The sequence below is a fragment of the Plasmodium coatneyi genome, chromosome 12, assembly GCF_001680005.1.
Source record: "Plasmodium coatneyi strain Hackeri chromosome 12, complete sequence".
NCBI lineage: Eukaryota > Apicomplexa > Aconoidasida > Haemosporida > Plasmodiidae > Plasmodium > Plasmodium coatneyi.
The window spans coordinates 3371143-3443003 of NC_033567.1; the positions used below are offsets into that span (position 1 = coordinate 3371143).

The window sequence follows — 71861 nt, forward strand, 5'->3', positions numbered from 1 at the left end:
GCAAGCGAAAATACAGAATGGGTGCATGTGTCACAATTACAGCCGGCTACCGCAGAGGGATGAACAACACACTCCATGAAAAAAAAGGCTTACACACATAAACGCAGATTCTACGTGCACACATGGGTACATGCTATCGCGAATACACGAACGGGTACTCACTCGATAGCCCCTATTATCTCCGCAACTCCTCCGATAGGGATACACGCAACAGATATATTCAAATGAATGTTTCATAAAATGGCCACTCGACGGATGCGTCAGGCTAACACTGAAGGGACTTTCACAGGCGCTTAAGCAGATCAACGAGGATTCACTTATATAATTATTCACCCATAAATGGGAATTTCATGCACATTGACCTTTCACGTTAGCCTATGTACACATATCTCCAGCTAAGTGTACGACGATAAATGTTGCTACACAACGAGTGAGAAATGGATTTATGAGTTTTTTCTTTTCCTTTTGAAAATCCACACAAAGAGGATAAACCAAAAAAAAAAGAGGGGGGGTGAAGAAGGCAAGGGAAGCACAGCGGGTATAAAGAGATTGAAGAGAAGCAGACGCATTTCCTAAGAGGAAGATGATGCAAGAAGTGTACCAAGCGGAATGAGAAATAGAAAAAAGAAAAAAAGGAGGTAAGAAAAAGAAGTACATATGATTGGCAAACTGAATGAGCACAATATGGTATTCTTCTTCACGACACTGTGATGCGTGCACTTGGGCCAAATTTCATTTTGTCAGTAACGGTGAAAATGCGATGATGCGGCCAAAAAAAAATTATGTACGGAAAAAAATAAAAAAAAAAAACATTTAAAAAACTTCCCGAAAGAAAAACCCATTTATCATCTTACCCTGGATGACCGCTTCGCGTAAAACTGCTTTATATAGTTGATGAGGGGGGGGAGGGATTCGTTTTCGAAGTTCTCATTTTCACATTCAGGGGAATTATATGTGGGTGTGTTATACATGATGTTTACACGTTTTCCTCTCCAATTATATTGGAAGTGATGGTCTCGGCTGATCCCTCGTAATCTTCTCTATGTTCAGCGATGTGCGTGTTGGAGTTTACCTTTTGCGTTTATCTGCACGTGGATGTTTATGTCGCTCTACTTGAGGTGAGACCCTGCTCGAATTTGGACGTCTCTACAAAAGGGGGGGAGATTTTGCACTTGCACTGAAGAGGGGTGGGGAAGCACGGAGGTGAAAAAGCGGTTGGTTCAAAGCGAGGTGGAAAACATTAAGGTATGTGTACAACTTAGATGGCGACGCCCACTCGGTCACGAGTGCCCCTACCTTGATGCCGTTCTGGATCAAGCTGTTGTAGAGAGAGAAGGCGTACACACGAGCAGCTTTTGTACGCTTTGGTCGTGACGACCACGATGGGAAAGATGGGAGAGTCGATGTGCATGTTGGCACAGTTGTTCTTTCGGACTTTCTGCAAGGGGGGAGGCAGTGAGAGGAGGGAAGTGGGCCAAGCACGTTAGGGTGTGCGCGTACATGCGAGAGAATGCGGGAAAATGTGGGAACAGATGCAAACAAATGCAAAGGCGCATACGTTTTATGGCACTCTACTTTTTCGAGAAGGGAGGGGAGAGGACTACACACCTGGAGTGTATCAATGTCGAGATGTGCAGTTCGTGGTATCCACGAACATCTCGTAGACAAAGTTGTTATACGTGGCCCGGATTCGTTGAACGGGAGGGGGGACGTACGGTAGCATAGGTATTGCTCATGTTGCACGCAGAAAAAGTGCTTAAACCGACCCCACTAATAGTGCTTGACGACGTTGATATACGTGTAGCTCCGTCTGTTCATATGATTTCTAATGTTCTATATAAAGAGGAAATTCCATATGATTGTATAATGGCAGCAGTAATGCATGAATGTAATATACGGACTTCATGATAATAGGCCAGTATCGGGAATATATTACACGCCGCCTATATATTCCTACTCTTTACATATGTACGCACACCCTATTGGGAAGCTTGTGCGGGAGCAAAATAAATAGGACTACAGTATTATACATAATGTGTATTAAGCCTGAAGTAGGTTATTGAATTCTATAACATCCGACATTTTATATAAATGGGACCATGAATAGGAATTCCGTACTCTTATAAATAAGTGGGGTAAACGTAACCTCTGCTCATGACGTACCTATTACATTTTTATATGCTAGTATAGAAGGAATATTCTACACTGTTCCTTCATATCATTCCTTATCAACATAATTGTACATTTCAAAGAACAATGACATACAGTGGAATAAGAATAAATACACAAGAAATATAACTGTGGGGGAATGAAATAAGATAAAAATGTAGGGGCTCCATTAAATCTGAGGAATATCGTAGAATAAATACTTTTTGTGATATTACATATATAGCATTGTAGAAAATTGTGAACATTATAAATGTAGAAGGAAGTTATTAATACAGCAGTAGTGCATTGGTACCATAGTACACATAGGGTGACCATACTCTAGATTTTCTTTATTCGTATGCTATTCCCTTACATTATCTACATTTGAATTTTTTCATTTATAAATCACTAAGAAAAGGAGAAAATATAAATGAAAGGGTATATTATGGTCCATATGCTTCCTCCTATTAACTCTATTTATTACGACACACATTATGTATAATTATTCTAAGAAGAATGATTGGAATAAATATGTAATGATCCATATATATGGGAAAATATGAACCCCTCCCCCCCTGAAAGAACACTAATACACACCATGGAACCACGACATCTTGAAACATGGAGCACTTAAGTTTTTTAAATATTGTGAACCCTAGAACTTTGTGTACGATATATACTAAATAAAACGTTTAATCTTAAGCCTCCTCAAATCATATAAATCAGAAGATAAAAAAGCGAAAAAGGAACACATGAATGTATAGAATATAGTATACATTAAAAGGAGGAGGTTAGCTGCAGCGACATGATATATACTCCTAATATTAATAAGTTCCATACGGTTCCCTCATCAAGAAAGGAAGAGCGAAAGGAGGAATTATTATAACAGAACGGTCAGGGTTAAAGAAGGAAGTTTATGTTACAAAAAGCTTTATTATGGGGGGCATGCACAAATATTTATTCCTTTGATACTTATGTAACTCCGTGTATTGTACTCTTTATTCATTTATTTTATGAGCACAATCTTCCCCAGTGAATATAGGAATGTGTGTACATATGAAGGGAAACAGAAAAAAATGAGCGCTCTGTATATATGAACTATATATTGTATACTAACAATTTTTTAAAAATCCAGTTTAAATAGGAATAAAATATATTTAAAAAGTGCACACTCAAATTTTAGTGTAAGGAAAGAATTGCGTTCTTATATATATATATGTAAGTACTGGAGCATAGAAGTAATATGATCGTATTATTCATAATCATACGCAGTCCAGTGATATAATAATTGGGTTAGAGGAACATTTTAAGATCACGTTATTGTATAGCGAAGAATGTACACACATTAAACAATGGTAAAAAGGGAATAATACAAAGTACATTCGCACTATTGGAAAAATGTATATAAAGTGACATGTGTAACTGCAATGTTCCACGTACATCATATGATAAGGATATATACGGATATGTAAACATGCACACATATATATTTTACTAATTGTATATTTTTTGTAGGATGCATGCTTAAGTAAGTTACCTTCAAATCAGGCGTATGCAGAATTCGATTCCAGCAGGGAACTGGACGTCGATAAGCCGGAAGTCGCTGTGGAAGTGAATAAAGTACTGCAGGCATTGCAGGTATACTCCAGTGATGCTGATTGTGCAAAGAAGATTGGTCGGGCATGGTATTATATAACTCAAAAGATGAGCAAAACTCAGGATCCCACTGCCTATAATGAACGTTATAATTTTTTTTATTGGTGGTTGGGCGAAGTAATATATCCAAAACTAACGAACACGTTTCAGTTTGGTGCAGCTCTAAATGCAATAAGCAAAGCATTGGAACCGACAGTATACACTGAAAACTATGAAATTAAATACAATAAAAGCAGCCAAAGCGAGTTTGACCAAAGAAAAAATATATTTGAGTATTGGAGCAACTATAAAACTATAAAGCAATATTTAGAGGATGGTAAAGGCGGTTGTGGGGGAAAGTATTCCAAGTATTTAGATGAAGTTGATAAGTACTATGATAAAATAAAAAATTCCTGTTCTAATACATGGTCCAACGACCCATACTGTACGAAAATAGAAGATATATTTAATGGTAATAATAACGATCCCAAGGATCTAAAATCAACATGTATATCTAAGCACATGGACAATTTTACATCCTTGGCAGAAGTAGCAGAAGAAGTGGCCGTTAGTTTATATATATATATATTCAAAATAGATGGTTTAATAGGACACACACATATATATACATATGTATATGTGAGGGGGCACATAGGAGTGTGTGTCCACATATATATATTATATATATTTTCTCCTTTAATTACACATTTTGTAGGGGAAGGCAGGTCCAGATTCAAAAAAATTACCTTCAGAAAATGCATATGCTCTATTAGATGGAGGTCCATGGTGTCAAGTACTTTCTGAAGGACAGGATAAAGGACAGAGTGAAGAGCAAAGAATAAAGAAGCAACTGGAGCAAATATTGAATACGTACACGGAAATTTCTAAGAAGGGGGATGTTGCCAATGAAATTCTACAAAACTATTGTTACGCATGTTGGATGAGGGAACAATTAAAGTCGAAACCGCAGCCCAAGGATGAAAATGCACCTTGTTACTTTTTCTACTTCTTAATTGGCGACAGAATAAATAAAAAATTAAAGGAAATCTTGCCTACAGGTAAAACTTTTGGGGGTGCCATGGAAGAAATATACAAAGCACTGGAGACTTTCCCTGGGGATGGTATAAGCAATGAAAGGAAGTGCAAAGAATTATACCCAAGAGGTACTAAGGTATTATTAGAAGAGCTTAAAAATTTTTTTGATTATGAATATAACATTAAAGTGTTAAAAGATAAGCAGGGTTGTAATGACTATATCAGTCGTTTACAGGATACCGTACGTCTTATTGAAGGTAAGAAAACATATCCATACTTATGTAGTCATTGTAATACTCCTAAAAATGAAACTCCTAGGAATACATATTGTAAAAATTTTGAGGAAGCATATATAAAAAATGGGGAATGCAAACCTAAGGAACTACCACAACTAACATGCCCTGAAACACCGAAGGAATCATGCACAGAGGGTAGATGTAATCCAGGTTCTTCCGGTTCCGGCAGTACAGGAACCTGGAACCCAGGTTCTTCTGGTCCAGGTAGTACTGGGCACCAGTCTCCGGGTTCCTCTGGACCGGGCAGTACAGGAACCTGGAAACCTGGTTCCTCTGGTCCTGGTTCTACTGCTTCCAGTACAGGTGGTGCTGGAAGTGGTATCGTCCCTGGTACTGTGTCTGGTGGACTTGCCGCAATAGGATTACCAACACTGGCTTTCCTTTTTTACAAGGTAAGTAAATCTACACCACAATTGTCACCAACCACCACTCTTAACAATCTTCCCTTCCACCTACCACCCCTTACACCCTTCCTTTCACGTGAGAACAACCTTCCTACCACCCTAACACCTAACAACCTTCCTTCCACCAACCACCTAACAACCTTCCTTCCACCAACCACCTAACAACCTTCCTTCCACCCTACCACAAACCACATAAGAACCTTCCTTCCACTTACCACCACCTAAAAACCTTCCTACCACCTAACAACCTTCCTTTCACCAACCACCTAACAACCTTCCTTCCACCAACCACCTAACAACCTTCCTTCCACCAACCACCTAACAACCTTCCTTCCACCAACCACCTAACAACCTTCCTTCCACCAACCACCTACCACCCTTCACTTTCATAGTATGATCTTCTACCTTCCAGCATACAAAACTTCTTTGGAGGCAGCAGCAGTAGAAGTAGAAAAAAAAGAAGATCCGCCATCGGACATGAATTAAACACCTTAACAGACGACGACGATGACTCTTCTACCGAATATGGAACAGATTATTCAACAGCGGAGGAAGCTTCAACGAAAGCAGAATCTACCATTTATAATGGTAGATCACCACCATCAACAAGAGGAAGAAGAGAAAGAACAAATAATGGTAGAAGAGAAGGAAACAGGAGCAATATTAGTTATCAACGTATGTAATATGTACCATATTAAATATACCATTAAATGTGATGTCCTTCCCACCCCAAGGAAGGAAAAATAAATAACCTCGTACACAGTCGATACAGTGTAAAAAGAGTAAATTGGCTTTTTCCATTTGTTCCTTCCTTTTCTTTTTTTTTTTAATTTTTTCCTTTTTTTTTTTTACTTCTGCTTTTTTTTTTTTTTTTTTTTTTTAAAGAAATGAATAGTTAATAAAAAAAAAATAAAATAAAGAAAGAAAAAAAAAAAATACTGACCCCCTTCTAAAGAAGTTTTTACATATTTCTTATATAAAAAAAAAGAAAGAAAGGAAAAGGAGGCTGGAAAAGAAGGGGGGGAAAAAATGGAAATTTCCACCCTTCTATAATGCGAAAAGAAAAATCTAACATATTCTTTTCCTAAAATAACTGTTCTTTTTTCACCATTATATCCAAAACGAAAGAACTAATCTTGAGCACAAACATGCGCAAACATATATAATTTTAATGCTTAAAGCATGCTATTTTGTATTCATTGCATCATTTAGAACTGTTGTATAATTGGAAACGAATGCGAAATTTTTTTTTTTTTAGAACATTAACAATTTTTATCTAATTTTTTAAAGAACATAATTATGTAATTAAAATCAATTTTTTCCGCATTATTTTGAATTAATCTATTTCTATATATATATATATATATATATATATATATTTTTGTACGTTCTAATAAATTCTTTATTTTAAAATATAGGCACACACATCTACAATAATAATGAAGAACAAGCAGCACATGAATCGCATATATGTGCCTCCATCAAAAGTGACTTAATGAACATTAGAAATAATGAATAAAATAATCACATAATCAATAAATATACATAAAAAAAGAAGGAAGGAAATATGGGCGCATTTTTAAATTATTCTTCATTCTAAAAATTAAAAAAAGAAGCAAAAACAGCAAAATGTTATTCTTTGCGAAATTTTTTACTCTCAGCTTACTCCTCTGCCTTTGTCATTGGCAACATTCTAACTATGTATGACAATTATCATAAGAACTATTAGATTTGTTTAAATTTGATGCGCACATATATTCATTATAATTAACTCCTATGCTCCTTATTAAAAATTGAAAAGAAGAAAAGAGAAGAAAAAAAAAATTTCCACCCACCTAACAACCCTCCTGCCATCCGCCCCCCCTAACAACCTTCCTTACCCCATTTCCTCTTTTTTTTTTAGGTGAGTGCAATAAGCACATCGAAAGATGATATAAGCAGCGTACGATCATTTTCAAGTGGAAGTAGTGTAAAAACACAACTGCAAGGAAGTCCATTTCATCATAAAAGTTATAATGAGCACCATCTTCCCTTTAAAAACACCTTCCCAAATGAACCATATAAAGGAAGGAATAAAAGAAATAAAAAAAATACAAGTGTAAAGGGCAAATGTCGAAGAATTTGTAAAAAATTAACATGTGACAAATTTAAACATAGAACCATACTGCTTCTTATAGTGGTTGCTTTAATTTGTTGTTCACTGTTCCTCTGTTATGTGATTTTGAATCGTGAAAAATTGATTGAAGCACTATCTAATGCCGCCACATCATGGCTTACGAGTGTAGGAGGATCAGTTTCTGGAATCTCAACACAGGTTACTAGTTGTTTCTTTAAATTTTGTTCTGTTATATGCGGGTATTCTTTCTTTTGTTCTTGATTTGTATTAAATTGATTTCATGTTCAATGTGTAATTAATATAAGTAGAAGTGAAAGAAAAAAAATTTTCTTCCCGACTTTAGTTTGATTTGTTTAGTGAATTTCTTCTTTATTGAAGGATCCAAAATATATGTTCATTAAATTTTTTTTTTGTTACAACTTTCTACCTTTATAATTTTTTTTCTTTAAATATTTTTTTGAGAAGGGAGCTTGGATTACACTGCTTTTTTTTTTTTTTTTTTTGCGCAAAAAGTTGTCCATTTCTAGCGTCTCCACCAGCACATCACATCACAATGCGCATCCTATGCCCGCTTCTCCTCCTCCGCAAAAAATAAGGATTACGTTCTTAAAAAAAAAGTGTGTTCTTACAAAAAAAAAAAAAAAAAAATATATTATTCTACCCTTTTAAAATTTAAAAAAAAAAAGAATGGGAAGTGTACACACAAAATAAACAAAGGGGGGGTAGCACAACAACAAGAACCCAAATAAGGAAGCAACCACCTAAATAAAAAAAGAAGGGCTTCTACTGTCAAAAAAAAAGGAGAGGCTTGGCTTACACTGCTTTTACTGATTTTTTTTTTTGCGCAAAGTCAATTCAGCGAAGCATCACTTAAATACTTTTCCGAAAATGATAGCATTCTTTTTTCTTTTCGCACCTCTTTTGCTATACCTTCCCTTATGTTTTATTTAAACATACAAATGTAGGAGAAAAAAGTAAAAAAAAAATATCCGTCTACCACCTCTAAAATTTAAAAAAAAAAAGAAGGAACTGTGTGAACAATTACACAAATTTTTTACCATGTCACACACATGTGTGTGTATGCGAAAAGAAAATCAAAATTATATAAGGACAAACTGGTACATTCAACAAATAAAAGAAAAAAAATGTTCTCCCTGCCTTTTCTATCCTCTCCATTTCGTTGCAAAAATGGCAAAGGTAACTTAAAATTGGGCATCTCCCCGTCCAATATTGCAAAACAGGAAAGGAATTCAACGCGACAGTTTTTGCGGCATTTATTTTGACTCCCTAACGGAGAAAATGTCAGCAGTTCGCTCTTCTTTTTTTTTTTTTTCTCCTGCCACCAATTTTTTCCATAAACTTCGCCCAGTTTCTGCTATTCGCTGCGCCCATCGAACTATTGAAGCACAGTGGGCTTAAATTGAAAGGACCCTTTTTTAGAAGAACTGTAGAGAGGCCCATTCCCACGAGGACATTCATTGGCATGTAAGCATTTCATATGTTTTGCAAACCAACCACGCCACAAAGCGCGACAAAGAGAAGCACACCGCTTAAGGTATGTGTGATGCCCCCCTTCTGGAAGGCCGTTTGACCTTAACACAATTGGCACATTATTTTCATGGACCATTTCCAAAGTGCAGCGAATATGCAGACATAAGCACTTGCTTATGTTCACATCTACAGACCTACTCAGATGCAATTAACTTTTTCAAGCCGGGTCGAACACCCCGCAGCTGGGATAGGGCTGCTGGCAAATTTTCTTTTTCCTCCTTTCGAAAATATAGTCGCCCCATGGACATATCAACTGTGAAGTGCGTGAAAAAAAAGAAAAAGCAGTTGACTTTAATATTAGACGTTTAGGGTTCCCGCTTTTCATTGCCACGGAGTTTGACTGTGCGCTCTGCGCATCTCCCCCCCTGGTAGTGGTGAATTATAAAAGTGGCTTCTTTCCTTTTTTTCTCATGAAACCAAGCAAAAGGTTAAAAAAATAAAATAATAAAATAAAACAACGTAATAATGTAATAACATCGTAGGGGGACAAATCGGCGTAAAGTTAACGTTGCTCAAAATGGAGACGCTCCCACAGGCGTGTACAACGGGGCCGCCCTTTCACGACGTTATCATCTTGTAAACATCTGATTGACAATTTTTTAACCTTTCAATAACGCCATTATCGCAGAAGCTCAGGCGAAATGAATGCTTAAAACATTTGTACAGCTCTTCCGTGTGCGGTAGGCATTCCCGAGAGATCCTGTGAAGAGGGGGAGACAAGTAAGTTTTTTTTTTTTTCATGTCGATGGGGGGGCAATGCAAAGGTGACATACAACGTGCTGCTTCCCCTCCGTTCATTTAGTTTGTTCTTTGTTTTTTTATTCATTTTTGCTTGTTTATTTTTTTTCGCTCCTCACATTTGCGTTGTCGTGTTTATCGCCTTGTCCAGGTCGCTGGCGCACATTTCCTTCGCGTTGTTGCTGCGCCAGTTCGCCTTCATGCACATTTTGTAATCGTTGTAATCTTTGCGGGCTGTCAACGTGTTCTGTGGACAGCAAAAAAAAAAGAAAAAAAAAATGTGAGCATACGTTTTACAGCATGTGGGGACAATGTCACCTACTTGAAGATGGACGTACACACAGTCGCCCCAGATCGAACGTATGCCATTCGCTTTTTGTTGCAAGCCGATACAGAGGTACGATGTCCCTTCTTGAAAAGGTGTCAACAAATGTGCGTAAGCCTTCACAGGCACAAACATGTGCGCCCGTTACGTCCATTCAGGAATTCAATTTTTTACGCATCCCCTATTTCGCAATTTTCAAATTTGTTCCAATACGCTGCGCACTTACCACACTCATCTTTCCTCTGCTTCCCGGAACAAACACACGCGCAGGGTAAAAATGGCCAAATGATTGCTCGTTAGTGTATGCGCTGGTTAGCCTATTCGCCCAAACGCTAACAGCTGGACGTTTAAGAGAGCACAATCCCCACAAATATCAAGATCAGAGGTTTGCATTCCTTCTGTGAAAATGCTAAATGTACAAAAAAAAAATTCACACGTAAAAAAGAGGGGGGGGAACAAAAAAGGAAAAAAAAAAGTTACATTAGCTAGTTGAGAAAAAAAAAAAAAAAAAAAAAAAAAAAAAACGGAAAAAAGCACCTGACCCGTTGAGGCAAAATTTGCTTTAAATTTACCATGTCATTTTTCACCCATTTGTTCACGTATGTTTGCTTCCCTCTTAATGAAGGAGAAACCGTTGTGTAGGAGAAAACAAAAAAAATTAAAAATCGAGCTATTCGCAAAATTGTAATTTTTCTATTCATGTGAAAGGGGGTATGAGTATGACCCTACATTTTCGAAAACATAAATTCGTTTTTTCGCACGCAGGGCAAGGAACTAATTCCCCCGACAACATAAAGTTGCGCGCTCACGCATGAACAATACACCGCTTCGTACACATACATACCTACACGCATGTGTAGTTAACTCACGGCATACTCGAATTAGTATTTCCTCGTGAACTCCTCAGGTTAGCGCGGCTATTTACGTCTCCGTTCCACACACATTTTTATAACCTTTCGAAATAGATGCACATATTGGATGGGGTGGATATGCAAATGAGCCTGTAAGAGCGTACTGAGCTGAACCTACAAGGAATTTCCATTTCCTGATCATCGGGGGGATATAAAGCAAAACAGAACATAATAAACTCGATCTACTTCCCCCCTTGTACTGCTGTTCCATCCCTATTCATCAACTCCCCTTGTAGGATGTCAAAAACGTGAGGGAGTTCTTATTCACCTTTTCCAGCTTCTCTTCCATGCATTTTTCATAATTCTGCAAAGGAGTAAGGAAAGACGAAAAAATAATTTTCACCTTTCTTTTTTTTTTCCTGCGGCCAAATGGCAGAAAGGATGTCGAAGATAAAAACTGGGGTTCACATTTTAGGAATCATTCCAGTCTATACATCAAACTGGATCTCATATCATGTCATGTTTTTAAAAAATATATATCTTACCATTTTTAATGGTTGGCACTGATTTATGCCGTCGCTGGCGGTTTGGTCATTTCCCTGGGGTTGCAAATTTTCGTTCAGGCACTTGAAAAATTTATCTGACGCGGACTCGCACCCTGCTCGCGCAACGTGGGTAATAAAAAATAAGGTCAGTGAGTATATGTAGAAGCATAAGCACACGTGGGCTCAACCATTTTAACGGTGTGCACGAGCAACTCATCCTATTTTTTAAAGACGCATCCGGATGCAAGGAAAAAAGGAAAAAGGAAAAAGACAAAAAAGAGGCTTCCAACTAATACAGTGCTGTGCAACCTGTGCATACATTTTTCACTTTTAGAAGAAGCAGCAAATATTTACCTTTTATCACCGCGGGGAAGTATGGCTTCATCGAATCGATCTTCTTACTCATTTGTTCGTTTGAAAAAGTGGAACAATAAGGAAAAAAAAAAAAAAAAATTGGCTAGTTCGAAATACGTGCTTTACTTTTTCACCTTCGTGCCTGTGTTCTTTCTTCTTTAAGTAGGGAAAGGAAATGAATTCTGACTGCCTTCAAAAATTACGCTATTCAATCTCCTTCCTTAGCGCATTTTTTTTTTCAATCGATTTGCTCTTAAGCGTGGGCTACCCGCTTGCAGTTTTTATTTTGCGTACCTTTGCCGTTTTGTTCTCCGTTTCGGGGAGGGAGAAATTTTAAAGCAACTTAACATGGGTCGAGGATTCTACACAAGTGTGGTGTTTTCCTCAAGTGAGTTAACCAACAGTGAAACGTGAAAGGGGGAACACAAGAGAATCCACTTTTTATTCACGCCCTATATTAAAATAATGACAATGCATATAAATTCATGGAGATGGAGTAGTCCACTAACCAGTAAGTGGTATCATAGTTGGGGCATCTTTTTGGGCAATATTGCATGTGGTACGAGAAAAAAAAAAAAAAAAGGCAAGAAATAAGTTGATATGAAATGGTTGCGGACGAATAAGAACGAATCGGAAACGGATTTGTGTATCCCCCTTCTCCCATCCGCACAAAAGAAGCATCTTCTTCCGACTCGTTTATTTGCATACTCCCACTGCGCATGCAGAGTGACGCGTATTCTTTTTCTAATTGGCTTTATTCAAATGTGCGCTTCATCTGGGGGGGAAAATAATTCACATGTCAGCCGGAAATTCTCTCACTCGTCGATGATAGTAAAAGAAAAAAAATATATACATAAATATATATATACCGTAAGCGAACTGTTAAGCAAAAGTGCCCACTGCAGCTCTAGGTGTGTAAAAAAAGTCCGTCTCTTCCATTTCTACATGGATGTATGTTCTTAAATGTTTGTAGAGTTTCGCCTTTCCGGCGTTTTACTGTTTTTTTTTTTTTTTTTTTTTTTAAATTGGACAAAGTCATGTGTTTAGGAAAATTGCACAGGCATATGGATGCTCATCGCAGAGGTTTAAAAGTAGCCGCAAAATTGCGCAATATAAAACAAATTAATTTGTGACGAAATTGAGAAAAATGGAACGAGTCACGCATTTCTTATAAGTTCCCCGCTGTCTGCTGTGCTGGAGGGAATTAATTTCACGCCTTATGTTCTCATGGGTGAAATCAGTGGAGCGACTGTTCACACTCGTACGCATTTTATGAACATGTGTTTATGTAGAAAGGGCTTAATGGAAGTAGTACCATCCAAGTCAGTACATGTGCAAATTGGCGAATGTACAAATTTGTAAGTTTGTACAAGTACTAATAATGTCCTTCCGTATTGTGGACAATAAAATTTGATATCCCCCACCGATGATGATTTCTCACCCTCTCCCATGTGAAACACGAAACGTTTCCTTTTCTCAGCACATTTTGCTCATTGTGGGAAAAGAAGGACGCCACATGGTATATTAGTGCATGTGATTTTCTTTATGTACGAAAAATATGTCCGCTTTGCAAACAGAATTACAAACATTGTAGGAAAGACAAAGAGTGTTCCTTCTCCTGGGGGTAATGCTCACCATTTATGAGAAAATTAAAAAAAAAAAAAAATTCATATTTTCACCTGACCGGTTAAGGTAAAATGAGCACTTCCTTGCCTGATAATTCGGGGGAACATTTGGCTAGCTTGGATGTGAAAAAAAAAAAGAAAAAAAAAACACGAGATGTAAAGGATGATGGGGGTGTTAAACAGTGCCCGGTGGGTAAATCCCCTGTGAAGGATAGGACAAAAAAGCGGGAAAGAAAAAGAGATAAAAAAGAAAAAAAAGAAATTTTCCAAACTACCCCAAATAGCCAAAATGTCGAAAACGGTGAAAGTAGCCCCAGTGGCCCACACAACATTCGAGTCAATGAAGACGCAGAGGACTGCTATCGGAAGGAACAGAACGAACAACTCGTTGAAGGCGAAGAGGCAGATGACCTAACGACACGAATAGGGGTCCCCACTGAGGATCCCCACACAAATCAAAATTTTGAAAAAAAAAAGAAAAAAAAGAAGAAAAAGAAAAAGAGAAAGAAGGGGGAAGGTGACGAACAAGATGACCATAACAATGGCGAAGCTGAAGAAGAAAGACCAATGTCAAAAGCGAAGGAGGAAACAGAAAAAAAAGTGGAGGCACAACACGAAGTAGACATAAACCATGTGAACAGTCAAATAAAAGATGAAAAAGATGTCCCATCAAATGGGGAGAATAACATTGAAGGTGAAGCTCCAGGGACAGGAGGCTACATTATAAGTGGGAGAGACCTTGCAAAAGGTACCACAAGTGTAATCCGAAAAGGGAATACAGAGAGTGCAGAAATCAAATCCACCATGAAGGAAAAGAAAGGGGGAAGAGAAAACTGTACACTCCATAATAGGAATGCCAGTTGTGGCAGTGATGCACATGAACAAGCGCAGGTAAAATGCAACCAGGGGGATACACAACTGGACGAAACAGAGAATCAGGTAGGTCAAAAAGAGGAGAAGGAATCACAAAGTGAAGGAAAAGAATTTCACACACAAGAAAAAGAAAATAGGGACATTTCGGAAGGCCAGTTGAATGGCGCGGGACAATGTGCAGAGGGAGCACTCCTCGAAGTGGAAACCATGCATAGCTTAAGGGATAGCGAGAAAAAAGAAGAAGAGCGGAAAAAGAAAAATAAGAAAAAAAAAGACGATCCCACGAAGGGGGAGTCCAAAAAGAACAAAAGGAGGAAAGATAAAGAAAAAAGAAAAGAGGCCTGGACCGAGGACAAAACGACCGAGGCGATTAACGAATCCGAACATGCGAAAGAAGAATCCACTGAAAAAAACGAAGAACTGCTTATTTCACCAACGGGCGAAGTTCAAGAAAGCGTGGAATACACAACTGATTCAATCGCAAGGACTAATAGCAAGAAGGAGATCGACTCGAACGGAGGGGCAACGCCGAGAGGAGGATCCTTGCACAAAATGTGCCTTTCGAATGGTGTGAAGCATCTAGGTATAGGAGAAACTACACTGTGCGTTAAATGCTAAGCAGTGAATGAGGATGTGAGCGCAGCTGACTAGGAATCTCGTCCCTTAAGCGGTGCCAACACGAGAGAAACCCACACCAAGTGGAACTTCCCCCCGTCTAGAAAAAAAAAAAAAAGTACACATCCTTTTTTTTTTTTTTTTCCCGCCCCCTCCTCATCTGCTTCCTTGCAATGTTAGAAACCTACGAAAGCAAAGTATGTGTGGCGAACTCCTTTCACGACATATCGAGCCCCGCGTCTGAGAATGAGGAGACCCAACAGGGAAGCTACACGGCAGAATCCGCCAGCTACGGGGAAAATAGGAAAAGCTTTGACTTACTGTCCTACATCGAAAATGGAATAAAAAATTATGTAAATATGCTAAAGGAAGAAAACGTAGAGATATACGAAAGAAAATGTGTTAAGGAGATGATAGCCTTTCACAAATTAAAGTTAAAATACTTAAAAAAAAAAAAAAAAAAAATTAAGCAAAATATACATGTGGAAAGCTTCACGTCAAATTGTGGATCGCACACATCGCAAAGCACTTCTGAGGAAGACAAGGAAGAAATAATTAGAAATTTTGGCCGCTTCGATTCTTTCACTTTGGGTCATGCAGAAGAAGGCAGTTCCAGTAGCGCTACTACACATAATAAAAGCAGGAATATAAAAAGCCGAAATGAAAATGCCCATTTGGGAAAGAAATCGAGTAAAAGTAAGAACCAGTGTTCTAAGCAGACACCCTGGTGTAGCGAAAATGACCGACTTGGCAGCACCACAGCGGTGCAAGTGAAGAAGACGAAGAGGCGAGGTGCGAATAAAAGTTCCGACGAATTGAGCCCCGGAAAAATGGACACGAGTTCTTTGAAGGACATGGAAGTGGAAAGTCAGTTGGAGGAATTTGGCTGTGCGGAAAGTGCGAGGCGAGGATGGGTTCCCCCAAGCAACGGGGCGGAGGTGAAAAGGGAGTGCAACGCGGCGGTGTTGCAGAATAAAAGCCTAGCCACTCCGAACGAAGACCTCAATATGGGAGAAAGCCCAAGCAGCAAAAACGTTTTCGAATCGTTGTTCCACTTTTACGCAAAGGATAAAGCAAACGTCGAACCGGAAGGAAAAACAAGACGGGCGGGTTGTTATGCGAAAGGTATGGACCTTGAGCTGTTCTTAAATTTCTCCAAACATTATAAAATTATAAAAAGTTTATTAACAAAAAGTGAGTTGGAAAAAATCTTCCTAAATGAAAGCAAAGGAAATGCATACATCCAAGGAAGACAGTTCCAGAAGGTGCTCATGTTATGTGCACAAATAGCATTTACCAAACCACCACATAGGGTCAATTTCACAGACACGAAAAAAATATTCCAGTGTTTAATCACATGGCTTTGTAACAACGCACCTGAGCAACAAAAAAAAATTATTTTAAAAAGTTGCCAGCTAGCCGATGTTTCCATGTTAACGGAAAATGGAAAATCGACCGAACCGCAGAAGGCTGAAGTGAAGGGTTCAACGTTGCGAAACAAACAATACTCCATTTCTGTGAAGGACAAAAGTAAGAAGCCACCCATAAATAACATTGTACTAACCAGTTCGCAAAATTTTGAAACGCCTTCGAAGAAGTTGGAGAAAGCGAAAATTTTCCGCTACAACACGAGTGTCAATTTGCGCAAGTAGTGGTGCAGATTCGGGAAAGGCCTTCTCACGGCTAACGGGTCTCACCAGATTTTATACCTCAACAAAGTTATATTTTTTATCTGTTTGAACTTTTTAAAAATTTTTACGTCCACACTTCGTATGTCTGATGAATGATCGCTTTCATTTTGATGAACTGCTGATTTTTTTGTATTTTGAAATTTTTTTTTCCGTAAATGTCAAATTGGGCAACTCTGCCAAGTGAAAATATCTTAGCGGGCGGAGTCCATCCTTTCTTCCCAACATAGTGTCCCACTTTCACACAACCTGGACGCTGCTCCGTTGCTCACAAATGGGGACTTCCCACTTGCGTGCGAATCATTGACAAGGAAATGAGTTGGTCAAAATGGAAGGGATTAATTACAAAAAAAAAAAAAAGTACATCACCTAGCCAAAAAAAATGTAACTTTTTTGCGCAGTTCGAATAATGTTTTATAAACAAATGGATGTGTAGAGGAAAGAATGCATCCACGACGGAAAGCAAAACGTCCACGTTAGGAGAGTTAAAAATTGGTAGACAAAACAGTACTACAGACACGACTGCCACATGCGCGTGTATCAAGTCGATGTAGCTCCTACAAATTGCTAAGACGGGTTGAAGGTTCCCATACAAAAAAAAAAAAAAAATTACCTTTCGTATAATTTGCTTATGTCATCGAATAGCAAGCGCTCTTCTGTAATGACCTTGTCTGCAGGTATGGTGAAGGGGTGAAGAGGAGGCAAAAAATGAATTCATGTTTTTTTTTTTTTTTTGCACGAACGGTCAGGTGAAAATGGGAAAATAAGCGGAAAGAAGGGAATTTTTATTTTTGTTCTTTATTTTTTCTCTTTCGAGTGCTACAACGCCGCTCAGCTCCATGGAGTACCTGAATGTTTATCAAAAATTGCAACCAGGGCGGATTCCTCATCGGGTAAAATCTGCAAAGGGTAAAGAAACACGCGGACGCGTAATGTAAATGGTCGATTAACAGATCGAACGCGTTGCTGAACAGGTAAAACACAAGCGTATATTATGCATGTGTATATTATGCATATGTGTGTGTATGCGAAGTACCTGTTTGACCTCCCCGCGAAGGCCCCTGTACTGGCCCCTCAGGATCAGAACGTCCCGCCCGATTTTTGGTATAACTGTTTGGAGCTGCTTCTGATAAGCAGAAGTTTTTTTTTTTTCGCTGTTGTTCAGCTGGATTTCACATTTATCCCTTTCGTCAGACGAGACCGAAATGATGACACCCTTGTTGTTACAATGTTTGTGTTTCCTGTCGATTATTTTAACTACGATATTTTTGCACAACCAGGAGTACTTACTACTGGGGGGATTCGTTTTATCTTCTTTTTCATGTTGCTTTGCTTCTATTTCGTTGTGGCTATTTTGCTGATTTTTTAAATTATCAGGTGTGTTCGTTAACCTTTTCTTTGCCTCGTTTTCCAGAAGGAGAAGTTCGATGGATGACAGGGGTCTTTTCTTTGCCGCGACTTTGGCTGCATTTTCTACGGCGCATCGCTTATCTGGCAAAGCATCCGCTACCTTCCCCTTTCCTTCTTCCCCTTTGTTCAGTGCCTTCACCATGAGCACATTAACACCTGCTTTAGAAGCACTAGGATCCTTTCGCGTAGCTTTAATAGAAGATATGACAATTTTCTCATCCGTTTTTTTGTTCAATCCTGTATATTCCGATTGGATAAATTTCCCCGTTTTCTTAGCCTCTTCAATAGCTTCATTAATTTTTTTTTCTTTCAATTCTTCATAGGAGTATTCGATTTTTTTCCTTTCCTCAAAAGCTTTTTCTCTTTCGATTTTTTCCCTATCGATATATTCTATATACCACCCCCTTTCCGTTTCTTCAATTTTGCATTTCCCTGTTTTCCCAAGGTAAAGTACAAAATCGGTAAGGGTGACCCACACGGTGGCATTCATATGTATGTGTGTTTTGTCACTGATCATGTTGGTGTAGACAGTGTTCGCTAGAATACGTGTTCGACAATACTTGGTTTTCATTAACCGCATAAATTCTTTCTCGAACATGGAAGAGTAGTCGTCCATGAATTTATTTGCGTCTTGGCAGAAGATCTGCATTTGTCTTTGGTGCGTTTCCGACAGTCTGTGGCACTTGAATCCGTTTTCGTCTCTGCACTGCTTTTCGCACATTTGGCAGTACCACTTTAATTTCTGGAGGCCCTTGGCCTTCATCTTGTTCGCCAGCCATTTTGGCGTCCCCGGTTCGGCGCGCGGCATGGTTACCCGTTGGGCTGTTACACTGTTGCGCCAAATGGGGGGAAGCGCCACTACGCAGGGGGGATGTACTCGCGTTTACATGCAGAATCAGGGTTTACATAGCAGGTTTATGTGCCCCTTGGTTGGGGCCCTTTGGTATGTCTCACCCTGGGTTATTCAACTTTGGTTCTTTCCTCTCTCCTCATGGAATTCCAGTCAAGCGGCTCATTTGCCCTTTTCAACTGCCGCTTCTGCGGTTTATCTTTGCTGCGTCAAACTCGGGTCGGCGGCACGACATCTCCGTACGTCCCTCTGGTTTGCTCCCCATTCGGCATTCATCGCACTTCGTTCGTAAGGCAATATTGGTAACGCTTCGTTCGTTAATCCTGTTTGCGCTATCCTTTTTTTTCACCGCTCCAAATGACCCTACAAAGCGTGCGTCCCTTTTGGCGCCAAAAGGTAATTTTGTTAAAAAAAGAAGGGGCGAAGTGGCACCTCATTTAACTTGCCTGCCAAAGTGCGGAAAAAAAAAAAAAAAAAAAAAAAACACAGGGCGGGGCTAGTGGAAGAGAAAAAATCCCCGCACGTGCGTACACGTTTAGCAATATTCACAGCTTGCCCAATTTACCAAGGCAAAAAAAAAAAAAAAAAAAAAAAAGTAATTTCCAATTTTTTTGGAAAAAACGCATCCTTGTGGGCATCCTCATAGGAACCCTTGTAGGAATCCCCAGGACCAACTTTAATCACGCTACGATTCCGTGCAAAATGCACATGCCGGAGAATTCGCCAATCGAGCAGGGCAGCAATAAGGTTCCAGTGGACTGTGGAGAATGAAGTCGGAAGAGAAGGGTGTACGCGCAAGCAGCGTTGGATGGAACCTTTCCCGAATGAGGACACACCTTTTGCTATATATGCGACAGGGGAATTCCTTCCACATGTGAGAAAGTACGCACGTTTAAAATGTGCACGCCGCAGAGATCGCTCTGGGGTAAATCGCCAACTATTTGCCAACCGTTTGCCAAGTGGGTACCCGGCTGAGAGCGCAGCCAACCCTTGTGGAGAATAACGATGGGCTACCTAACCAAAATAGCCATCCCGTTTATTCTTCTAATGATAAGTGATAAGGCGCCATTTGTGCGAAGCTTTTTTACCGCAAGCGGTGGTGGGGAAATGACCCAGAGGGGGGGAAGGAAAAGAGGAAACAACAACTACTACTATTACCACGTATCAAAACGGAAGAAAGGCGCAAGGGAGGTGCTCCTAAATAGTGTTGTAAAGGCAGAGGGAGGAAGTCCGTTGGGTGGTCCCCCTGTACTAGATGGGGTAGACAAAGTGGAGGACACAAGTTGTAGTGATGACGGTGCAGGTATCCACAATGGGGACACGGCTGGGTTGGACCTCTTCCAGAATGACTGTCTACAGCTGAAGCAGTGGTACCTAGGGCAGGAGGTGCGGGAAAAGTGGAAACAAAAGCACATCGAAAATGTGCGAAACAATTACGAGAAAGTCCTACTAAACAACAAGTACAACGAATTGTTTAACATGTACAGAAATATAAAAAAAAATAACGTGGAAAATTATAAAAAGAGAGTTAAAACTAACAGAATCAATCCAGTCATTTATGTAAAAAAAAGGCTAGTCTCAGCAACAGCAAAGTATATTAAAATGTCCTTCATAAAAACGAGGAAGATTCTTTGGAAAATCAGATACATGCCTATAATAAAAGCCTTCGCATTTTTGTACTACTATGGCACGAACAAATACACGGTGAATATTTACAAGTGCATAAAATCTTGTCTCTTTAACGCTATTAACAAATATGGGCGGAATAATATCAAGCCCGTTTTTCACACGCTGCAGGCTAACATGGGTGGGTATACCAAGAAGATTAACATTCGTGCAAAGGGGAAAACGGACATCATACGTGAGCCGCACACGCACATTCGGGTGGTCCTCGAGGTGTAGTAGCCACATTGGGTATTATCCGAGGAGGGTCCTCCCCCCTCTTCATCTATTAGCCTCTTTTTTTTGTTCACTTTTTTTTTAAGTTATATGAGAATCTGAATGGTTTAGCGCAAAGAGGGGAAGACGCTAACTTGGGATTTTTTTTTTTTTTTTTTTTTTTTTTTTTGCGTCGAAAGGAGGTAACCCTTTTCTTTTTTGGGGAACCCCCCCTGCATAGGTCTTTCTCATTTGTGCTTTTCACGGGGCGGGGATCCCATTTCGTTGTTTTTTCCCCCCATTATGAAAAATTCAAATCGAATCCTTATGGAAGCGTTTATCGAAGCAGCTTCCTCACTTCGCCCCTCCATAGCGCGTCTGGTACACCTCCGTAGCCTTCTGCGTGGACCAGTTGCTAATGTCCCCAATTTGCTTCATCAAATCTTCGGTGTTATTGGAGACGGTCTGTGGAGTGAAGTTTTCCAGGACGTCCGATATGATGGCCGCAATGTCGAAGTAACCAATCTTGTTATTCAGAAATAGTTTGTTCGCCACTTCGTTGGCAGCGTTGAGGACAGTTGGGTAGAAGTTCCCCTTCCTACCCGCATGGTAAGCCAGCTTCACACAAGGGAAATGATCCAATGAAGGGGAGGAAAACGTAAGAGGGGACGTATTAACCAAGTTAAGGGAAGGCAATTCTGTAGTAATTCTATTAGGCCAACTCAAACCGAACAGAATGGGGATTTTCATATCCGGGTAGTACATTTGTCCTATAACAGATTTGTCTATAAATTCGACACACGAATGGAGGATACATTCTTTATGCACAACGATCTCTATATTATTGTAGTCTATATCGAAGAGGTAATGAGCTTCAATAACCTCTAACCCTTTATTCATCATGGTTGCAGAGTCGATGGTTATTTTGGGTCCCATTTTCCACTTGGGATGTTTCAGCGCATCTGCTGAAGTTACTTTTTTCAATTCTTCGAGGGACATATTTTGAAAAGGCCCACCTGAGGAGGACAAGACAATTTTCTTTATTTGATTCACCTTGGAAAAATTATCCTGTAGACATCTCGTTTTTAACACCTTGTTATTGTCTAAGCATTGGAAGATGGCACTATGTTCTGAATCCACTGGAACGATGCATGCCTTTGTATGAGTTGCCAATAATTTTTTTAGATAAAATCCTGCAGATACGATGGATTCCTTATTTGCCAGTGCAATAATTTTATTGTTCTTTATTGCATAGATGGTGGAGTATAATCCGTAGAAGGAGTCGATTCCTATTACGACCTTATCCAGTGTACTACTGCTGCACATTTGTTTCATTCCATCATCTCCTATTAGTATTTCCGGGTTGTAACCTTTTATATTTTTTAATAAATCTTTTAACTCCTCGTATTTGGACTCATCGTGGATGCACACATACTTTGGTAAAAACTCCCTTGCCTGTTCATACAGTTTATTCACACTTTTATTAACATACAGCGCTTCCACGTTGAAGCGCTTCTCGATTCGGTTGCATTCGCGAATGATGTCCAGTGCGTTCGTTCCGATGCTGCCGCTGCTGCCGAAGATGGCCACGTTGATGGGGGGGGCGTCACCACCGCTGTTGGCACTGTTAGTGGCATTTACACCATTCACTGCATTAATGGTATGTTTGCTCCCATGTGGGAGGTCCTCCCGCTTCCTAAATTTTACCTTCCCAGACCACCTCCCCCGTTTAGCTCCTCCATTTTGCACGCTCCCTCCTTTCATACTTATTATGTAGGCCCTTTTCCTCTCCCCCTGTGCATCCCTCCTAACGTAACTGTTCCCTCCGCACTGTTGGGGGTACACACGCACAGCCCTCATTTCCTCCATCCCAATGAACAACAACAGGGTGTGCAAAAAAATGGACCCCTTCATTTCTGACGTGGTCGTTACTACTGTGTTGCTGTGTTGGGAGTCCTCTACGAAGCAGCCAGTGCGGATGTGCAGCTGGTCGAGTGCATCCTGCTTACTGCCTCGACAAAGCGGGAATCACCTCGACTGTACGGTTCAACGGGATCTCTACGCATCTTTCTTTCTACCCACCATGTGGGTGATTTGCTAGAACCTCCCGTTATACGGATAAATAGGGAAGAGAGCCATTTCCGAAAGGAATTTTTTTTTTTTTTTTTTACATTAACGGTTTACGTGAAAATGGGAGCAGTTACGATGGAGCGCTGTGCTATAGTGCAAATTTACCATCGTGTGATGATTCGCTTGGGTATCCCCCCGTGTTCATCACACAGTTGCGCAATCTTGTAAAATCGCCGCAACATCGATAAACTCCCATTAATTCTGGAGGATAATACCTTTTTGTGGCGGTGCCCCTACAAATGTGATTCCAGCGAAAGGGTCTACAAAGAATCCCAATGAGGGGAAGAGTATGCACCTTTTCTTTACCTGTCAAGGAAAACTAGGAGCCATTTAATCGCCTCGATATGGCATCCCCCTAACGAACGCAACGAAGGGAATGCATTTCCCCGCTTTATTCCCATCCAGCGGAATTGCAAAAAATGGGCTGGAAAAGGCGCCATCTAACCTTGGGCAAAGAGAAGAGATAAGCCCCACTGCTCACAAAATTAAAAGCCATTAAAAAAGTGTCACATTCGAATAAGTGTTACGGAATAGACGAAACGAAAAAAAAATAAAACGCCAAACATCGTGAAGAAGAGGATTAGTTTAACCCTTTAAAAAATGCGCACCCAATAATAAAAAGCGAAGCAACGAGGAAAAGTGCTTTTTTTGGTAGGGGCTGCGGGGTATAAAACTACAGGGAAAAGGATTTCCCATTATCCATACAAAGTTAGTGGGCAAAATCGCACCAAACTGTGCAGGCGCTGTTTATATACCGCGACACACTTGGAAAGGGAATCGAAGAAGATTCACCATCCATCATATGCTGGTCGGACGTATCAATTCTGCCACTAAGAATATTCGCCATGATGTCAACCTTGTTGCTGTTATTTTCGTAAAAGCGTCTGGTACCCGATCCGGTTAAAAGGAGAGGATACGTAGGATGCACATCCACAGAAATAATGGGAGAGTACTTATTAATTTGTTCCCTATAAATGAGTTTGTTGTCTGTCAAGTGGTAGACGTTTAAATAGCCAAAGGTGTCTCCACTGATGAGGAGGGAATCTCGATACACGTCAAACAAGTACTTCTGATTCGTTAAGGCAAACCTTTCCCATTTTTGGACGTAGTCTGTACCCTTTCTCATGTCATAACGGTAGATAAATGACCCATTACGACTTCCACTTAGGAGAGAAAATTCATCTAGCCATTTTATACATGTTATTCCATTGGAGTTTTTTCTACTTTTTTGAAATTTTAAAATAAAGTCATTTTTATGATCACAGTTGTCTGCATAAAGGTATATGCAATCATTGTAATCTCCAACGGCGTAGACTACATTCTCCCCGTACCCTTTTTTTTTATACGTCATGGTAGAAATGATGCCCTTTTGTCCTTTCCCTTTTCTTGTGCTTAGGATACGATTCTCATACACTTCATTTGGCTTCTCAAAATCGAACACCTTAATAGACTTGGCGTTGGTTCCACAGAGAAGCCAGTTCCTCTCGGGATGGAAACACAACGAATAGCAACTACACAGCTCGTGGCACTCATCCACCGTTTTGAAGGACATAATAGAGGACCCATCATACGCGCTGTGCAGACATACAGGTTGGCCCTTCGAACACACTGCAAAGAAACATGTATTACTGTTGTTCCAATCGAAGAACGGGTAAAACTTACAATCGTAAATGTGTTCACCCAACTGTAGGCAGATCCAGCTTTGAATCCTTTTCTCCTTCTCCTCACTATCCATCTGTTCGTACTTATCGTACAGTGCCATTAAGTTTACATTCCCCCCTGCACCATTACCATTACTGTTACCTAACTCATTTAATAGTAGCAAGTCCGTGGCGAAGAGTCTTAAATTGTTGCTGTTCGAAATGGCATAGTAGCAACTTCCATCGCTGCTAAATTCGCACTGCTTCAGGAATTCATTTTTCCTTCGTACCTTTTGGCTTCTCTTCGGATGGGTTTGCCTGTTACCCGGTTTATTTGCGAAGGTATATTCTTCACTAGATTCGTTCCTTAATGGTTCTTCATTGGGGTTCTCCCCTCCCTTGTAGTAATTTACACATTGATTATTCTCTCCTTCGTCTTCTCCATTATTTCTCTGTCGATGGTCCGCGCGAGAACGACTCTCATGGGTCGTCTTTCCCGTCTTACCATCACCAAGCTCAGCACATGATGATGAAGATGATGATGATGAGGAGGATGTTGTATCCCCGTCGATGCACTGCCTTTCCCCTGACTGCCTAAATTTATCAATTGGCTCATAATCGAAGTTGTAAAAATCTGCATACGGTACCTCTTGCACAATGTAGAATATCTTCTTGTTCTTTTGAGTTTCTTTCCCTGTGTGCATTTCGCAGACCTGCTTGCCGTTCGAGTCCACGTGTGTGTTTCCCTCCTCCATCATGCGTTCTTTCTTCTTCTTGATCCAGTATATTTAAAAGGAGATACCGCTTTCTCAGCGTTACTTTAATGTTTTCATGATTTTCGTGGAAACCTTCACAACAGTGGGGAAGGTTTGTCATAATTGCTTCCCTCTCATTAGTAAAATTCTCCGTTCTTTTTTATTTTCTGTTGCTACCCCATTGGAGGGATAAACAGAGTGAACTGCGCTTGTGCTGCGTTGAAAATGTGGCTCTGCAATTCTGCTTAGTTGATATCAGGTCATATCAGTTCATATCAATTGATAGGGGAACCCATTTTTCTCTGACCCACTTTTCTTTACGTGAGGGAGATGCTCTTTGTACTTTATACTTCGCCTTGTCTCAATTTTATGGAGTGGTGTTTTTCCTCATTTCCCTTGGAAGGAGCCAACTGGGATGTGCCCACCCCAAGGTGATCCCCTCTTAATTATTTTCTTCGCTTCTCTCCTGTGCCACCTTTTCCACAGTGCAGCCTATAATAGTCGCTACGAAGGGGGATACCCCAAATGTATATACAACGGTTGAATTGTTCACGTTTGTTTTGTTCTTTTTTTTCCCCCCATGAAAATACCTGCATGCGGGTGGGGTAGGACTCCAAATGGTGCGCACCAATCGGAGAAACAGCAAAGTGGGATTCACGCGCAACCATCAGGGGATGCCAAAACGGGTAAATCGTTAATACGTTATAAAGGTACGCTTGTGCTTATTCGCTTCTGCACTTATAAGTCTCCCGCAAGGTGCAATAAAACGCTACCGCGGCCCGGGGGGCACCCACGGTTCTAGTCAAGTTAAACCGGGTGCTCTTCATTTGGAGGGCCCTTTTTCCAAAGAAAGGAAGTCACAATTTTTCCTTTAAGCGGACTAAAGAGGATCTACTGAGGAAAAGCACCCCTCATAAGTAGCCTTCAATCTTTGTGGTGCTTCCTTCCACTCACTCGTGACCACTTCCTTCCAGCTGTTCAGTGGGAGAAAAAAAAAAAAAAAAAAAGTAGTGCCGCCTACCCCCGCACAAACGCATGAAACACACACAACCGGGAAATAATGCAAAATGAGAAGAAGCGCAGAAAAAGAAGAGGGTCCCTTGCTGCCACTGTGTCCCCCGGAGTGACGAAGAAGGACAGCCAATGTGGCATTTTGAAGGGGGAAGCAACCTTCCCAAAGAGTAAGCAACATAAAGGTGAGGAAGAAAAGAAAAAAAAGACAAACGAGTTGGAATATATGGCATACGTGTACCTCCTAATGGAATACTTTTTCGAAAATAACGAAATGACCGTTTTGAATGAAAATTTTTACCTGCAAGAAAATGTGCTGTCCATAACGGAGACACTAATTGGACACATTTTGTGGGTCTATGATAAGGAGAAAAAAAAATTATATGGGTCCAGGATAACCGAACTGGAAGCATACAAAGGAACTGAAGACAAAGCATCCCATGCATATAATAATAAAAAAACAAACAGGAATGCCACCATGTTTGGGAAAGGCGGAATCAGTTACGTGTACCTCTGCTATGGAATACACAACTGCTTAAACATAGTAACAAATGGAGAAAATATCCCCGACGCGATTTTGGTTCGATCGTTGGAGCCATTTTATGGTGTCGACAGGATCTTGCTTAAGAGGTATAAAATTCATTCTGGAGGGTCCATGTTGGGAAAAGGCTCTTCTGATCTTTCTGCATGCGCGGTGAAAGGAGAAGGGGGTGGCATTCCCATTGGCTGCCCAGATGAACCTCCTCACCACGACAGCAATAACTACCTGGTTAAAGAGAAGCTCCAAAGAATTGAAAAAGTAAAGGCCATTTTGAAATCCATAAATATGAGAAAATTGGCCAAGGTTTGTAGTGGCCCTGGGTGTGTAACAAAATGCTTAGATATTACCAGGCAGGACGATAAGGCCAGTTTTTTTTCGGATCTGCCGCAATATTCCAGGGAAGGTAAAAACATAAGCCCGGATCACTGCTCTACATGCAACATAAGCCATTTACAACAGAGTCGGTTCTTCATTAGCATCTGTCCCAGCGTATGTGAAGTAATTAATTTTTACGAAACATTGGTTGCTCAAAAAAGGGGGAATGATAACTACATAGAGGAGGTATACAGTCAGTACAAGACGCACTTGCTAGACTATTTCAAGTGCATGAAATGGGACCAAGAAGGAGTGGTCGTGCAGAGGGACAAACGGGTAGGAGTGGCCTATGCTCAGGAGGCTGCCCTGTATGATTACCGTTTTTTGTTAAAGGGCCATCCTTCCATTTCGGTCTTACCGAAGTGATGCCCTCATGCAATGCGCTTATTCGGCTATGCAGCACATAATCAGGGGTGAAGGCACACACTAGTGTGGACACCACGTGAGGGTGTATCCCCCCCCCGGAATGCACACAAAAGAGGGGTGCCTTATTGCAGCGTTTGGCACGCAGTTACTTGGAAGACAAACTTGTCCCATTTTTGTTTACTCAACCTGGATGCCAACGCCGACCATACGTAACCGTTTTGTATGTCCGTCTGTCTAACCGTTCATCCCTACCCCCTTTTAACTGTGTCAATTGTTATTTTTTATTTTTGATTCCTCTTTTTTTTTTTTTTTTGTGTCTAATGATGTTCGTTCCCCACGGACAGAACGCTCGTACAGCGTGGTGGTAATATAGGAGGCACTCCAAGAGATCCAGTATGGAGGAGCCAAAATTCCCGACAAAATTCTCCTCACGTGTGAGCATATGCATCTATTATGCACGCTGCGTTTGCAAAAGTTACACTTAAAAAAATAATAAAACGGGATGGTCATTCTAGTGGAGAAGACGTGTGAGTAAACCAACTTGGACGCTCAGCTGTTCCATTGACTGACTCATATATATGCCTTATACGCATAGGAGCACACTAACATGTGTGAATATATTTCCACTCATTAGTGTCGGCTCGCCCATTCGCTGCTCTCGAACGGCGAGGAGACAATCATGTCTTCCTGCGAAACTGCTGGTTGAAGATGCGTAACGTGTTTGGGATGACATTTTTGTATGAAAGGAATATGATTCCCACGAGGATTAGGAGGAAGCCAAAGGTCCAGGCGTACGCGCAAGAGGGTCTTTCCTGTGGAAGGAAAAGGAGTATCTACTGTTGACACGAAGGAGCGTTAACTGTGGGCACCATAACAGACGCACTAATGAGTGAGGAAGGGTATCTTATCCCCCCCTTGCTCGTATTACGTCGAAAATGGTCATCCCGTTAACCGCATTGAAGGATATATTTCCGAAGCTTTTCAACGACACTACATGCGTGAGATTGTAATACTTTAGCATAAAGGGCGTGTATATAATTTCTGCAATGGAGCAAATGATGGTTAGTATAATGAGGAGAGCTACCTTATAATTGAGAAAAAAATGACGTAATGTCAATTGCTCGTTTAGCATGACGGACACCAATCCCATGAAGGTTGCCTTGGAAAAAATGGTCGCCAGGGATCCCATAATTCCAGATGAGACTGGGGAAAAGAAAAAGAAAAAATTCCTCCTCCTTCGCTTCGAATTTGGATGTTTATCCTTGGACTGTATACTCTCATTCAATTTGTCGCTAAAGAGATCACCTTCTGAGGGAACACCCCTGTGCTGTCCACCAACCCATCCTGTGGAAGTGCCTGCACCCAAGTGGCCCAACGAAAGAAACGCCACCACAAAGGAGAACAGAATCTCGCAACTGAGCAACGTTATCGATACACCTGTTAAGAATACACTCAAAACGGAGTCTAAGTCTTTGAAGGTACTATCACCTGCAGAGTACACAGTGATTAATGTTAGACCCACAGTGGAAAAAGGGATGCCCACGTATAAGTAAACTGACTGCTGCTCCTTTAGGACAAACTTTTCCAGCAGCAATGAGCACATGAGTCTGACGCTGACAAAGCCAACCATCGACATGGGTAAAAATACATTACTGAATATGTTCAGTGCAGGGGCTATAAAACTTGTAAGGGCTATTCCTAGGTAGAAGCAAACGTAGCTTTTTGTTCTTAAATTCGAGTGCGCACGTTTGACCTCTGATGGTAGATGTGGGGGGGTGGACTCCAGACAGATACCTTTATTTTCTTGATCCATTTTGAGGGTGGAGCACCTCGTATTTTCTTCCTCGTCGCTGTATTTTTCCTTTTCCTCCAGCGTGCCCAATTCACTCGCATTCCTACTTTCACGCCAATTTTCATGCCCATTTTTGCTAAGCGATGCCTCGGCACGCACTTCCCCCCCTTCGTGCTCCGAATGCGCCGTATCACCACTCAGCTTGTCTACGAACCGATCGGACCGAAATGAACAGTAATACATTTTATCCTCACCAGGCAAATCGCTATTTAGACTTTCACTTTTAAAAAGCTTAGACATTTTTTTGTGCGAAATGCTCATCATTATCATATTGTTGTTATGAGGCCCCGCAGCTGCATCTTCCACGGTGGGGGTCTTTCCCCATTTGTGGAGTCCCCTTCGTGGGGGATCACCACATATAAAACGTTTCTTCCCGTCCATCCTAGATTTTTGCTTCCTACAATGACCACTTAGAATGAGGAGCCCCTTCCATTTTTTCCTCTTTTTCCCATTGCACAGCGGGGTGTAAAAAATACTTCGTTTGGGCTTCCCTAACGCACGACAAGTGGGCCTTTTCGATAACCACAAGAACTTCTCCTTCTTTTTCACTTTTTTATTTATGCTCCTCGCTGAAAAGTTGCTCCATCTAGTGGTATGTTTTTCCTCGCTGAGCTGACAACTAGTCGGGTGGATGTCCAATAGTTCGTTTTGCCACTCAGCAGATGAGCCATCATAATTTTTGGCGCCTTCTTCCCGTTTGTACTCTTCCGTTGGGTTATTCGTTCGTTTTATGTGGGCAGATTTTCGCGGGCCTATTTTTTCCCCTTCTGAGGAATTATTACATGGGGAAAAATGGCCCCGGTCGAAATTGCTACCACCATCTGGGTGTACCAAATTTATGCTTAACGATTTTTCCATGAGGCTGTTACTTAGTCGGTCCTCTTCCTCCTCAGCCTCTCCATCGTTGCGTCTTCCGTCGTTGGTACCACTTGAAGGGGTGTTCTTAATCAGTTGATGCACCCCGTCATCGCTTTCTTTTACCTTCCCCTTTCTGTAGCAAATGCGTCCACTGTTTTGTAGACTCCTTATCGAAATGTTTAAAAAGGAGTATTTCCTTTTCCTTTTTCTTTTTTCTTCCCCCTTTTCTCTTCCTCCTCCCCCACCTTCATCCTCCTCGCTCGCGCTATCGCATTCGGTTGCCTCGAGAAGCTTCTCATATTTTGAATAAATGATGTGACTCTTCCGCACTAGTGTGCTTCCAACCGCCTCTACAACGGAAACGATGGTGCTTAACCATATCCCGATGGCGTAGGTCCACGAGGAGTCCATCTCCGTGGCGGGAGGCACTTCACGTGTCGGTCCAACGGGTCGGTGAAACGAAGAGACCGCCTCGCCGCTCGATCAACCCCCTTTTTGCAAAAATTGAGTCTTCTTCCCCGTAAAAAAGACAAAAAATATATATATAAATAAAAAGAACGGTGCGAATGGCACGAGAAGACGTTGTAGGGTAACACTTCACATGGTCCGTTTCCCCATTTTTTTTTTTTTATTAATAACTAACCGGACAGGTAATACATACCTGCATATATGCAGCACACCCAACTGTGTAGCTGATTTCTTTTTCCCCTTCTTCCCACCCCCTCTACGACAATGCGGATAATGCAAAAAAAGACGCAATTGAAGGAATACGTTGAGTCTACATATGAATAGACCATCCGACGCTGTGTAGCCAATTCATTATTTCAAAAAAGGATTTACGCAAAATGTAGCTTTTGCTTCTCCCCCCATTTGGAAGACTTCAAGAATTTCCTGACTTGTTCAGAATTTTGTTCTTTTGTCCAGTCCAAAAAAGTGTAAATTTTTTTTTTTTTTTTTTTTTTTTTTTTTTCCTTTTTTAGCTCAACATTTTTTGGGGAATACAACAACGCTATTTTTGCAGACGGGAAATTGGAACTTCAGCGTTCTTTTGCTTTATTTTACTTTGTCCTATATTGTCTTATTTTGCCCGACCTTGTCCTATTTGCGTCACTTTTACGCATAATTTACTTAGGAAGAAAAAGAAAAAAATTACAAAATTGAATACTATTGTTTTCATTAAAATGAACAAAAAAAAAAAAAAAAAAAGCGAAATGAAGTGAAAATAAAGTTAATTAAATTTTTAAAACTGTTACAAAAAAATGACCCCCTCGTCCAAAAGGAAGGGAGCAATCTCTGTTGGTGGGGTGCACTTCTTCTCCTCCTTCCAACAAATCAAACAACACATGCATAGGCCGCGGACATACTATGGAATACAATCATGATACGACCCACGCGAAATATAAACACATTAGTTTGTTATTTTACAGGCAGTGTTCCTCAGCGTACTTGCCGCAGAGGTCCACAATGCACCTATTTCTTTTACAACTCGTCCACTTCCAAGTTATCCAAATCGATTTTCTCATCCCACACGTCGTTGTTTATTTGTGCGTCTTCGTCAGACGAACTGGGCAGCAACTTCTCCTGACGTTTGTCCATTTCTTTTGTTTCATCTTTTGTATTCCCCTCTGCTGCTGGGTTGTTATCATAATACAAACTATTTAGGGACTTCTTTTTGCACCCAGCAAGGTCGTACTTATTTGAGTTTTCCCCAGATGCGGGGGAACAACTTAATTTACCGTCATTTTTTGCATCCCCTGGACGAGTTGGAAATACTTCCTTCATTTTGCTGCCACCGAAGATGTGCATGGGGAAAAAGGCATTTTCACTGGAATGGAAGCTTTTCTGAGATTCCTCCTTTTCTTTTATTTTCGGAGACTCCTTCTTTTTATTCATGTCGAATAAGTCTTTAATTTTATTTTCCGTGTTTGCATAAAACTGCGAAACGTGTTGCACGTTTAGAATGTCACTTGTGCTGCTGACCTTGTTCAGGTTCTTTTTCCCCATGAACAGGTCGATGTATTTGTTGTCTCCGTCTGGCTTGAGGCGCTCCACCTGGTTCGGCTCTACGTGCTTATCCTCTATGGGGCTGGCTTCCACCTGGTTTTCCTCCTCATGCTTTCCCTCCATCGTTGCTCCATCATTCTCCCAAACGATCGTATCTTCGCTCGGGTGGGGTATGTCGAATCTCGTCGCCACGCCCAACTGCGCGGAACTGTTTTTATCGTTCTGGTCGGACATGAAACTGGGGATTCGATTCATATTCGTGTAAATAAAATTTTTGGCAAACCCAGTGACATCCGCGAGGCTGCCATCGCCTGGGCTGGCGGTTCCAATACTGGTATTAGCCAAATTGGGTACTGCTCCCTCCGCGTTGGACACACTATTTGCTGGGGCCTCCTTAACTGTGCTACCCCCTCTGTTATCCCCGTCGTCACTTTTCTTCTCCGTTGTGGAGGAAAAGAAGGCTTTATTCTGGAGGTTCTTTTTAATGGGGTTTTCATTTATATACTTAAAGGTACTTTCTAAAAAGGTGGAGGAATTTCCAATAAGCCCCTTGAGTTCATTTTTTAAATTATTTTCAAAGGAGGCCAGTTTCGACACGTGCACAGTGACCTTTGGTGGTACTATTATACTTTTCACTTCCTTCAGTGCGATTTGTTTTTCTAAGTTATGTATGTTTTCCTTCATTGCCTTCATGCTACTTTGGTACCCCACGATGGCATTTTGTAGATTCTGGTTTAGGAGCTTATATTTGTTGAGTTTGTAGTTTTTTTCATTTATGAGTAAATTTTTGTCCTTCACCATGTTTTGTAGTTTCAGCATTTTTTCCGTGACTTCTTCTGCCTTGCTTATCTCCATTTGGAGTTCTTCCCTCAGGAGGATGGTTTGTCTGATGCAATTTTTATGCTGTTCACCAAGGTTGTCTGGACTATCACTTCCTACCCCCCCCAGGGGTACACCCAACGCGGGATGCGCCATCCACCTGGCATGGAAACTCTCCACAGACTCATAACCCTTGAGCTTCTTCCGAAGAAGACCCATCTTTGCTTCACACTTCCTCAGAACGTCAACAAAGAAGGAACATTTCATTTTATACGATTTGAGACATATTGCAGAATTATTCATTTCGGTAAGAAAAACTTTTATTTTCCCTTTCAGTTCTTCCTTCTGGTTTTTCTCCGACTCCAACTGTTCCATTAAATTTCTGTTTTTCTCGATAACAGTCTCCACATAGTTTTTCATTTCGTAAATATCGTAGCTGTATTTTTCGATACTTTTTAATTTCTCCTGTACGTACACCAGATCTTTTTTCAAAAGTTCATTTTCATTTTCCACTTTGTTCTTTTCACTCCTCAGCAATTCTATGTCTTTCAAGTTTTTTTTATTTTCCATGAGTAGCTGCTCAATTTTATTATTCTGTTCTTGGATCATTTCATATTTCACAAAACTTTCCTTCTCGTTTATTTGCAAGTTTGACTTTAAGGTGGAAATATTTTCTTCATTTTTTTCTTCCTTCATTTTTAAGTAGGTATATTCATCGTTCAGTTCTTTGTTTCTATTTTTCAACTGATAATTTTCCTCCTCCTTGTTAATTAGTTGATTCTCCAAGTGGGTAATTTTTTGTTCCAAATTGTCTACTGCTTTTTTATACATTAGTTGGTCATTCCATTTTTCTTCCTCCTTCTGTCTGAGGTTATTTTCCGATTCGTTTATCTCCCTTTTGTACTTTTCAATTATGTTTTGCATTTCCTGTATGGTCTGATCTTTCCTCTCCAGCTCCTCTTCCGCTTTGATCACAGTTTCTTTCATTTCTTCTTCTTTCTGCTTAATCATATTTTTACTTTTTTCCATCTGACCCTGCACCTCCTGCAACTTCTTTTCATACTCATCGCATTTGATGCTAATTTGATTACAATACGTTTTAACTTGCTCATAATTTTCTTTGCCTTCCATGTTTTCCTTATACATTTCGTTGCAATTGTTCTCGTACGTCTTCAGTTTTTCCATCAGTTCACTTTGCGCACTTGTTTGTTCTTCGTTCCTCCTCTCATATTCCTCTAATTTTTTTTTTAAATTCTCACACTGTTGCTGCAGCTGCGTGATGGAGTCCACTTCTGTGTGCTTGTGTCCACCCTCTAGTGTGGCAATATGGGGTTGTTCTTCACACAGTTGAGAGGATCCCACACTTTGCTCCATCGAAACATTCAGTGGAGTAGTCTGATCAGGCAAAAAATCCGATCTGTAGCTTCCCTTTTGGAGATTTCCTCCTATATTTTCATGACCTGCACTCTTCAGGCGATTTTCACCCTTTTTTTCCAAAAATATATCCATTTTGACCATACCCGTTTGTGCAGCATAATTCACACATTCCTGGTTGGTTCGATCTGGGGGACATACCTCCTCGATATATTCTGATCCATGTGAGAGGGGAGAAAAGGGTTCCTCCTCAATTGTCCCCTTGGGCGAATTGCCCATAAATTGTTCATCACCATGCAGGTCCACATTTGGAGAGCCTTCGTCGTTCACTTGCTCATCCGTATTATGGGTCTGCTTCTGCTGATTCTTTTCCTTGTTAGGCATTTCTTCGATACAATTTAAGACTCCCCCCTGTTTCCTCTCTCCCCTTTGATTATCCCCTTCCGGGGGGTCCCCCACGATGTGTCGATCATTTACGTCTTCACTGTGTTCCACCCTGGAAGTGTCCTCCATAAGCACATCCCCTGCAAGGTGTACAAAGAATGAAAAAAATGAAACACTCTCATTGACACAGGTGCATTATAGTCATGCACATGCGCAAATCAGTAGCAACCGCTTCTGGGGCAAATCCTTAATAGGTCCTTCCTCACCTGAACTGGTTCCACCGGATGGTTTCGCTTCCGCTTCTCCTTTTTCATCATCGCCTAATATAAGGTCATCGTCTGCAATGCTTATGTCCGAGTCCCACACATTTTCCTCATCTATGCTAATGCGGTCCTCTGATTCGCTATCCGGAAAATCTAGCTTCGCGACGGACGGTTGCTTCCCCCCCTTCTTGTTCCCTTGATGCATCACTCGGGTTTGCTATTAACGGTTTGCTGCAAATAGGTTAACGTGACCTCAGCTCTTCACCTTGCAAGCTGCGCCCCTGATGACCCAAAGGACTCAGATAAGGACAGGGAACGAGCAGAGTACGAACAAACGTAAAAGAGTGAAGCAATACGCATACGTGGGCAGACTCAAGCAACCGCATGTACCGTGCTCAGCCTGAAAGGGAGAATTCCTTCAAACTAATCTGACACGGAAGTGAAGAAATAACAGCAAAAAAAAAAAAAAAAAAATTAAAAAAAATAAGAAGTAAAATTTCGAAGGGCACGCACGGTTCACATCATCATAATGTGATCACCACGCTCGATACGATAAGCTAAATCAACAAAAAAAAAGTGTAATTTTTCACCTCGCAAATGTGGAAACAAGAGAAAAAAATATACTTAACAATGTTTTTAAAAAATACCGGAAAAAAAAAAGATAATGAAACAAATAAACGGGGTAACCTCGAAAAAGCACTAAAGGAAGTTAATCAAATGAAGGCCCACTGCGGATTTGTTTCAGAATAACATCTTCTGCCAAGCGCATGTAAAATGCAGAGCACAGGTCATACAAACCCATGTGTTGGGCGTTGTATCCTAATTCACCACACTATTAAGCTTTATTATTTGTGAGGCGTCCCCCTTGTGGATCCACCTCCTCGTTCTGCTTTTTTTCTTCCTCGTTGACTGCATGAGGAGGGGTGGAATATTTCATCTGCACGATTGCCCATTAGAAGAGCTTCCATCTGAGAGGCGACAACAATGTTGTGCGGCTAAGGGTACACACATATGTGTGGTCACAAGCATGTGCACATGTGTATACGTATGCGCTCGCGGGTTTTTCCCCCTACTGGCAAGTTGAACGCTTGCGTAGTCACTTAAAGAGGTAAGCATGAGACATTTCTACCCAGCGGGAAAGATCTCTTCACTGCTGCGTGTGTTCGAATAATTTCCACCCCTTTCTACCAATGTCGACATCAAGGTTACAACTTATAAAAATACATACTTTTTACCAAATGTCCAAAAATGACAAGAACACCTATTTAGAAACGTGTGTCAGTAACCCAAAATTGGCTCTACAGGCCTTTATCAAAATAGTGCTCCATTTAATGGCCATATAAATTTTATACAATTCTCGTACAACTTCCTCGCCTACGCTTTTCTTTTTAAGCAATGTGCAAAGTGCGTTTTTTTTTCATTTGCCCCTTTATACATTCCGCCGCGAAACCCTTATCCCTTAATTCATCTACACTAGCAAAGAATGTACAATATTTATTACGGACACGGAGAAGGAACGAATAATCAATGCGTTGCATGTGTGTTTACACGTACGCACCTCATTCTGTTAATACATTTTATATCTGCGCGATTTACAGTCGTCGTCCTTCCTTCTTTTTTTTTTTTCCATAGGTGTGTTCGTAAAAAAAAATATATGCGGTACAGTTCAACAGTGTAAACAATTCTGACGCGTACACAAAAACATGCTTCCTTCCCTTTTTTTGACAAATTTATATTAAGACATTTTTCTTTTTTTTGTGCAATTTCTCCTGTGCTACAAAATTTATATTAAGTCATTTTTTCTATTGGGCATCTTCTATTTTTGCAATTTTCTCTGTGAAAAATTTATATTAGGCCAATTTTTTTTTTGACAATTCTTATTGTTTGTGCAATTTTTTCTGTAACAAAATTATATTAGGGCATTATTTTCTTTTGGACAATTTTTTTTTTTTTTCGCAATTTTTTCTGTGTGACAAATTTATATTAGGGCATCCTTTTTTTAACAACTTTATTTGGTCACTTTTTTTTTTTTTTTTTTTTGCAATTTCTCTGTGTGACAAATTTATATTAGAGGCATTTCCTTCTCTTTTGACAACAATCTCTTGGAAATTTTCTTTTTTTGACAACTTCACCATGACACATTTTCTGTGACAAAATTTATTGGGCATTTTTTTTGACAATGTTTTTTCGAAATTTTTTTGACTTTTTTTTTTTTCGCAAAGAGAGTCCATTTCTACCGCCCAGCAAGCACATCACATCACATATTCGCTTCTTCTCCTCCGCAAAAAAAAAAAGTGTCTTAAAAAAAGTGTTCTTCTTACAAAAAAAAAAAAAAGAAGGAACTGTGTATACAATTACACAAAATGTTACCATGTCACACATGTGCGCTTCTTGTCCTCCTCCGCAAAAAAAAAAGTATCTTAAAAAAAGAGTGTGTTCTTACAAAAAAAAAAAGAAAGAACGGAACTGTGTATCAATTACACAAATTTTTTACCATGTTACACATGCGTGTGTGTATACGAATAAGAATCAATATTTTAAGGACAAAAACTTGCACATTAAAACAAAAAAAAAGAAAAAAAAAAAAGGTGGAAAAGAAGAAATATAATCCTGATTTGGAACTGTATGAACTCCGTCGTTATTTATGTCCTCCAATGGAGGACATTGCATACTGTTTACAATTAACGGAAGGGAAATTTATTCATTCAATATTCCATGTCATGTTACATACGTTGATAACTAATATTGTTCCTGTTTCCTGGTCTTCCATTACTTGCCCCTCTTCTTCCAGATGGTGGCCTAGTACCATTATATATGGTAGATGCTGCATCCGTCGAATCTGCTCTTGTTAAATTGTATGACGAACCTACTGTAGTTGCATATTCTGCTGTAGAAGAGGAGTCGTCGTCTGAGAAATTGTTTAGGTCTTGCCTAACAAACCTTCTTTTTCTGCTATTCTTCCCACCGGAGAGTAGGGTTCCACCTATTCCAGAGAATAAGGAGGTATACTAATAGAAATGGAAGAAGGTAGTAAGGGGTGTGGTGAATATGCGCAAAATCTATATAACATACTTCACTTTAAACATTCATTTTTAAATAAAAATATATATTAATAAATAACATTACTTATGTTATTAATGTATAGTGGTGGCAATTACTTTATATGTTAAGAAAGAAAGTGTTGCTGCTATTCCCACCGTGCCCAGTGTACCACATATGGCAGGGATGTTTAATTCAGAAGGGGAGGTGTCTGTTACTGTGTGGGAATGAGATTGCCTCGTTTCAGGTATTGTAGTTCCTTTTAAAGATTCTAATTTAGATTTCAAGTCTGATGGTTTTGGAATTGTTTCCTCGCCAGGATTATGATTACCTCTGCATACTTGCTGGAAGAGTTTACAATAATCTTTCTGCCCGGTGTTCTTCCCTGCTGTTGTGGTGCATTGAGAGAGCATTCCACTGCAGGCATTTTCAGCATTCTGGAGATATTTTTTATATTGTGCGAAACATTGGTTTTCACTTCCTGGTACATATGTTTCTATATTTTGGTAGTCTTGGGAGTAGTCGAATAGTAATTTCCTATTATTGAACTCGCCTTTTTTATCACTATGATACATGAAGCAATTGTCCCATTCTCCTTTCTGAGCTTCTATTGCGCTCTCTACATCTGCCATAGTGTTCTTGAATTCGCTATCATCATTTGAATATATTCCAGACAATATTTCACCCACATGATATTGAAGGAATGCACATCCCTGGGAATATTCCTCCGAACCTGCCTTTTCACTGCCCCTTATTCCATTTATATAGCAAAGTGCTTTTATAATTTTTTTAACATTTTCTTCCCCTAGACTATCCTTTAATGTCATTCTAATTTTCTCTGTATACTTTCCTGCACCACATTCTTCTGGACCACCTTCCAATAAACTATATATTTTTTTTGAAGGCAAATCCTTCAAACATTGTTCCTCCCCCCCCTATAATTATAATACGCGCAATATATATGTATGTGTATTGTACATATGTACATTTTTATACATTATATGTAATATACATAATTCACATTTCCCCTTCCCTTCCTCATTTGCACTTACCGTCATTTTTCCTTAATTTGGCTTTTCTTCCTTATATTTTTAATGCATAAAACCTCTTCCGTACATGATACTTCTTTTTATATTGTACTTATTTCAGCATTTGCCTTTAGTCCATCTACTAGTTCTGGGAAACTATGCAAAATTATTCTTTACACACATCCCTATAAACATACAGAAACATTATGTATACTAAGTTCCTAATCCCTTCCCCCGACACACTTAAAAAGTATACAAAATCCCCCTTCTCCTTCCTTCCTTCCTCCTTAGATCCTCCTTCCTAAGGATTTATTCCTTCTTCTCCTTCCTTCCTAAGGATGTATTCCCCTTCCTTTTCTGCTGAAGGGATCACAAATTTCTTCTAAAATTTAAATTTCACATATACATTTATACGTATTATATACGTAGAGCATTGTTCACTGAGGATAAAAGAAGGAGGAGAATGATGGAAGGAGTGTTATGGCGGAAGGAAGAGCGTGTGTGATGTTGTGTTGTGTTGTGCGCCTTATTCACAATTTTTCTCTCTTCCTTTCTTTATATATTATTACACTCTGCGTTAGTTTGTGTATTATTATATTACACTTTCCATACACTTCTTTATTCTTTCTTTTTAAAATGTAATTTTTTACTTCCCCCTCCCTAAAGTGAAAAATTTTAAAATGATGTTACTTAAATTCAAAGAACACTCTACACCTCCGTTCAGAATTATTTCTCACTTCAAAAATTTTTTTTTTCCTTCATGTAGGCACATATACAACCCAATTCCACCTATTGAGCATTTTACTACTCCCTTTCCCTTCTCTTTAATATTGGTAAAATTTTATGTACACTACCTTTTTTTCCTTCCCTTTCATTTTTTTTTTTCTTTTATTCTTTTTTTTCATTTTTTTTTTTAATTTCCTCCTTTTTTCCTTTTTTCGCACTACGGGAAAAGTACTTTTCCCTTATGAAGCTACTCAAACGTATAAATTAAAAATAAAAAAAAAAAAAAATACAAAAAAATAAGGGGGAAAGGAAGAAAAAATAAGGCAAAATAGGAAGGAAAGGAAGGGGGGCGGAAGGAAAAACCTTCCCTTCCCCTGCCCTTTCCTTTTCCGCTTCCCTTTGCCCCATCCTTAGATGTTACATACGTTGGTAACCTACATTCTTCCGTCGATTTGGTGCAGTATTTGTCCCTCTCCTAAGAGGTTTAGTAGTATATGGAACAGAGTACACCGTACTAACATCTCCCACTGTGGAAGTGCCCTCTGATGGATCAGCTGCGGAAGCTACAGTTGTTGAAACCTCCGTGGAGGTATCTGTGAATGTGTCATCATCGTCAAATTCACGTTTGACCAAACGTCTTTTTCCTCTTCTGTTTATTCTGTTCCTTCCTCCTCCTTTAAATGTTTTATGGAACCAATCAGTTAGAAGATTGTACTACGAAAGGAGGATTGTTAGTAGTGGTAGGATGGAAGGAATGTCTATGAGGGAATCTTGTTAGAATGAAGGTTGTTGTTAGGGGTAGTAGGGTGGAAGGAAGGAAATGTTGTTAGGTTGTTCGGGGTGGTATTGTCAGGGAGGAAGGTTGTAGATGGGTGGTTGGTGGAAGGAAGATTGTTAAGTGGTAGGTGACAACTGAGGTATAGTTTTACTTACCTTGTAAAAAAGGAAAGCAGCAATTGTTGGTAATCCTACTGCAGCGAATCCAGAAGGAACTGCAATGGAAATCACGTTGCTGCTAGCAGCACTACCACTATCAGTGAAGGAACGACTACTACTACCAGCTTGATTTGGATTGGGGTTTGTTTTGGGTGTGAAACAGGAACTGAAATCCAGATATGTTCCGTTCTCCTTGTCGCCGGATGGGAGATCCCCTTCAGACACTCTTCCATTTTTCAGTTGTGATGGTTTTGGGATATTCTTACCATCAGTTCGTTTGAACTTCTTGTCCCAAAATTCTTTACAGTATTTATCACTACTAGTTGGACAACTTGCTTCCACTTTTTTATAGGCATCATGAGCTCCACCAATTCCCATATCTCCAACTAAATAGTGATCATATTTCCCTGTACAGGAAGACTGACCGGATCCGGAATGCCTCAGTTTCTTCCATATGGTTCGGTAGTCATAATAGTAATCGAATATTGCTTTTCTATCCTTAAAATCACGACAGCCAACAGTGGTCTCCACACTTATGTAACTGCAGTGGACGGCGGAGTCTCTCAGTTTTTTGTAGATTTCTTGTATAGTATTTTGAAATTGAGTAAGGTTCCCCAATATGTCACATAACATATATCCTAGCCAGAAATAGAAGAAGTCACAAAATACTGAACAGGGTGGTGGTGATGGTTGTTCCTTCTTCTCTGTATTCATTGTGGACACAAGGCACCAAGCTTGTGCAATTTCCTTGGCATAATCATCACTATACTTGCCCCTTTTTAATTTATTATCTAAAATACTCTCTATTCCTGTTTTCCAAGGGTCGATGTTGTCACATGTATGTTTGTCATTCTTCTCTTCAAATGCTTTATATACTCTTCTGGAGGGTAAGTCATCCTCACTGCACTGCAGGTCCTCCTACAAATGTGGAATTGTTGTTGAAATGATTGTTGGAATATATGTATAAATGTATGTATGCGTGTATGTGTATTCTTTATATTATTTATTTTTTTATGCATTTTATTATATTGTGCACATGAAAATGTTATATATACACCACATTAATATACATCTATTTTATGGAAATAAATATATTGTATTACCGTTGTCATCATGGTTCCTTATATACATTTGTTCATATGTGTACATTGCTTTTGTTGTATATAATAAATTTTAAAACTGTTTCTATATTCATAAAATATAGAATATATATAGATATATTGCTCATTTCACAATGGTCACGACTACATATGTGTGTATATAAATTTCTACTCCCCCCCTCCAATGTGTACCTATTCCTTTACTCCTTAAAAAAATGATGATAGCACATACTCATACACATTAAATCATTATATACACATTAATACATCAGATACACATAGCTGAAAGTAGAATAATGAGCAAGTACATTAGAACAACAGAATTGTGGGTGAAAAATGAAAAAAATCAAACTTCTCATATACACATAGAATCTATACACTTAGTACCCATACACCATGTACCTAATCACTACATTACTGATTCATAGGCAATTACACGAAAGGTTATTTAATTATTTAACCTCTTTAATTATTGTATATATAATAATGACACTTCCTCCTTCAGCCAAGAAATTTCCGTATTTATTATTGTTTTCTTTTCTTCTGTTAATTTAAGGAATAATTAGAAATGGTAAACATCTATAGTACAAATCATACATGCACGATATTTCCTCTTCCTTTTACATGTGCACATATTTATAAATATTTTTATTGGAAAGAGAACACATATATATATTCATAATAAGTGTCAACAGAAAAAATTTAATACAAAAGAATTACATTCATTGTAAGCAGAAAGGAAATATATGTACATACCCCTATAATAACACGTTTCCCTACACCTCTTCCTTCATTTTTCATTTACAGCTGCTCATTAATAGCAACTCTTCCCATTATATTTTATTCCCCTTTTAACAATTATATATTAACACACCTACAAACAAAATATATATATTCCTCCATCTAAGCATGCCTTTTATTAATTTTTTTATATCCTATTCTCCATATCATATTACCCCTTCTATATTTTTCTCCTTCCTCATTTGCCCATTCACGGCTTAGGGGCCCAGATTTTAAGGCTCCCCGTTTAGGGTTGAGCGTCCACGCCTTAGGATTTAGCGCTCAGGATGTAGGGTTTCAGCGTTCAGAATTTACTCTTAAGGGTTCACGAGTTCAGGCCACAGGGTTTCTGCTTTATGGTTCAGGGCTTAGTGTTTAGGCTTTCTGGTTTAGTATTTAGGGTTTAAATTTTTGGGTTTAGTGTGCAGAGTTTAGGTTTTAGGTTTTAGGTGTTTAGAGTTTAGGGTTAAGCGTTCAGGTTTCAGGCCTTAAAATAAAGGTTGGGCATTATAGGGAATCATATTCTTCTGTAAAACCTCCTTTTAAGACTGAACATTAAAACCTGAAAGGCTCAGACCTAAATCCCGAAACCTAAATAGTAAACCCAAATTCTCTAACCCTAAACTCTGAACCCTAAATCCTAAACTCCGAAACCTAAACTCTAAACTCTGAATCCTATGCCCTGAAGCCTAAGCCCTGAAGCCTAAGCCCTGAACCTTAAAGCCTGAACCCTTAAACCTGAACCCTAAGGCCTGAATCCTAAAGCTTCAACTTTTAACCCTGAACCCTAAAAGCTAAAGCACGAACCCTAGATTATGAACAATAATACCTGAAGCCTGAACTCTAAACCCTAAACCATGAACCCTAAACCCTAAACCCTGAACCCTGAACCCTAAACGCTAAACCTAAAACCTAAACCCTGAAACCTAAATCTTAAACACTAAAAAGTGAGCTCTAAAACTTGAACTCTAATCCTTGACCCTTAAACCGTAGAACATGAACCCTGAGCTCTAATCATGACTCTTGAAGCACGGCACCATGAACCCTAAGCCTTGAATCCTAAACACTGAGCCCAAAACTCTGAACCCTAAACCGTGAACCCTAAACCCTGAACCAAAAAAAATAAACCTTAAACTCGGACCCCTAATCCGTGAACACTGAAGCCTATACCCTGAAGCCTGAAACCCTAAAACCTAAAAACTAAGCACCATATCCTGAACCCTGAAACACTGAATCCTAAAACCTGAAAACGGAAACCCTGAAAATCTAAACCCAAAAACTAAAAACCTCAGACACTCAAACTGAAATGCTAAACCCTGAAACCTAAATCCTAAACCATAAAAACTGAACCCTAAAATTTGAACTTTAGTCCTAAACATTAAGCCCTTAACACTAAAACCTAAACCTTGAAGCCTAAACCATGAATCCTCAACTCTGAAGCCAAAAAGCTGAACCCTGAACCCTAAGCCCTAAACCCTAAACCTAAAACCCGTAATCCCTGAAAGCTAAACTCTGGAACGCCGAACCCGGATTCCACATTAAGCTTATGCCTTAAACTTTTTTTACTCTTGGAATGTGTATTCAACTTCTTAATGCTAGAGAGCAGAAAGAAAGAAGGGTTAAAGGGGGAATGAAGGAAGGAAGAATGGAAAGGAAGGATTCTAGGGAGTAGGGAAGAAAGGATGAAAGGAAGGAATATTAATGTATAGGAAATAATATGTACTAGCAAATGGAGTAATTTAATGAAATGTAATGTAAATTCCGTATAAATGTGCTACTCACTGTGCACTTAACTGGTGGAGGGAAAAGGAAGTAAAGGAAGAGGGGACACATTATTTCGGAACGCATGTTAATAGGAGAAGCGATTTATGATAAAGGGAATGTTTCAATAAGTGTATGTGTTCTTCGTGTTTATTTTATATAATTAATTTTGTTAAATTTTCTCAGCTACTTTTGATAAGTGTGAATAGTACAATGTACTCATTTGTAATGGGGAGAGGGGGGATGAAATGCTCTCTGTATATATACGAAAAGCATTGCACGTGTGTGATCCATCTTTTAAAGTAACACTTGTCAAATAACAATATGAACAATAATAATTAAGCATAAATGGAATGTGTGAGTGAAAATTTTATCTCTTACTGAGGTACATTTTTATGAATGGAACAGTGAACGGTGGTAAGGGATACGAATGAATAGTAATAGTAATAATACTAATAATAGTAGTAGTAGTGTATAATGTTTTAAATGGTATATAAAATTATAGAATAGTGTAATAAATATAATGTAGGATGTGAAAAACGCAAAACACAACATCATTTATCATAGATTTTATTACATATATACATATAAAAGTGTGTATATACACATACAAACAATAGCAGTAACCATGGCACCAGGAGCACCAGGATCAACAGGACCACTGACAGTGAGTTACCCCCCTTTTAAAAAACTCCTAACATAGTCGTATCTGTGGAGCACCTTAGATGTGTGTGTAATATAATGAGTGCATATGTATAGAGGAATATATGTGGAAATATATACATTTCACAATTTTCATTCGTAGAAAGGGGATTTGGACCAATTACCTTCAAAGGACGCGTACGACACTCTTGCCATACAGGAATCAGTAGCCACTGCATACACTCCAGCAGAACCAATAAAAATCAAACTGGAAGGCATACTAACAGCGCATCTCAATACTACTGCTTGTGCAAAGAAGATTGCAGCAGCATGGTACCACATAAGCGCAGTGATGGGCCAGCTGGATACATTCTATAAAGACCGTTGTGAATATTTCCACTATTGGTTAGGAGACCTAATATCGAGCCAATTAAAGGAACGTGGCACTACTTTTTCAACGGCCATGAGCGCAATTTACGAAGAATTAAGGAAATTAGATGTTCAGAACAAGTGTACAAAGATAGGTGAAGATATTGACAAAGGAACTTTCCACCAAATGAGGAAAATGTATGAATACTATAGGGACTACCAGACTATACGGGAACAGTTACAGAGAAGTGGTAGCCAATGTGATACGGTATACGACAAACACCTGCAGGCTATTCTTACAGCTTATGGTGCTGCGCAGAATAAATGTAATGCAGTAGGAACAACTTTTGGTCCATACTGTAAGCATTTTCAAGATATGTTCCAAAAACAGTATTATAGGGACCTACTGCTCCCGGAGAAGCGTAAAGTTGTAACTGTACCGGAGCCCCCACTACTTGGAGCAGTGACGAGAGACGGGAGGCAACAGCCAGTAAGGATGAGTTTACTTTCCCCCTTTTTTTTTTTTTTTTTTTCTCATTTGAATGCATACCAATGTGCATATAATACTTTATACATATAACCCTCTCCACATGTACAACATAATTAAAAGTACACATACATATACATATTCCACATTCCACACACATTCCTCCTCCCTCCTCTTCCTTCTCTGCTTTGCCAATTCTACATTTGTATAGGACGACGACTACAATTGCTTGGATCAGTTACCTTCAGAATCGACATACAATATACTTTATAATGTCAGCGAACAGTGCAATGATGGTTATGTGTCCACTATGGGAGCAACAAGGACTGCACTGAAGGGTACATTGAACAACGTAGGGATTAGTGAGAATTATGCGGACCAAATTATAAATACCTGGTGTTACGCAAATGGAAGTGGGAAGGGGATGTTTACAGGGGAACGTTGTCCTTTCCTATATTATTGGATGGGGGACGTATTGCCGCTCGTATCAGAACATGCGCAATATTTTTCAGAACTTATGAAGGCAATCTACCAGAACCTCCAGGAGTTCAAAATTGATGGTGGGTGTACTGATAAGTATCCCGATATTAGCAGGGACACTTTCATTAGTATGAAATCAGTATTTGATTACACCCAAGACTACACACATATAATGAAATATGTACCAGGTTCTTCGATTTCCAAGCCAACTTGTACTGATGTATATAACGCTCACCTGGATAGGATTGCTATCGCCTTTAGTGATATGAGCAAAAAATGTCGAGATGGAAGTGAGAATAATGAACAATGGTGTCAGGATTTTAAGGATATGGCTGCTAAACATAGTCTTCAGGAGTTACTACAATTGAAATGTTCCTTAAAACATACAGAAGAATGTCCAACCAACAACACCGTCGCCGGTGCCATATCCGGTACATTGTTCACCGCAATAGGATTACCTGTTATTGCTTATGCTTTATATAAAGTAAGTAAAATTATATTTATATAGGCCAAATATATATAAAAAGGGGTGAGCAAATACTATAATATATGTACATGTATATATGTAGACACATATACGTTTATGTATATATATGTCTTTCCCCCACCCCCCTTCCTTCTCCCTCCTTTATTCCTTCCACCATCCTTTCCTCTTTCCACTCCTTTCCTTCCTTTCGTAGTATAATCTCCTACCTTCTTGGATAAGTGACTCCTTTAGAATGAATAAAACAGGAGGAAGGAACAGAAGAGGAAGAAGAAAGAGAATATCCACTGAACGTCACCAATTTGATGTGTTCACAGAGGGCAGTTCAACATACGGTTCAACAACAGCAGCACCTTCAACAATAGCAGATTCTACAGATGATTTCACCATATATAATAGATCACCACCACCCAAAAGGCAAAGCAATAATAGACAAGAACAACAACGAAGAACAAATATCAGTTACCATCCTACATAATATTTCTTGCTATAGAGCAGAGAAAAAGCAAAAAAAGTAAAATGTACTACTACTGCTACTGTCGTTACTGTTGCTGCCTACATCATAAGTACCACATATGAAACATTAAATGTAATAGGACCCACTTAATATTAAGTGGATGCGCGGTGTGCGCGGAAGGGCAAAGGACAAAGTGGCATTTCTTTCCTATTTTTCTTTTTTCCTTCTTTTTTTTTTTTTTTTTCTTTGTTCTGCTTACTTCTTTTTTTGTGCTTTGAATTATTAATTTTTTTTGTTCGAAACACGAATTTCATTGATGGTTTTTTTTTTTTTTTTTTTTTATAAAAGAAGCGAGCGGTGTGTGCTGCGAATGGGGAAATAAAAAAAAAAAAAAAAAAAAGGAAGGGGGGGGAAAAAAATAATACGAGCCAAGAAGGCAAAAATAACGAGAGCATAAAATTAGGCAAAGAAACGGCCGAATCATCTCCGGGAGAACCTATTCGCGAAGCTGCGCGAACCACTGCTGGCACGCCCAGTGTGGAGCACCTTTTCAGATATGTCCATAATTAGGAATTAAAAAGGAGAAGGAAAAAAAAAAATTATTAAAATAAAAAACTATAACAAATCAATTTAATAAAAATTTTGGATCTTCCGTAAAAAAATTTTCCTGGCACAAATTGATTGAACATTATATTAAAAACTGTCGTACAATAAAGAAAAGAAAGAAAAAATATATATGGAAAAAAGGCAGCAACGAAGTTGCTAATGCACCATACTTTGGAAAAATTAAAAGAATTTATTGCTTCCAACTGGTGGTGAACCCATCCGGAATGCTTCATTTTGTAAGGGGCTTCACTTAATACATTTTTAGTTTTTTCTTCTCCTGTCTCTTCAATTCTTTTTTTCTTTTTTATTTTTTCCTCTTTTTCTTTTTATTTTATCTTTGTTTTGTTTTCTTTTTCTCTTAAAAAAGAAAGGAAGAAAGAAAGAAAGAAAGAAAGAGGAGGGAAGAGGAACTTATCTAGTGTACGGAACGGTATACACTGTGTTAGAATCTGTTAGGACTGTAGAACCTAATGTGGAGTATTCTGTAGAATCGTCTGAAAATGAAGTGTTTGGCTCTTGTCGGACGGACCTACTTTTTCTTTTTCTGTTGCTTCCACCGGAGGAAAGGGTGTTACGTATTCCAGAGAAGAAATTAGTATACTAAGAATGGAAAGAAAACGGAACAAGGATGTTCAGGTGGAAGGGGTGATATAGACATGCATTATATAGACATATATGTATACACGTATACATACATTGTATATATATATAACTATATATACATATGTATATATGATGTATATATAGAGCCATATATGTATATGGTGTAGTCTATTCTATTCTATATGTTTTTATTTTTTAAGTATGAAATAAGAAGGAAATAATAATAATAATAAACATTATTATTCTTATTATATCCAATTTCACTTTAATTGTAACTTTACCTTATACAATAAGAGGGCAACCCCTGGTAATCCTATTGCTCCAAGTGCGGAAGGAATAATAGTAGCAAGTGGTAAATCTGGTGGACCTGCTGCAGCTGCAGGAGCGGCATCTGCTGAAACAGCTGGAGTACCAGCACCAGCAATACCACCTGGAACACCACCAGGAATAGCACCCACTCCTGGGACACCATCTAGGGCACCTTGTTCACCTGTTTGACCCTTATCACCCCTTGCACCCTGTGGACCTGCGGGTACACGTGCACCAACCGGACCTACTGAACCTGCTGCACCTGGTTCACCCCTTTCACCTTTTTCACCTGGTGAACCTGGTTCACCCTTTACATCTTTCTGCCCTAAAAAGTAAGAAGGAAGGGGCGTAAAGGCAGTATCTTCTAGCAGGTGGAAGAATTTAGGTTATGTAAAGAGTAACACTTTTAAGAGGAGTGGAACTAACTCAACGGCGCAGTAACTTCAGCAGCTAGACTTACTTTAACTGCTGAAGTTACTGCGCCGTTGAGTTAGTTCCACTCCTCGAGAGCAGTTTTATTGTGCCTACCTTCTACCTCACGGTTAGATTGTTCTGCACGTGCGACGGTTGTTGGGCATGATAACCGTTCCGGTGTTTTAAATTCTCCGTCCTTCGTTTTCTCATTTTCAAATTTTTTACAATATGCATCTCCGAAAGTACTCCTGCAATCTGCACTTACCTTCGTATATATTGCTTCAGCTGTGTTGTAGGCCTCCCCACATGTTCCATTAGTGCAATATTCGCTACATTTTTGTTGGTTGTGTAATTCCTTATAGTTATAGTAGTAGTCGAATAGGATTTTAGCCTGTGGGAACCTGTCTTTGGTAATATTATCGTACAGATTTTTGCATGTACATGTAGAATTGAGTTCCCTCAGCTTGTTATAAATTTCCCTCATAAGCGGTGAAAAATTGTTTCCTGTGGTAAATTTATCCTTTATTTTGTCACCTATCCAGTAGTACAGGAACTTACAAGGATCATAGTAGGGTGATTTTTCCGTGTCCACATTACATGCGTAATAATAGTTCTTCACAATTCCATTGGCCAAGCTTACATCATTGTTCCACATTTGTAGTGCTCCTTCTACTTTTCCCTTTAATTCTTGATTACAGTACTGCACCTCTCCACGAATCACCTGGGAACATTTCCTTTTTTCGAAATTATCGTATTCCACTTCTGAGGGTAATGGAGGCGAACCGCCTGTCTTCCCCTAAAATATATAATGGATAAGAGGTGGTATATATAAATGGGTTCTTTCCATATATGTACTTCTTCCCATATTATTATTACATTACGTATAGTGTATTGTATTCATAATATTTATAAAATTTCAAATAAGAAGTAACCTGTGCTGGTGCTTCTGCAAAAGCAGTTTCAGGATGTAACTGTCCTCCTGGAATTGCTGGTCGTGCTGGTTCCGGAGGAGGTGGTGGTGGAGAACCATCCAATTTCTTCGGTTCCCCCCCTCCTTTTCCCCATTTGGCTTTATCAAATTTGTTACAATATGTATCTCCGCCAGCGTGTCTGCAATATTCACTAACCTTCCCATATGTTGCTTGTGCTTCCTCGAAAGAGGTCTTACATTTTTTATTATTACTGCAATAATTGCGATGCTCGTCTTCATTCCGTAGTTTCCTATAGTTATAGTAGTAGTCGAATAGTATTTTACCCTGGTCGAAATGTTCCTTCAAAATATCTCCGTACAAATTTTTACAATCACATGTAGGATCGAATTCTGTCAGCTTATCATAAATTGTCCTCATAATCATTGAGAGAGACATCCCCTTAAATTTTTCCTTGATTTTTTCGCCTAACCAATAATAAAAGAAGCCATAAAGATCATCATCACCCAAAGAATTCAACCATCCCTTCTCATCGTTACATATGGAACAATAGTTTCTTGCAACTTTACTGGCTACATCCCAATCATTCCCACGGTATGACGACAATGATAATTTCAGTTGTTTTTCCAGGTCACGAGGGGTCTGCTGTTTTGCCGATCCTCGGAATATACATCTCCCTCCTCTTTCCGTTTCGAATTCAGCATATATGTCATCTGAGGGTAAATTCTTTGAACCTACATCCTGCCCCTAAGAGTGTAGAATTGAAATATGTGTGCGTATACATCCATACATTTCCATACATATCCACTACATTTTCACTACAATATTATATGGTATACACCTTGAACATATATATATATATATATATATATATATATGTGTCTACAGGTACACATATACTACTTTCTGTATATATACATATGTTTTTTGTTTTCTTTTTTCAAATAGTTGAAATGTGAATGAATGAATTGTATTGGTTGTATTGGTATTATTATCAAAAAATTTTCTGCGCTTACCATTTTTGTTTTAGGTGTGCATATCCTTAATTTGTAATAGGTTAATGTGAGAATGCGTTATTCATATATTAATACAGAATACACATATTTGACGATTTTGCCTGCTTTATAGGAATTTTAACAAATGAATTGTTGTATTAAAATTTCTGCGTCACCATTGTTTTAGGTATGTACTCAATATATAATTAATTTATGTTAAAGATAGTGTTCATGTGTTTATGTGTTCATGTAGTTTCGAAATACATATCAGAGTTCTAATGGATTTATGATGATTATAAAATGTGTAGGTATTGAAATTTTTATTCTTCCCTCCCAACAATACACAATTTTTAATTTTTCAAAAAATGATAATCCACAGTACACATTCATTGAAATCATCATTTGAATAATTAAAGTAAAAATGGCAATGAACACACACAGGAGTAACAAAATAAAAAAAAAATAAAGAACGAGCTCTACCCTCCCCCTCCTCCCCTTTACTATTTTCTCCTTCATTATATATTACTGAATTATGCAAAATTGCGCATAAGAATATCTTGCAGTATACAAAAATTCTTCTCTTGCATTCATAATTATTCCATAATTATAATTCCTTACTTTTATACAATTCACATGAGTACACTACAAAAATTTTATTCAAACAGGAGGTGTGTATATCATATTATATAAGCACCCCTCTTCCCTTTTAGTGCACATTCAAATTCATATTTTTTTACCTACCTGTGCATTCTTCTTTCCATGCTAATATGTACAACCTGAATATTTTTATACATATGTGATCTGCAGATTACATTATAGGAGCTACATCCTTTCCCCCCTTCTAATTCATGTTATACTTTTAAGCATACATCTGCCTCATTCTTTCCTAACCTTCCTTCCCCTACCTTTCTTTTCTTCTCCTCTATTTTCATTTTTTTCTTTTTTTTTCTTTCTTTTTTTTTTTTTTTTTTTTCTTTTTAATACACCCTTCCTTTGTACTCCCCCCCCCGGTGTGGCTAAAGTAGCAGGTCATATTATTGGGCATTAACCTAGAAAGACCCTATCCCTACAATCTTAACCTTTCATTTTAACACCCCTAACAACCCTTCATTCTAACACCCTTACACCCTACCTCTACATCTTTACACTCCTTCATTCTACCACCCTCAACAGACTAACACCCTTTGCTTCCACCCCTAACAACCTTCCTTCCACCAACCACCCCTAACAACACTTCCTTCCACCTACCACACACCTAACATCCTTCCTTCCATCCACCTACCATCTAACAACCCACCTACCACCCTACCACCTAACAACACCTTCCCTCCTTCCACGTCTAAACATTTATTCTGACACCCCTAACAACCTTCCTTTCACTTACCACCACCCCTAACACACCTTCCTATGTTGGTTGTTGGTTGTCTATTTAGTGTACAATTTTCTATTGTTATTCCTTTAATGAACAAATTTTGTATTGTTTGTGCCTCATTCAATACACAATGTTTGCTATTGTTGTTGTCTATTTAGTGCACAATTTTGTAGGTTGATGTTTTTTTCAATACAACGAATCCATGTTTTTGAACGATAAAACCAAAACAATATGCCAAAATAAATTAAGCCTAGAATAGCAGGAATCACAAACATGAGTATGACCTCTACGCTCACACGCTCCCCTACCGCCCCACTTATAAGCATATTAATAGGACTTATGACAAATGTAGCTATTGGGTAAAGAACTGCAACAATCAATATAAGAATTAACCAAGATTTAGTACTCATCTTACAACATCTGAACTTACTGAAGGGTGTTTTAATTGCGCACCCTGCTTTTTTGGTCTGGGTTTTATTTTTTGCTCTGTTCTCTTCGCTTACTTCCTTTTTTAATTGCATTTTAGAATGTAATTTTTTACAAATATTATTAAACTTCTTTCTTCCGCAGGGACCTTCACTAAATGTTTTAGAGATTTTATTCGACTCTGGTATTTGCATATCTGTTTTACTCGCTAATGATCTACTAATCCGCACAACACCTAAGGTGTCGTATTGGCTTTTTCTTCTTCCACCATGTGGTGATGATGATGTGCTTACAGCAGTCACCTAAAAGATAAAAAAAGGAAGGAGGTAAGGTTAAAAAATATATTTGTTGCGTTTCTATTATTTTTATTTAAAAAATAGAAGGTAATGATAACAAATGTGGGAATTTTTAGAAGGTTTAATAGTTGTTATTATCATACGTAGTGGTTGGAATGTTGCCATGAGTGAACTAGAAAGGAAAGAAATAGGAAGATCTTCGCAGAAGGTGCCATCATTTTGTTTTGTCTTTGCTTCCTTTCTTTTTTTTAATTTTCTTTTTCTTTAAAATGAAGAAAGTTTAGAAAGTAAATGTGTGTATTTTTCTCTTCTTTCTTTTTTTTTTAAATTTTTTGCTTCTTCTTCTTTAATGTGGAAAATGTTTTAATTTAAGTTGTTTTTGCACATAAGCTACAGTTTTTTTTTCTATGTGTGTGTATGAAGGTAGCTTATATTAAAAATAATTGTAATGCATAATAATTAATGCAAAGGATATGATAATTTAAAATAATTAAACAAAAAAAAAATTGATTTCATTATTACATAATTATATTGCTCTAAAAATTTTAAGTTCAAATGTAGTGGGAGTGGGAATGATCAACATTCTTCCCTCCCTCTCTCTATGAAAAAGGATATGGTATGCCACTTTTCGACAACGCATTCTTCTGACAGTGCAATAGAACGTGGATCACATATTTTGAGCATATTAGAAAAATTGTAAATGCAGTTGTATAGGTGTACAACGTTACGTTGTGTTATGTGCATGTGTTTGCATGTTTGTTCGCTCAAAAAAAAAAATTTTTTTTTTTGCGCCTCTTTTATTTTAGATATAATGGTGGAAAAAATAAAATGAGGGAATATCTCATTTTTTCTTTTGTATTTGTTAGGAAGGAAAGAAAAGGAATGGCAGGATGATAATTTTTTTTTTTTTCCTTCCTTTTTTTTTTTTTTTATTAATTATCCATTCATTTAAAAAGAGAGGGAAGAAGAAGGGAACTTATCTAATATAGGGGACAGAATATTCTGATGATCCAAGTGTGGAATTTGTTGTGGAATTTACTTCTGTAGAAGAATCTTCGTCGTCGTCTGATAAGGTGCTGAATGCATGCCTGAAAGTTGATCTTTTCTTCCTTCTTTCAGCGTGGTTAAACTTTCTCAAGAAGAAAGATTTGTACTTGTAAAAAAAATATGCTAATGCAGGAAGTCCTATTGCGGCAAGTCCACCTGGCACAGCAACAGGAACGATACCAGGATTATCACCTTCTTCCCCTTCTTTTCTGTGACTACCACCACCGTCACTCCCTCCTTTTCCTTCTCCACCAGAAACACCATCTTCTAAATTAGTACATGGTAATTTGGACAGTTTGTCTCCTTCGCAGTATTGCTTATACTTGTTTTCATAGTCGGTGCAATATGATTTATCACTATGTCCCCCCCCTCCTGTGCAATCTGTGAACATATACCTGCATGCTGAGCACATGCCATCCAAATAATCGTCTTCACTGTCACCACAGGAATACTCATGGGACTGTAATTGACTTCCCACAGTTGGACAGTCCCTGGAGAAATCAAATAATACTTTTATTCGGGTAAAAATTTGTTGGCTAATATCGCCGTATATATTGGTGCACCCATTACTAATTCCCAAACTTATCAGTTTATCATAGACTGCACTCATGACATCCGGAAATTTATTATCATTATCTAACATGCCAGATAATGTATCACCTGTCCAATAATATAAGTAATTACAACGTTCACCTTCAGGCAGAATGTTATTATCCTTCTTGAATGCGCGACACCAGCCCTTTACTAACTGTTCGGCACATTTTTCTGTATTGGGATATGTTTCTAATGCACTCTTCATTCCTGCGGTTTGACTGTTACCATTACAACTATTAGTAGCCTTATTGAGTTCACAGTATACTCTTTCCGAGGGTAACTTTTTCTTTTGGCAATCCTCCTATAAAATGTAAATAAAAGGGGAGGATGGTACATATATATATGCATATGTACACTTCCTACCTGTTTCTTTCATTATACTTGAAGTTTTATTTGTACATTATGTAATTATACACCTTAAATAAGAAGGAGCGTATAGTAACTGTTGTTCCATTTCTTACCGTTAGTCTAGTTCTCCGTAGTGCCTCTGGAGCACACTCCAATTCCTGTGGTTCCGCATATTGCACGTCCCCCTCAGTATCCTTCTTGAAATCTGAACAATATGTATTGCCAGTAGTATCTCCCTCACATGTACTAATTAATTCGTTATATGCCTTTTTAGCTTCCGTCCGTTCTTCGTCTAATTTTGATTTCCAGGGGCAGGAGCCACCCTCATGTGGCTGTTTCTCTAATTCCTTATAATCATATTCATAGTCGTATAATATTTTCCTATTTTTGAAAATATCCCAGCTAATATTAGGGTATTTATTAGTGTACTGAACTTGCTCTTCGCCCCTGCGCAACTTCTCGTAAATTTGCGCCATTATATTTTCAAAATCATGATTCTCCAATTTTCCCTTCACTTTACTACCTAACCAATAATAAAAGAAGTCCCAAGGGTCGTAGCTCGTTGGTTTTTCATCCTTCTTTATCTTAAATGCACTGCACCACGCTCTTGTAATTTCTCCTGCCAATGTCTCAGCATTATCTCTTCCTAGTGTCTCTACTGCGGGATATATGGTGTTCTTCAGATTTTGTCCGTAATTCTGCTGCTTCGACTGCTTGCACCACGGCTTATTTGCCCCGATTATACTGTATATTTGTTCTGACGGTAACTTAACTGCATCCTTCCCCTAAAAATGTAGAATTGGCAAATTGTGTGTATGTATGTACTCTTCCCACTTTACTTCATTGTAATATGCACATAAAATATTATGTACACAATATATATATTTGTTCATATTGGCACAGGAAAGAAGAGAGGAGGTTCTAAAGAAGGGTCTATGGAAGGAAGGACTAAGAAGAAAAGGAAGGAAGGTACTTCCTAAGGGAAGGAAAGAGGTCTAAGGAGGGAGAAGGACAGAGCCTTCAGTATGTTCCTTACCCTTCCACTCATTGTGTGTATGTATAAATATGCTCCTTTCGTACATAGAACAAAACTTTCTACAGAAAGTTGTTTCCCCTCCTTCCTTCTATTTATTCATAATGAGTGTACGTATGTGAGATTTTTTACTTATATATATTTTGAAGGATGGATGAGGGGAAGGTCCTACCATTTAGAAGTTGTATATAAATATCAAATTTTTTCACTACTCCTCCTTCTCCTTTCTTAATAAAGATGCGTAATCCTTAACATTTCAAAATATGATAATACACTATACGTATGTATTGGCATAAGCATATGCATATATAGTTAAGTATAAAATGTATGTACAAATATTATAAAATTACCAAAGTAAAGGAAAGAAAAAAGAAAAAATGACAAATTAATCAAAATTTGTTTATGTATATGCACTTTATTCCACACACACTATACTACACTACACTAACACTACACAGTACAGTACACTCTATTTGAAACTGTGTATATAATGATTCATAACACTATAGTATGTGCATCTTCTCTTCTCTTCCATTCCCTTTCATGTATTATTTTTTCCTTCATTGGCACAAATGTTCGGCTTCAAGGAAAAAAAAATTTCTATTAGGCATTTATAATATGCCCCCTCCTTTATTTCTCCCTTCTCCTATCACACGAGCATACAATAAATAATTTATTTATAATATTAGGCGCACACTTTCCTAATTTGAGTTATACTTCCCCTGAGTGCACATTACACCTTAAATACTAATAACTTTTTTCCTTCTCTTTCTTCACTCCTTTCTATTTACTTCCTTCACTACATTCCTTCTACTTTCTTCAATCCTCATCATACTTCTTCCTTCACACCTCTTTCTACTTCTTTCATTCCTTCCTCTCACTTCCTTCACTTTTCTTCCTTTTGCGATTTGTACAATTTTTGAAAGTTTAGGGTTTACGGTTCAGGGTACAGGGTTTTGGCTTTAGGATTCAGGGTTTAGGGTTCAGCTTTTTTGATTTAGGGCTTAGGCTTCAGGGTTCAGGGTTGAGGGCATAGATTTCAGGGTTTAGGTTTCAGCTTTTAGGGTTTAGGGTGTAGGGTTCAGTGTTTAGGTTCCAGGGTTTATGATTTAGCTATTATGCTTGGGGCTTTAGGGTTTAAATTTTAGGGTTCAGGGTTTAGGTTTTAGGGCTAATCTTTTGGGGATTAGGGTTCTGGGTTTAGGGTTCTGGGTTTAGGGCTTAGGGTTTAGGTTTTAAGGTTTAGACTTCACATTTTAGGCTTTAGAGTTCAGAGTTCAATTTTGTGCCATTTGAGGGCATAAGGTTCAGGCATCAGGGCAGAGGATTCAAGTTTTAGAGCTTAGGATTTAGGGTTTAGCGCTTAGGGTTTAGGGTTCAGTGTTTACGGTTTAAGGTTCGAGTTCTTAGGGTTTGAAGCTTAGCTATTAGGATTTAGGTTTCGAGTTTAGCTTATTGAGTAAATGATACCACGGAATATGTTCCTTCGGAGGCCCAACGTCAGAAACAATATCCTAGGAAATGTGAACTATGAATCATGATCATTAAATCCCCTACCCTCAATACTGATGGCTAAAGACTGAACCTTAAACCACTAAACCCTAAACCCTGAACCCTAACCGTTAAACCACTAAGCCATAAACCCTGAACCCTAAACCCTGACCCCAAAACCCTGAACCCTTATCCCTGAACCCTGAAGGCTGAACACTGAACCCTGAAGGCTGAAGGATGAAACCTGAACCCTAAACTATTAAACCTAAATCCTGCACCCTAGAACCAGAACTCTAAACCCAGAACCCTAAACCCAGAACCCTGAACCATTAACCCTAAATCCTCAACCCTAATACCCAAACCGTGGACCCTACACCCTAAACCCTGAACTCTAAATCCTGAACACTAAACCCTAAACCCTGAAGTCTAAACTAGTATATATGTAAGTTAGAGGGAATATTTTGTTCGGTGAAAACTTTCATTTAAGTTAAAGGAATATAATAGGGCACATTAATAGGTGGAAAGTGTAGTACACACTATAAAAAGGAGAGAAAAGGGCTCCACTAAAATAATATCTATTATTAATATAGGGGACATAGTTATATAATGTGCTTATTATAGGGGGATAAAAGGTGACACACTAATATGAAATGTGTAGTGTGTATTAAAATGAGAGTGTGAAGTAACTTAAATAACGTATAATATATGCTTTCAGTGTGTCAGAATTATTCCTATTATGCCTATCAGAAGAAGGAGAAAAAAAAGAAAAAAAAAGGAAAAAAGAATAATGTTATTATTAGCGATTATAGGTGAAAGAGGTTGTACGGTAATATACTCTTATCAGAACTAGTATGGTCTTGTTTTTTGAAATATAATGTATTCCAACACTTAGTTCTATATACTGTTTATATATTCCATGAGAGCATGGCATTCCTTACCGCATATTCATAAGTGTGCAAATTTAAAGAAAGGGTAATGGAAGAAAAAATTATGTGCGCAACATGTACTTACAGGCTAACATATTCCTGCATTTCGCAAGCTATATTTCCACTGCCAATATGTATACACGTGAACAAGACAATTTTAGTAGTAAATTCACTTTACGTATATACAAAAGGAACACACGCACATGAGCAATGTCAGGAGAAGGGGGATCATTCCTAAAGGTTACTTTACATTATTCGAATAATATATATATGCGTAAGTATATGTGTGTTCACACATAATAATTTATTTACATAATGTAATAAAAATAAAAGTAAAGAATTCAGGAGGGAGCACATGTGTACATTTCCCTTACTATGTTTGTAGGAAACGGATTGGGTACAGTTGCCATCCGACACAGATTACTACAGTAAATTTCATGCTGGGGAGTTGTCCTGTGATGGTAACACAGGGAACACAGGAATAATAAGTGTGTTGAAGGAAAAATTACAAGAGTACGGGGATATCAAGGACAATGCGGAAAAAATTGCAAAGGCCTCGTGTTACATATATAAAAGGAAGGAATCATTGGTCGATGGTGATGCACCTTGTAACTTCTTATATTATTGGTTAGGTGACATCGTATGGAATAGTAAGGGTGAGCACAGTGTGAAGGATGGTTCTAAATTTTTAGAGGTAATGAAAAAAATTTATGAAGCATTGAAAGAATTTAAGGTTCCAAACAATTGTGAACTGCTATACGAAGATACTGACACTAAGATCATCACCAAGGACCTCTTCAATTACCGCAGAACTGTGTTTGACTTCACCTTCGACTATCAAACTATAAAGCAGCAACTACAACTTCATAAGAACTCCTGTGATGAGGACTATTATAATCACCTCCAAAAAGCTGAAGATGCATTTGAAGCTGTACTTATCCCCTGTCAAAGCAAAACGACTACATATTGTGAACGATTTAGGAGTACATATAAGATAAGCAGGAGTCGAAAGCCACTAATCCTAAATTATAGGGAGCAAACAACTTCAGGGAAGGACACTACAGTTTACAAGAACGTTCAATTAGAATTGAAATATGCACCACCACCTCCATCGACAAATCCTGCAATGGCCGCGACCATCTCTTCCATACTAGGAATAGTAGGGCTACCGACACTCGCATTCTTTTTATATAAGGTATACAACTACTTTTATAGAATTAATATACCCATACCACCGTGTCACTACCGTATTCTTGTCAACAATACAAAGATAGAATAGACTGTACATATTGTACACACATATATATACATAATTCATGTTCACATTCTCACCTACCACCCTAACACCACCCTTTCCACCCTTAACACTCTTCCTTTTTCCCTTCCCGTACCCTCTTTCCCTTAGCATAATCTTCTACCCTCCTGGATAAAGGACAACTTTTTGGGGGGAGGAAGGAGCGGTAGAAGCAGAAGTTCCATCGAACGCAACTTCGATGCGCTTACGGAATACACAACGGAAGGAAGTTCAACAGTAGGTTCCACAACAGACAGCTTAACTGAATATTCTGCTCCATATACTGCAGCGTCAACAAGAACAGGAAAAACAGCAAATTATAATAGTAATGGAAGGCAGCAACAACAACAAAGGCAAAGACAACAACAACAACAACAAAGACAGCCAAGGCAAAGAAATATACGTTATCATCGTATGTAGCACACATTGTGTGGAATGTAGCACTAAATGGATGAATGTCCTCCCTGCGGAAGGACCATAAAATAATGCATAGGTTTTACAGTGTAAGGAAAGGAACAAAATGACCTTTCCTCCTTCTTTCCTATTTTGCTTTCTTTTTCTTTTTTTTTTTTCTCTTTCTTTTCTTCTGTTTTCTTTTTTTTCCTTTTTTTCTTTTTCGCGCCTGGCTTTAGAGTATCCTTCCGTAAGCAGTTGTTCTTGCATACAAATGGAGGAAAAAAAAAAAAAGGAAGGAAAAAAAAAAAAGGAAAAAAAATAAAACAAAAGAAAAGAAAGAGAAAAAAGGAATCATTTTAAATTTATCCAACTTGAAAGAAATCACAGCATAGCCCAATTGCTTAAATTATTTTCTATTCTGTACTGTTCTTACTTGAATGTCACGTTATTCTAGGGTGAAAATAAAAAGAGAAAAAGCCTGGAATCAGGATGTGGGACTTGTCTCTCTTTCTGTTAGCATATTTTTCGTCCTCTGGTATGTTAATGAAACCGGTAATTCGATACATAATCCGTGCATGGACACACCAGTGCAGGGAAGGCAGAGTAAATTTCGAAAATTGTATATGGAGCTTTATGGGTCAGGCGCTAAATGGACACTTTATTTGGTTTTTTTTTTTTCCTTCTTTTTTTTCTTTTTTTTCGCAATAATTTTTTCTGTGTGACAAATTTATATTAGGGCATTTTTTCTTTTTTTTTTTGGACAATTTCTTTTGGACAATTTCTTTTGGATAATTTCTTTTGGACAATTTTTTTTCGCAATTTCTTTTTGACAATTTTTTTTTTTGGCTAATTTTGATTAATGCTGTACATAAATAGCAGTAAAAAAAGGTTAAGACGCAACTTTTTTTCTGTTTTATGTAAACATCGTTATTCCCGTTTTCTGTGAACTGCACATCTAAAAGATGTGTTGTAACACAAAAGAAGGAGGGGGTAAAATGAACCTCCACAAACTTTCGCGGGAACCTTTGCGAAAACCTCCTTGCAAATTAGGAGTAGCACTTTTTTCAAATGGGTCCATAATTGGACCTTAGAAAGGAGAAGGAAAAAAAAAAATTAGGAAGATTAAAAAAATTATAAAGACAAAATTTTGTAACAAAACAAATATATATGTTGGATCTTCAATAAAAAGAAATTTCCCAAACAAGTCAGTTTAAGTAAAAAATGAAATTTATACGAAACGAAACAAGTCAAAATAAAGTGAAATGGAGGGGAAAGGAAGGAATTTTTTTTTTTTCTTCCCTGCTTTTCGTATATTACATAATTATTTGGGCGTAATGTACTGAACATTACATAGACAGCTTACTTCATAATTAATAGGAGAAGGAAACATTACACATTCAATGTGTTACATTTAATGGTACATCACATACTTCCATAACTTATATTTTTCCGCTGTGTCCGCCCATTATTTGTCCTTCTTCCATGTGGTGGTCGTTCGTCATATATAGTAGATTCTTCTTCCATGGAACCTATCGTCGAACCATCTGCTGAATAGTCCGTAGAATCGTCCGTAAATGATGTGTTTAAGTCTTGCCTAACAAACCTTCTTTTTTTGCTGCTATTCCCACCGGAGGAAAGGGTTCCACGTATTCCAGAGAATAAGGAGGTATACTAATAGAAATGGAACAAGGTAGTAAGGGGTGTGGTGAATATGCTCAAAATCTATATAACGTACTTCACTTTAAACATTCATTTTTAAATAAAAATAAATATTAATAAATAACATTGTCTATGTTACTAATGTATAGTGGTGGCAATTACTTTATATGTTAAGAAAGAAAGGGACGCTATTCCAAGCGTTGCAAGTGTACCGGATATGGCAGGGATGTTTAATTCAGAAGGGGAGGTGTCTGTTACTGTGTGGGAATGAGATTGCCTTGTTTCAGGCATTGTAGTTCCTTTTAAAGATTCTAATTCAGATTCCAATTCTGATGGTTTGGGAATATCCTCTGCATCAGTACTAGTAGTAGTGCTTTTGCATATTTTATTGAATAAGGTACAATAACCCTCCTCTCCTTCCTGCTTGCCCCGTCCTGTTATTGTTGTGGTGCATTGGGACTGCATTCCACTGCAGGCATCCTGAACACCCTCCACATATTTTTTATATTCCTTTAGGCATGAAATCTCACTTCCTCCTATTTGTCCCAGTATATATGAATAGTCTTGAGTATAGTCAAATATGGTTTTCCTGTGGTTGAATTCTTCTCCTTTATCACTATGGTGCCCGAAGCATTTGACCAGTTCTTCCGCATTGGCCTGTATTGCTGCATCAATTTTTTCCATCTTCTCCTTAAATTCGTCATCACCTGTATATATTGCAGACAATATTTCACCCACGTAGTAATGGAGAAATTTACATTCTTTCGAAGTTTCCATTTCCCCGCTTCCTATTCCCTTTACACAGCAGAGTGCCTTCATAATTTTATCCCTAGGAGCTATATCCGATATACTACTCTCCAGTGCTACTCTCATTTTCTTCATGTTGTCTTTTTCATCACAGTTCGCCTGACCTTGCTTCAATTTATTATATTCTCCCCTGGAAGGTAATTCATTTAAACATTGATCTTCCTCCCCTCCCTATAAATATGGAATTAAGTAACGGCATATATATATATTCACATTTTTATACATATATATGCATCATATTCAGTTCATATTATTCGTCTTTCCATTTGCATTTCCTACCATTTTCCCCCTTAATTTGGCTTTGCTTCCTTATATTTTTAATGCATAAAACCTCTTACGTACATTGTGTAGTTATCTTCATATTTGCGCTTAGCCTATCCTACTAGTTCTGAAAAGTTAGGCAAATATTCCTCAATTTCTCACACATCATTATAAACATACGATAACATTATGTATACGAAGTTCCTAATCTGTTCACCTCCACACTTAAAAAGTATTCAAACTATCCCTTCTCCTTAAGGATTTATTCCCCTTTCTTCTCTTCAAGCATTACAAATTTCTTCTAAAACTTGAAGTCCACATATAAATTTATATGTACTACTTATATAAAAAATGCTATTTACTAAGTATGAAAGAAGGAAGAGAATGATGGAAGGAGTGTTAGGGGTGGTAGGTGGAAGGAAGGTTGTGTTAGGAGTGGCGCACATTCCTTATTTATTACTTTTCCTTTCTTTATCACTACACTCTGCGTGAGTTTGTGTATTATTATATTACACCTTCTTTACACTTATTTATTCTTTCTTTTTAAAAGTGTAATTTTTCTTCCCCCTTTCCCTAATGTGAAAAATTTCTAAAATTATGTTACTTAAATTCAAAGAACACTCTACACCTCCGTTCAGAATTATTTCGCACTTCGAAAATTTTTTTTTCTTTATGTAAGCACATATACAACCCTATTCCACATATTGAGCACTTTTTACTTCTTCCCTTTCTCTTTAATATTGGTTAAAATTTTATGTACACTACCTTCTTTCCTTCCCATTTCTTCGTTTCTTCCTTTTTTTTTTTTTTTTTCTTTTTTGTTTTTTTTCCATTCGCCCCATTCTTTCACATTTCGTTTTAAGTGTTGTCCTCTTCATGCAGAGAGTTATTCATATAAACAAATGTAGGAAGGAAAAAAAGGAGTAATAAAAAAAAAAAAAATAATAAGGAAGGAAAAAAGAAATGCAAAGAAAAGAAGAGGAGTAAGGAACAAAGGAAGAAATGTCACTTTGTTTATTACACTGTATATAGAAACTGTGTGTAGTTATTTATTGTTTCTTCCCAGTGGGGATGAACATTACGTACACCATATTAGTGTAAAGGTAAGGGCATGACATTACATATGTCCATAACTTATATTATTTCTATTCTGTCGTTGTCTCTGTTGTTGTTGTCCTTTCCTATGCCTCCATGCTGGTGTCTTATTATATATGGTAGAATTATCTGTTGAATCACCTATTTTTGAAGCTACTGTGGAGCCTGTTTCTGTTGAATATAATGTGGAAGTGTCCTCTGTTAAGTCGTCGTAGTTACGCTGAACTGCTGCTCTTCTTCCTGGACTCCTTCCTTTAAATGTGTTATGTATCCAGGAGGGTAGAAGATTATACTGAAGAAAGAAAGGAGGAGGTGGAAGGGTGTAAAAATGTGTGTGGAATATATATAAAATAACTCACTCCTGTTTTTCACATGTATTGTTCATAAAAAAGGGGGTAATGTTTCCCTTTCCTTCCATTTTTACTATGATTCGTATATTAAAATGTGTACATGTGTATTGTGTATATATTGTGTACATTGTGTTGTGGTAATTGTTACCTTATACAGGAGGAATGTGATTGTTGGTAGTCCTATTGCAGCCAATACGCCACCTGACACAGCAGCAGGTGCAACGGCACCACTATGTTGGCTGCTTCCACTACCATCAGAAGCAGAAGCAGTGAAGGAACCACTACTACCAGCTTGATTTGGATTGGGATTTGATTTGGGTTTGAAACAGATAGTATCCAGATCCTTATTTTCCTCCTCTGATGGAAGGTCCTCCCGTTCCTCCATAGATTTAGACTGCAATTCTGATGGTTTGGGGATGTTCTTATCACGGTTCTCCTGGAACTTTTCCCTAAATTTGTTACAGAAGTCATCTTGAATATGTTCCCCGCAATTTGCGCTTACCATTCTGTAAGCATTATTAGCTCCACCATTTCCATTATCTCCAACAAGATAGTTCTTATAGTTCTGAAAACACGAGGACTTATGGGATCCGGAATTCCTCACTTCCCTTATTATAGTTTTGTAGTCATTCCAGTAATCAAATACTGTTCTTCTCCTCTTAAAGAACTCACTGTCAATAGTCCTGTCCATAGTTATATAATTACATTGGTCTGTGGAAGCACCCAATTTAGTGTAAATATCCTCCATAGTAGTTTTAAATGAAGTACGATTCTTTAAAATGCTAATTAATAATTCTCCTAACCAAAAATAAAAGAAATAACAAATTACTGAACAAGGTGGTTGTTCTTCCTTGTTTGTAATTAATTTAGATATCAAACACCAAACATTCGTAATTTCATTAGCATATTCCCCTGCTCTATCTTCCCAGTTTTTTTTCAATTTGCCTTTTAAGATGTTCTCTATTTCTGTTGTCCAAGAACTGCTACCTTGACATCCACGTTTGTCATCCTGAAACTTTTTATATATTTGTTTGGATGGTAATTTATCCACACTACACTGCTACGAGGGAAGTTGGTCGCAGAAAGTGGAATATACATGTACGGGCTTTTATGTATTCTTATTTTTGTGCATTTTATTATATTGTGCACATAGAGCAATATTATATGTACATACATACATGCATTGCACTAATGTATGCATGCCAATGTATGCTAATGTACATTCATTTTTTTGCACCAATTGGGAATAAATGAAAGGTGTTATTACTTTTGTCATTGTTGCGGTCACTGTTTATGTACATTATTTGGAATATATATAATAAATTCATGTTATAAAATGTGTTCCTTCATATATATGAAGTTCACATATGTGGAAACATTTTTCCTTTGTTCCTTATAATGATTATGAATATGATTATTGATGAATATGAATATGGATGAATGTTGATGTCGAAAATTTTGCACTCTCTCTCTGTGAAAACAATACTACACACATTCATTAATTTCTTCCAAAAGTAACAAAATAACACATTACATACATATGTACATTAAATCATCGTGCTCCCATAATTAAGGTACAAAAAAGGTAGGAACAAAAATGCAATGACAAAAATGCAGTGAACAAAAATGCGGTGAACAAAAACTGAATGAACAAAAATGCAGGAACTAATATACTAGAATAGAAATATGAAAGAAAATGAAAGCATAATTGAACTCTTTTCACATTATTCATACACTCGTTGTGCTAACCAATTGCACTTTGCTACCTGTAACATTATATTACTATTCTTACACTACAGTTATTACACATATACAAGAGCGGATTTTTTTTTTAACAAAAATGTTCACACATCTACTATTAAGTAGTGCTTCTCCTTCATTTCGAGGATTTTTAAAAATTAATAACGAATACTGTGTACTTTTTACACAGAGAGTATTTCCTTCCTCCCTACGGAAGGTGTGTACACATATGAATATGTAATACGCAGAGTGTACATTAGTAAAAGAAATATACAGAAGGGAGTATAATATGTAAAATGCATTGCGCCCATTATACAGAAAAGTAGAAATAACTGCGTACGCATGAATAATAACATCTTCCGTGCAGTTCACTTTATTTTCTTTCTCATTCTTCATCACACAGTGATAATAATTTCTATCTCTCCAGCTCTCCCATAAGTATACCCTGAATAACAGAGGTTTATAGAATATACACTATATTATTTCATATACTACATTCGTAGTACATATTATTCCTAACATATTAGCGCATACCACTCTTCCTTTCTTTTATTTCTGTTCCATAGAATTAATAAATTCAGTTCGTTTTGTGGTGTAAAATGAGTTTAAAGAATAAAAGGAATAAAAGGACACAAAACATAATAGTGATCATATTCTTTCCTTATTTGAAGCTTCTAAAGTTTAAAAGGGAGTTTCGAGAAATATTTTGAAAATAGCTTATATCGTTCAAGTTTTCGATTTAGGGTTTAGAGTTCAGAGTTTAGGGTTTTGATTTTAGTGTTCAGGGTTTATGTTCATAGATGGTGGTGCAAGTTAAAATTTTAGTCTTTAGATTTCAGAGTTTAGAGTTCAGTGTTTAGGGATTAGGATTTAGGGTTTAGGCTTTAGGTTTTAGGTTTAGCGTTCCGTGTTTATGGTTCACGCTTCACAGTTTAGTGTTTAGGGTTCATGTTTTTATGGGTTTATGGTTTAGGATTCAGGATCTAGGGTTCAGGGTTTAGAGTTTACAGTTCAGGATTTAGGATTCAGGGTTTATAGTTTAGGGTTCAGTCTTTAGTGTTCAGGTTTAGGGCTCAGGTTACATGGTTTAAGTTCTAGGCTTTCAAGTTTATGGGTATATTTTTTAGTCTTCAGGGTTCAGGGTTTAAGGATCAGACTTCAGTGTTCAGCTTTTAGACTTTAGGTTTTAGTGTTTACATTTGAGGCTTCACGCTCAACAAGTAGGTATTCCCCATGTCTATATTGCTATGAACCTGTTCCTTAAAAAATGCTTTCGCCGAATCTTAAGTCTAAACTGTAAAATTAAATGCTAAAAACTAAATCTTGAACTCTAAAACTTAAAACCTGAACTCTCAACCTTAAAATGCTAAACCCAGAAACAAATGAAACCTAAACCCTTAACCATAAACCCTGAACCATAAACCCTAAAATCTGAACTCTAGGCCCTGAATCCTAAACCCCAAATCCTGAACCCTGGACCCTACATCCTAAATCCTGAATCCTAGAGCCTGAATTCTGAACCCTAAAGGCAGAATCCTGAACCCTAAAACCTAAACCCTTAAACCATAAATCCTAAACCGTAAACCGTGAATCCTAAATGGAGGAAAGAAATTAATACTGAGGATTCATGAACGGAAGAAAAAGATATATTTATATATATAATGTGGTCTATGTAGAAGGAGGGGGGGAGTCTGCATATTGTGATGTATATTATATATTAGCGTTGTATTTTTAATAAATTCATGGAAAAGAAAAGGGACGTGAACTAATTTTTAGCTTATAGTATGAATGAAATAGGAACGATGTTCAGTCCTTACAGTGTGTACCTTATGTAAATGATTTATATGTTTTTTTCTCACCGAAAGAGGAAAAAAAGGGGAATAGATTAATATGTGAAATATATAATGTATTAAGGGTGCAAAAAGGGGTTTAGAGAGCTTGTTGGACATTTTTCATGTGAATGAGTTGCTCTGTAGTTTAATTGTAGGAAGGGAAAAAAAAGAAAAGAAATCATTCATATGTACTGAATGTATGGAAGGAGGAGGAGAAAAGTTCCATGCCTGCATATACATAATGAATTGTGAACATAGGAATATAGTGTTTTCCATAATTAGGAACAATTCAATAACATAGCGAATATGATTGTGCACAAGGTATTGGTTTTCCTCCCTTTAGTTCATTATTTTAGCACATTTGCTTATATTGTATGTGAATAATATGTATGTAATGATTTGATACATATACATGATATATTATTATTATCTAGGAATTGAGCAATGTGTATTATTGAAGGATAATAATTCAATATATATGCGCTTATAATCAATATTAAGCAAGTAAATTTTGTAAAATCTCCTTTTGTATATATAGTGTTCACACAATATTCCATCTACACCGCAGTGAAAATAGGAACATATATACACATTTCATTGAACACATCTATAAGTTTCAATTCTAGGTAGTTCAATTTCAAAGAATATGAGCGGAAGTAATACAGGGAAGGAACTTAAATGTAGTAGGAATGCGGGAGGTCTGAATGCAAGTGGGAAACAGTTGGGGGAAATGGTAACGGAACTCCAAAGTGGAAGGAACCTAGCAGTTGATATTTTACGTGCCGCATGCTGTGTTCTTGGCGCTTATACAAAGAATATTAGGGGAGATGGAGGCTGTGATCTCCTGTACTATTTAGTAGGAAGTATAGTATATAAGAAATTAGGAAGGGAACATGATTTTGGGAGAACTATGAATAATTTGTACAAAGTACTGGGACAAATGCTCAATACAAGTGAGTGTAAAATTGAGGATCATACTAATGGTGAAAGTCTTTTCGCCAAAATGGAACAACTGCACGAATATAATTTGAGCCCTGATGGAACATGGGAAGAGAAGGGGAATCCCAATCAAGTGAACTGTGGGATGTGCACTAATTATTTGAAGGAGATTGCAGAAGCATGCGGGAAGGTAAAAACATATTGTAGGGACCCAGGAAATAGTCACAGTTGTGAAGGTATTGGAGAAGCAATGCATAAACATAGTCCTGAGTACGTGTTACACTTAATATATGGCATAATTCCTGAGTTCGAGGGCACTTTAATGGAAGAGAGGAAACAGGTACTGAGGGTTACTCCCCCTTAAACTGGGATGTACCAATATACATAAAGCACTTTATACATGGTATAATAGGAAAATGTGAGAAATACGTAGGAACACCCATTTATATATATTCTGCATTCCCTGTTAATTATATTTATAGGAAGACGAGAATCCATGTTTAAATAAATTACCTTCACAAGGAATGTACAATAAATTTCAGAAGGACCTAAGCGCGTGCAGTTCTGATGATTCTGTAGAGGGAATGAAGGCTAATTTAAGGGGAGATACAAATATTGAGGCCTCTATGGACTACATTTTAAATGCTTGGTGTACTGTGTCCAATATAGAAGTGGGCAATAATTTATGCGATGAACGCTGGAATTTTTTATATTACTGGGTAGGATTTACATTATCCGATACACCCGTAGGAGACTCATTCTCAGGTCTTATGAAAAAAGTTTACAGTACACTAGGGAACTGTTCTTCAGGAAGTAAGTGCGATATTATACACACTAGTGATGTCAGCAGGAACTTTCATCAGCAGATGAGGACAGTGCACGCTTACTGTCAGGACTATAATACTATAGAACAGCAATCGGAAGTTAGTGGCAATTCCTGCAAAGAAATATATTATACATACCTGGAAGGTGTTAGTACGGCTTACAAAGCTGTAATGCAGCACTGCGCGCAAGATACTACTAAAGGATATTGCCAAGAATTTAAAAGAAAATATGAGAAATACGGTGGTCCCGTATTATCAGATTTGATGTGTTCTTTAAAATATACCGCAGATTGTCCAACCAACAACAACCACATCACCACTTCTGCTGCTGCTATCTCGTCCACCCTAGCGCTCTTAGGTTTACCGGCGGCTGCTTTCTTTTCATACAAGGTACAACTACCATTATAATTACAATTATAATTGTAATTGCCCATTATAATTGTAACTATAATAACAATTACAGTTACAATTGTAATTATAATGGACAATTATAATGGTAAAGTGTGCACACATATTATATCATCTATTAATACTTATTTTTTTTACTTGGAATAAGAATAGATTGAACTTCTTTTATATATATTTCACCCCCTCCTCCTCAATATTCTTCCCTCCCCCTTCCTTCCTTTTCTTCCTTCCCTTTGAATAATTTTCTCAGTATAATCTTTTACCTGATTGGATAACTAACTACTTTCCAAACAGCAATAGAAGTAGAAGAAAAAGGAGGTCCCCCAGGTATGACTTGGATAGAGAAACTGAAGATTCCACATTCGACCCCGCAACGGACGTTTCAACGGACGTATCAATAATAGCACCTTCAACAATAGGAGACTTGTCAACATCTACAACAGAAGAAGAAGTGTCTACCATATATAATGGTAGGCCACCATCACGTGTAGGAAGGGGAAATGCACAACAACAACAACAACAAAGGCATAAGCAACAACATCATAGACAAAGAAATATAGGTTATCAAAACATGTAACACTTGAAGGAATGGAAGGAGAGGGAGGGGAACGTGTAATGTCTACACCTTCCCTCCTTCCCAGAAATTATAGACTACACATACAATGTTTACTCCTTCCCCCAAAGATCTATAATGACTTATACCTAAGTGAACAACAAAGAACCACTTTTGGGGGGTATGGAATGTGCCGAAGGAAGGAAGAAGAAAATTTTTTGTACACATGTGCACATGAATAATATTTAATAAAAAAAGAAAAAGCGAAAGAAAAAAAATAACAGCAAAAATCACTATTTACGAATGTTTGTGTTCTCCAACGCGCTCAAGTGATTGGTGTCTCTTTTTTTCCTTTTTTTCCGCTTTCCGTTGGTTAACATAACGATTGAGTTCATTTTTTTGCAGGTCTCTATCTTCGTAATATTTTTTTCTTTTCTTTAAATATTTCTTTGAAGAGCTCAGCACATTTTTTCTTCTTTATGCTAATGTGAGTGTTGTGCAGTTCGTGCCAGTTTTTCCTTTTTTTCTTTTTTTTATAATCTTTATTAGTTTCTCGCTCTAGCTTTGTCTATTTTGTCCGCTTGTTGGGTGAGCGAGAAATATATAGGGCTTTCATGGCCAGAAAGTAGCTTAAAGGAGGGAAAATTATTCACTTCCACTTATATTGATTACGCATTAGAATGAATACTTTAGTACAATGAAATGAGAAAGGAAAA

At 38.1% G+C, this 71861-nt stretch overlaps 12 protein-coding genes across 12 annotated transcripts; 4 read left to right on the forward strand and 8 right to left on the reverse strand.

Annotated features, from left to right (window-relative positions):
• Nucleotides 1-860: 860 nt before the first annotated feature.
• On the reverse strand, nucleotides 861-1736 carry PCOAH_00044300 (Serine/threonine protein kinase; the record flags this gene model as incomplete). The annotated part of the gene is made up of 4 exons (XM_020061214.1): nucleotides 861-1177; nucleotides 1297-1318; nucleotides 1362-1438; nucleotides 1716-1736. The coding sequence occupies 4 exons, from the start codon at nucleotides 1734-1736 to the stop codon at nucleotides 1100-1102; spliced, it is 198 nt and encodes a 65-aa protein (XP_019916249.1).
• An 8007-nt stretch (nucleotides 1737-9743) lies between these two features.
• On the reverse strand, nucleotides 9744-10483 carry PCOAH_00044310 (Uncharacterized protein; the record flags this gene model as incomplete). Its single annotated transcript, XM_020061215.1, has 3 exons — nucleotides 9744-9885; nucleotides 10043-10170; nucleotides 10475-10483. The coding sequence occupies 3 exons, from the start codon at nucleotides 10481-10483 to the stop codon at nucleotides 9744-9746; spliced, it is 279 nt and encodes a 92-aa protein (XP_019916912.1).
• Nucleotides 10484-11379: 896 nt separating this feature from the next.
• Nucleotides 11380-12050, reverse strand: PCOAH_00044320 (Uncharacterized protein; the record flags this gene model as incomplete). The annotated part of the gene is made up of 3 exons (XM_020061216.1): nucleotides 11380-11463; nucleotides 11645-11757; nucleotides 11999-12050. 3 exons carry the CDS (start codon nucleotides 12048-12050, stop codon nucleotides 11380-11382), a joined length of 249 nt encoding a protein of 82 aa, XP_019916614.1.
• Nucleotides 12051-13695: 1645 nt separating this feature from the next.
• Nucleotides 13696-16763, forward strand: PCOAH_00044330 (Uncharacterized protein; the record flags this gene model as incomplete). Its single annotated transcript, XM_020061217.1, has 2 exons — nucleotides 13696-15079; nucleotides 15292-16763. The coding sequence occupies 2 exons, from the start codon at nucleotides 13696-13698 to the stop codon at nucleotides 16761-16763; spliced, it is 2856 nt and encodes a 951-aa protein (XP_019917080.1).
• Nucleotides 16764-17408: 645 nt separating this feature from the next.
• On the reverse strand, nucleotides 17409-19017 carry PCOAH_00044340 (Uncharacterized protein; the record flags this gene model as incomplete). The annotated part of the gene is made up of 3 exons (XM_020061218.1): nucleotides 17409-17470; nucleotides 17648-17699; nucleotides 17836-19017. The coding sequence occupies 3 exons, from the start codon at nucleotides 19015-19017 to the stop codon at nucleotides 17409-17411; spliced, it is 1296 nt and encodes a 431-aa protein (XP_019916671.1).
• A 1047-nt stretch (nucleotides 19018-20064) lies between these two features.
• Nucleotides 20065-20961, forward strand: PCOAH_00044350 (Uncharacterized protein; the record flags this gene model as incomplete). Its single annotated transcript, XM_020061219.1, has 1 exon — nucleotides 20065-20961. The coding sequence occupies one exon, from the start codon at nucleotides 20065-20067 to the stop codon at nucleotides 20959-20961; it is 897 nt and encodes a 298-aa protein (XP_019916376.1).
• Nucleotides 20962-21291: 330 nt separating this feature from the next.
• PCOAH_00044360 (1-deoxy-D-xylulose 5-phosphate reductoisomerase) lies at nucleotides 21292-23263 on the reverse strand (the record flags this gene model as incomplete). Its single annotated transcript, XM_020061220.1, has 2 exons — nucleotides 21292-22949; nucleotides 23173-23263. 2 exons carry the CDS (start codon nucleotides 23261-23263, stop codon nucleotides 21292-21294), a joined length of 1749 nt encoding a protein of 582 aa, XP_019916923.1.
• A 513-nt stretch (nucleotides 23264-23776) lies between these two features.
• PCOAH_00044370 (Uncharacterized protein) lies at nucleotides 23777-25462 on the reverse strand (the record flags this gene model as incomplete). Its single annotated transcript, XM_020061221.1, has 1 exon — nucleotides 23777-25462. One exon carries the CDS (start codon nucleotides 25460-25462, stop codon nucleotides 23777-23779), a length of 1686 nt encoding a protein of 561 aa, XP_019916199.1.
• Nucleotides 25463-26522: 1060 nt separating this feature from the next.
• PCOAH_00044380 (DNA-3-methyladenine glycosylase) lies at nucleotides 26523-27755 on the forward strand (the record flags this gene model as incomplete). The annotated part of the gene is made up of 1 exon (XM_020061222.1): nucleotides 26523-27755. One exon carries the CDS (start codon nucleotides 26523-26525, stop codon nucleotides 27753-27755), a length of 1233 nt encoding a protein of 410 aa, XP_019916680.1.
• A 677-nt stretch (nucleotides 27756-28432) lies between these two features.
• Nucleotides 28433-30876, reverse strand: PCOAH_00044390 (Uncharacterized protein; the record flags this gene model as incomplete). The annotated part of the gene is made up of 2 exons (XM_020061223.1): nucleotides 28433-28567; nucleotides 28684-30876. The coding sequence occupies 2 exons, from the start codon at nucleotides 30874-30876 to the stop codon at nucleotides 28433-28435; spliced, it is 2328 nt and encodes a 775-aa protein (XP_019916497.1).
• A 1068-nt stretch (nucleotides 30877-31944) lies between these two features.
• On the reverse strand, nucleotides 31945-35514 carry PCOAH_00044400 (Rhoptry protein; the record flags this gene model as incomplete). Its single annotated transcript, XM_020061224.1, has 2 exons — nucleotides 31945-35186; nucleotides 35313-35514. 2 exons carry the CDS (start codon nucleotides 35512-35514, stop codon nucleotides 31945-31947), a joined length of 3444 nt encoding a protein of 1147 aa, XP_019916135.1.
• Nucleotides 35515-69067: 33553 nt separating this feature from the next.
• PCOAH_00044410 (KIR-like protein) lies at nucleotides 69068-70592 on the forward strand (the record flags this gene model as incomplete). Its single annotated transcript, XM_020061225.1, has 2 exons — nucleotides 69068-69700; nucleotides 69843-70592. The coding sequence occupies 2 exons, from the start codon at nucleotides 69068-69070 to the stop codon at nucleotides 70590-70592; spliced, it is 1383 nt and encodes a 460-aa protein (XP_019916939.1).
• Nucleotides 70593-71861: the final 1269 nt, after the last annotated feature.